We start from the raw sequence: 71,204 nt of genomic DNA, 5'->3' as shown, positions 1-71,204 counted from the left end.
AAAGGGAAGCACTTTGCCTGCGGGCACAGCCCCTCCCTCAAACAGTCTGCTTTCAATGACTGGCTTCCTACTCAGGAATGGTCTGCCCCCTTGATCTAACTCAGAGCTACAGCAAGGGATCATCTCAGCTTCAGAGAGTCCTGTGAAGTCTGGTGAGGTCTTTGTAAAACCATGGATAATCCAAATTCCCCTTCTGCTGAATCCTTCTTTCTATCCATCTCTTCTCCATGTGTTCAAATGAAGAGCAACATTTAATAAACTTCTCTGCTAAAAAAAAAAAAATTACTGTTTGAGCCAAATTTTAATCAAGTCCTTTCTAAAATAGGAGGCAGTAAAATATGCAACCCTAAATTTAAAAAATTTGATAGTTCATTCAATTCAACAGTAGGAATAACAGCAAAAATACTGGGTAAGTATTATAAGCAAATGTGAGTAAATCACTGTATAGATATGTGAGGTATCTGTTCAGAAAGGATCAAACAGAAGTGATTAAAAACTAGGAATGTTTCATATATATATATATATATATATATATATATATATATATGCAAAGAACTGACACATTGGAAAAGACCCTGATGCTGGGAAAAATTGAAGCCAGGAGGAGAAGGGGCCAGCAGAGAATGAGATGGTTGGATGGCATCACCAACGCAATGGACATGAGTTTGAGCAAATTCTGGGAGTTGGTGATGGACAGGGAAGCCCAGCGTGCTGCAGTCCATGGGGTCACAAAGAGTCAGACATGACTTAAAGACTGAACAACAACCATATATATATATACCCAGGTGGCGCTAGTGGTAAAGAACCTGCCTGCCAAAGCAAGAGACCTAAGAGACATGGGTTCCATCCCTGGGTCGGGAAGATCCCAGGGAGGAGGAAATGGCAACCCACTCCAGTATTCTTGCCTGGAGAATCCCATGGATAGAGGAGCCTGGCAGGCTACAGTCCTTGGGGTTGCAAAGAGTTAGACACAACTGAAGTGACTTAGCATGCATGCATCGCTTAGCATGCACACATATACATGTATGTGTGTGTGTGTGTGTGTGTGTGTGTGTGAGCGCTAAGTCACTCTAGTTATGTTCGACTTTTGTTCTTGGACAGCTTTATGTTCTTGGACAGGTCATGTATCATCAAATTTGTTCAGATTCATCATCTCAAAACTGTAGGTAAAAACAGTCACAACTAATGCTGCTTTGAGGATTAACGAGATACTTAGGATATAGTGAGCTCTCAATGAAAACTTTTAGCTTTTACTCTTACAACTCTCTTTTTCTAATTTATAACAATGCTTCTAACAACATGTCCTAACAATGTTTAAAAGTGCTGTATTCAGAAGTTGAACACTAGGCTTACATCTTTTTAGGCAGGATGACGTTTCTTTCTCAAAAGCTAAAGATTAGAAAGTCCTTTGTTTTGCTTCCAGTAGATGTTGCCTCACTTAGGCTCCAGTGATATAGAACATATGAAAATCTTTAACAGGCCCATTTGGGCAGGCAGGAGCAGCTGTGATCATGGAAGGGCGGGACCCAGACTTAGTAACTTACAGGGTCAGGGAACCATGCAGCCCCGCTTCCTTGACCCCCGCCTCCCCGCCACCGGACATTAGGGAAACAAAGGAAAAGGTAGCAGAAACAAGATCTCTCTCCTTGGGAATCACCAAACAAGAGCTGAATGAAGTCTTGATCTGTCTCCTCCAAGCTCACCCATGAGTAAAGCCTTCACTCAGTAGCCAGCTTTCCCATGGTCAGAGAGGATGGGGTCTAGCAACATAGCCACTTGAGATGATGACTGCATATGGTGAGCAAGCCCCAGACGCTGGTAGTCAAGGGTCATGGGTTGGGGAGAAAGATGGTGACAAGGACAACTGCTATCTCAGAAGCCCAGCTTCAGCTCTCAACCATCATCCTTGGGCTCCGCCCTGCTCCCAGCAGCAGCAGCAGACAGACAACAGCACCAAACTCTTTGGGCTTAAAAGCATCAGCAATCAGATGACCAAGGAGAGAAAACAAATAAATGTGTCACTTTATTATGCTCCAGACATTGTGTTAAATGGTTTACATGGAATATCTAATAGAATATGTAAAACAAAAATGTGAAATGCATGAAAGCTAGATTTCTTAAAATTGATATTTTTTTTATTCCTAATTGTATATTGTTATTTCATTACATCCTTATTTAGAGGAGTCACAGTGGAATTACAGCATAAGTCTACTTTTTAAAGCACCTATTCATGGCTTCCCTGTGTGGCTCAGATGGTAAAGAATCTGCCTGCAATGCAGGAGACCCAAGTTTGATCCCCGGATCAGGAAGATCCTCTGGAGAAGGGAATGGCTACCCACTCCAGTATTCTATACATGTGTGTTTTTCAATATTTATCTATTGAAATGGAATCAAGATCCCTTTATTGGGGGTTTTTAGATTCAGTTAGGTATCTATCAGTTCTCATTAGTGATCATCTGAGATTGCATTAGCCAGTACCATAATCACCAGCCATATGTGGCCACTGAGCCCTTGAAATATGTTACTGTTTCATTTTATTTAATTGTGACATGACATTTTCCAATAGTCATGTATGGATGTGAGAGTTGGACCATAAAGAAAGCTGAGCCCCAAAGAATAGATGCTTTTGAACTGTGGTGTTGAGAGTGCTTTGGACCGCAAGGAGATCCAACCAGTCCATCCTAAAGGAGATCAGTCCTGGGTGTTCATTGGAAGGACTAATGCTCAAGCTGAAACTCCAGTACTGTGGCCACCTGATGCGAAGAACTGACTCACTGGGAAAGACCCTGATGCTGGGAAAGATTGAAGTCGGGAGGAGAAGGGGACAACAGAGGATGAGATAGTTGGATGGCATTACCTACTCGATGGACATGAATTTGAGCAAGCTCTGGGAGTTGGTGATGGACAGGGAGGCCTGGTGTGCTGCAGTCCATGGGGTTGCAAAGAGTCGGACACGACTGAGCAACTGAACTGATATTTTACCTTTAAAAACTGAAAGAGTATAAAATATTTTTCTAACAATATGACTTGATTATTTTGGTAGGACAGTATTTAACCTTCACTGTGAAATTTTCTCTCATGTTACAGTATTATATACACTATTTCTAATATTACATGTAAACACTGTACTGACCAAGTTGATGTCTATATACTGATTTCAATTTCAGTGATTTTTTTTCTAAACACCAATGTAACATTATAATGTGTTTATTTGAATGTTTTATACAGGCAGCACAGGTTCCAATGATACCTCTATAAATTAGAATTGGCATAATTTGTACCAATTATAAATAATAAATTATATAAAATATTGTTTAATTGTAATACAATTAGATTATTTTTCTATTTAAAAAATAAGCATGAAAAAAAATTAAAAAAAAAAAAAAGCATGGACAAGTTTTTTAATTCAAAGTGAAGGCATCATACTGATGCAGAAATGCATACAGGTGTAAAAGCTAGTCAGAACACTAAAAAAATGATTGGTAAAGGTATGTTGTAAATTTCACAATGAATGACAACTATAATTTGCTGACATGGAGCAAAATGAGAAAGATTGTTGTATAAAAATCTTTAGAGATAATAAAGTACACAATGTTAAGAGACTTTCCAGAAAACACATACTGAATTTGATACATTTCCTCCAGTGTTTGAAAAAGAACTGATGAAATTAAGTTACCTGAAATCAGGATTAAACATCTAAGTTTTTCTTGTTTTGTAGACAATTTATCTTCACTTTCTCTTTTACAGCTTTATTGAGATATAATTGAAATACAAAAACCTGCACATATTTAATGTATTCAATTTGTTGAGTTTTTACATATGTTATATATACCTGTGATACCATCACCACATTAAAGGTAATAAACATGTCTATCACCTCCAAAAATTTCTTTGTGTCCCTTTGTGTGTGTGTGTGTGTGTGTGTGTGTGTGTGTGTGTGTGAACACTTAACATGAGATCTACCTTCTTAACAAAATTTTAAGTGCACAATATTATATTGTTAACTACAGGTATGTTGTATAGCATATTTCTACAACTTAACTGTCTTCTATGACTGTAAATTTATACAAGTTGAATAGCAATTGCCCATTTTTCTCTCCCTCCACCCACTGGCAACCAACATTCTATTTTCTACTTCTGTAATTTTATTAGTTTAGATAGCTCATATAAGTAGAATCATGCAGTATTTGCCCTTCTGTGACTCACTTACTTAGCATGGTGTCTTCCAGATCTATCCATGTCATCCCAAATTCTTAGGACTTTTAATAAGATTTGAGCTTGTCATTTTGGCCAGATACAAAATTGCTTTCATTTTCACATTTTTAGATGGAGAGATGGTAAAAGAAACTATTATAGCAGTTACAGAAATTTTTGTTAGAAAATTGAGAAAAGCACTAAAGAAGATATTTCACAAAAGTAAGAACTTCAATTAAGCCACCACAACTATTGTTTATGAAATACAAGATCTTCTTAACAATACCAAAGATCAACTGATTCAAAATCAGAAAAATTGTAAAAAAATTTGCACCTGTCTGTCTAGGTCGCAGATAAGCTTTTCCTTTTCTTGGGCTGCCTTTAAATGAGTCACAAGAAATAAAAGACACTGTGCAATTAGTACTTTGGGTATGTTTTGTCTCCAAAGATTTCTTAGTTTACAAAGAAATATTTTCCATTCATGGCTCTAAAATAGCAAACTCACGGTATAGATATTTTTAAAATATTTTACATCTGTCAAAGAAGAGTATTGGCTAGATATTAAAAAATTAGTTTCTAACACAACAAACAGTTTTCAGCTGTATTAGGCCAAAAAAAACAGTTTATTGGAATTTTTTAAAAGGAACTGATGTTTCCTTTAAGTCTTTGTTTCACTGTATGATACATTGTACAAATATTTATGCTTAGTTGAAGCAGACACCATGAAATTTGTCATGGATATAGTTGTTAAAATCATTCAGTGTTTGTATGCTAATCTAATGAACCATTGCAAGTGGATAGAACTGTTGAAAGAAATAAAAGATGGTGAGTTTAATGGCCTCATGACTTCTTTGCCAATGCTCTTTGGTTGAGTTGTGAGAGTTTTGCAAGGATTTGCTGTACCCTTAACTCTAATTTAAGATTTTCTTGAAAATACAGGAATATTTGACAAATAGCCAAAAATCAAAAACAAAATATCAATGTGATTTATACTTTCAGACTGCATATGAATGAGCTAAATTTGAAGGTATAAGAAAAGGAAAAGCTTATATGTGACCTAGTTAGAGAGACACAAGATTTTAAGTTGAAATTGAAACTTTTCATTATATGATCAATTAATACTGATTTTACAGTTTTCTTATATGAGCAAATATGAAAACAATTTTCATTGTGATTGATAGCATTTAGGTAAACTGGCTGTAAAAGCTACAAGAAAAATGTGAAGAACTCAACACTGATAAAGAATTGCTTCTCAATCTGTCAATACCATTTTGAGCTCAGTGTTTATATTACTGAGCTAACACAAGAGTTAATGAATTTACTTAGCTTAGACATGAATCTGAAACTGGTATCTTTGGCTTTTGAAGTCGAAGCAATTATTTTTAAAAAGATAAACCAGTCTTGTCCATGTGGATGCAGTATTAAAGGAGAATGATTTTTCAGTTATGGGAGAAATGTAAATATGTTTAGAACTCCTTCAGTGCATGAATATACTTATCCAACTGTGAATTACATAAAATTGCAAATACTTCACCTATTCCTCATAAAAACTGAGCATCCAAATATGGTGTGCTGTAAGTCTAAAGTACACTTAGTAAGAATAAAACAGCCTAAAATATCTCAATATGTTTTATATTGATTATATGACTGAATACATCGTGTTATGTAAAGCATATTATTAAAATTAATTTGATTATTTTTACCTTTTTAAAATGGCTAGAAGAAAGTTTTAAATTACATATGTGACTTATAATATATTTCTACCAGACAGCGCTGGTCTGGGGGAGTCTACAAACTGTCTTCTCACTAAAGACTGTACTGAGTTGCCTCAAAGAACAGGGAGGGGAGGAAGCGGCCTGGACAAATGACAGGTCCCCTGATAACTGGGAGAATGTTTTGCCCTGTTGGGTATATAATGTTTGTCAGTGCTTGCCATTGTATTTTTGCTCTTTCCTCTTCTAACCACAAAAAGAAAAGAAGAGGAAGGTCACTTCTAGAAGCTTAAAGCCAGATTTCCTCTGGAAATCTAGCTGGCCAGTTAAAATACGTCAGAGTCTATTCAGAGAACCAAGGAGTGAAACAGAATGCCCTTTCTCTAGTAAGTCTAAGAAAATAACTACAGGCTTTTTGATCCCAGATCTATCAGAAGCCCAAAAGCAGAGAAACGGAGAGACTCTGCGCTTCTCAGAACATTGGAAGAGCTAAGACTCTTTAACACTGGAAATTTCATCTAAGAAGTTAAAACATTGTTTTTGCAAAGTAAGAAAAGTGGGGTTAGGTGAAGAAGTGATTAGAGCTAAAATCGAAGTTCAATGGGAGAAGGATATTTAATTTGCCCTTGTGTATTTTTTCTTTCTTTCTGTATTTCCCTAAAGTATACAAGAATCATACACAATGACTAGTTATGACTTAATAATTTATACTCTTGTTTTAACAATCATATTTTGTAAGAATACCAGTATAAATGATCAGATTGTTTGGTATTTTGGCATGGTTAGGGAAAGGTTTTGTTTGTTTGGGGTGGTAGGGTGCAATGGAGAAATAACCCATTTACCTGGTGGCAGATACATAAAACTTGGACATGGAAACTGGGAGGAAATGAACACTTGCTGAACAAGCTTGCACACTCAGCCATGGTGCTCTGTCTGTGTCATAACCAGCTTTCTGCCTGGCACAGTGCCTGCCACCACGTAGGCGGCCAGCATCATTTGCTGGATTGAATTATAAAAATGAGATCATTTCCACCAAGAGTTTTGTTGTCTAATCAGAAGACAGAATGCAAACCATGAAAAATTAAATAAATACAGTTGGTTTTATTTTTGTGTATTTTTGTACAGTGTTTGAATATGTTTTGTTAATTATAAAAACCTTTTTACTGTGTGTGTGTTGTTTTTTTTTTTAAGAAAAGACAATGGGTACACAGGATACAATACAGATATTGCTTTTACTACCTGAATCCTCACTCTGCAAATATTCCCTGTAATGACTTGGAACCATTTTTACCCCACAGACATTACCCTAATTGAAACCCTGCTGTAAAGTATTTGCATGCTGGGGCCAGTAAAAACTCATCATTTGAACGCAAGTCTGGACAAGAGGACACAGGATGCCCTGCAGTCTCTCTTAGCTATTTCCCCGGCAAGACAGCTTCTCTCCTGCCTGTGCTGTTGATTGCATTGTTTAAACTTGTGTGTTATCGCTGCCATCTTACCCACGTTGTTCAGTGAAAATGCCTTCTAAGAAAGTGGAAAAGCCTGTGAACCAAGTACACGAACCAAAGAGACCTAGAAAAACCCAAATCGCTAAAAAGATGGTTGAGAGTGAAAAAGCATTTTGAGAGAAGACAACGAAAAGAAAATAAGCAGGTAGAAATGATAACATAATGTGTACTGGCTATTGAACAACATGGTTGCAGAGCATTTATCTATACTCGCTAATGAGTTCATTAAATGCAATTGTCATTTTAAATCCTTTATCTTTATAGTTCAGAAATCCTCCATGGATTATTACAGAGATTTCTAAGAGGGTTTTAATGATAAGTGGGGGGCTGGCGGAATTGGCTGGGGTTTTAAGAAATGCTTTTTTATTTTTCTCACTTAAAATCATGAAATATGAGCTCAAGCTATTTAAAATTTTAATATCCAAAATATTTTCAGGAATAAATTGGGTAATAAAATAAAACAGGATGCCTGAGGTCACAAAGTGAAAACAGAATTAGGTGGTGTCATGAACAAATCTGTATTATAGTTCTCATGCCTAGAACAGTCTTGTAAAGTACAAAGAACTTAACATTTTTATGTTACTTAGAGATATTTGGCAAATAGATGACTCTAGATGATTTCCAAACAGAACTTCAAAGCAGTCCTGTGATGTTGAAATAAAGTTGGAATCCTAAATAAAATTTTAAGATCCCAAATTCTAAATACATTTGAAATTTTTTATATCTTTATAAACTCTTCTCTCCTTAAAAAAGAAAAAAAAAATTGATTGTGGAAGCCATAGCTGGTCTATGACCACTGTGGCTATTCCTAGCTGGTTTCTTTATGTTTAATTATCTCTATCCCTCTATATCCCAGGAGTCAGCGCAAAGCCCTCAGATTTTTCTGGTGAAACACTAATCATAATAGCTTCTGGGTGAGGAAACATCAACTCCCCATTTCTTTTCCTATCAGATGGAATGTCTCCTTCCAGTGACCAAGTTCCCACCACGTTACCAAGTCTCTATCGCTTCATTAGCTTGCCCTCTTTTGTCTGATATTTTGTGGTTCTTTCATTCCTTCTGGGGTTGGCAGACACTCCCTTCTTTTCCTTAAGAAGACATATAGATGACCTACAGGCACATGAAAAGATGTACAACACGGTGAATCATTAGAGAAACACAAATCAAAACCACAGCAAGGCATCGCCTCACATCTTACAGAATGACTGTCATCAAAAAGTCTACAAATAACAAATGTTGGAGAAGATGTGGGAAAAAAGGAACTCTTACACCCTGCTGGTGCGAATTCAAATTGATGTAGCCACTATAGAAAACAGTATTTAAGTTTCTTTTAAAAAACTAAAAATAGAACTACCACAGTATCCAGCAATCCCACTCCTGTGTATATTTTCAGAAAAAGTGAAACCTCTAATTCAAAAGAGACATACACCCCAATGTTCATAGCAGCACTGTTTACAATAGCCAAGGCATGGAAACAGTTCAAGGGCTTTTCAACAGATGACTGAATTGAGAAGATGTGTTTTATGTATATATACACAATGGAATATTATTTAGCCATTAAAGATGACAAATTATTTCCATTTGCAGCAATGTGGATGGCCTTAAAGAATATTATGCTTAGTGAAATAAGTCAGAGAAAGACAAATTTTATACAATATCACTCATATATGGACTATAAAAATAATACAAATGAATGTATATACAAAAGAGAAACAGACTCGTAGACACAGAAAATAAACTTACGGTTACCAACAGGGAGAGTGAGAAGGAGGGACAAATGAGGGGTATGGGATTAACAAATACAAACTACTATATATAAAATGTGCTTCCCTGGTGTCTCAGATGATAAAGAATCTTCCTGCAGTGCAGGAGACCTGGGTTTGATCCCTAGGTCAGGAAAATACCCTGGAGAAGGGTAGGGAATGGTTATCTATTCCAGTATTCTTGCCTAGAGAATTCCATGGACAGAGAGGTCTCATGAACCACAGTCCATAGGGTTGCAAAGAGTCAGACATGACTGAGAGACTAACAATTCTTTCACTTTCATGCATAATGTAGAGTTTTTTTAAATGTAGTGATAGGTTGATCAATTTGATAGGAAGATCAATTTGGCTGAAGCAGAAACTCAAATTTGAAGATTCCCAAATTTCCACTCTGCTTCACCTTGTCCCATCCTACCATACCATGAGACACTGCCCCTTCTAAACTACAGCAAGATGTCTGGAGATTTGGTGACTGGAGAATATAAAACAGAAAGTCTCTGAACTGTCAGTAAAGCGTCTGCCTACAATGCGGGAGACCTGGGTTCAATTCCTGGGTCGGGAGGATCCCCTGGAGAAGGAAATGGCAACCCACTCCAGTATTCACACCTGGAAAATCCCATGGACTGAGGAGCCTGTGGGCTACAGTCCATGCGGTCGCAGAGTCGGACACGACTGAGCACCTTCACTTCACTTCACCTGTGGACAAGTGCATCATTCTGATAGGGGCACGAATTGAATGCTGCCCATCCAGGTCACTTCTCCCACTAGTCCCCAGGGTGCAGGCAGCTAGGAATAAACAGTCTAGACAGGAGAATTGAAAATTTTCTGGGGCTTCTGGCAAACACAAGAGAAAAGATCTGAAGCTACTGATGCCAGGGATTTTCCCAAAGACACATCCCAGCCAGAACACTCCTACAGTAGAGACCACAGTTGACAAACAAACCCTTTCTCCCAGAGCTTACAGTCAGCTTGCTGGTGCCCCACTCATAAACTTCAAGCATCATCAAATATCAAAGAATGACATAGATGAAAGCAAAAAAGCAAATAAACAAACAGGAAGAAGAAAAGCAACCTGGAGGAAATGGAGACCATGTAGGAAGTAGACTTTTTTTTAAAAAAGGGAAAGAACTATCATCAATATCCTCAGAGAAGTAAGAGAAGACATAGTATTCATAAAACAAAAATAGAATGCAAAAAAGAAAAAAAAGAAAGGACAAAGAAACAACATATAGAAAATAAAGTACTCTAAAAATAAGAAACATTCTGGAAGAAATTAAAAATGTAATAAAAGTGGTGAAAATCTCCTAGAACAGAGTAAAAAACACAAGATGGAAAATATTATTGAAAAAATAAAGTGAGAGGACTTGTTTCAAATTGAAACATCCAAAGAACAAAGTACTTCAAGATATTTTCCCCAAATGAATGTTACATGTCTCCAGAGATAAAGGACTTATTGAGAACCCAACATTATAGCTGAACATAGTCCATAAAAGGTACATTAAGTTTTCTCAGAACACTAACAAATAAAGAAAACATCCTACCATTTCCAGGAAGAGAATATGTCACATCCAAATATCAGGAATTGGCTTTGAATTTCAGGAATAGCTTTGAATTTCTTAAGAGCAACATGGGACCTAAATAGCAATGGAGCAGGGCCTTCAAAATTATAAAAGAAGCCAATTTACAATCAATAATTCTATTTGCTGCTAGACTAACTGTGAGAGTGGAATAAAGACAATTTCAAACATGTAAGATATGAAAAAGTTAGCCTTTGGTACGTCGATTTTCAGAAAGCTGGTAAAGAATATGCTTGTTAATAAAGAGGGAATAAATTAAGAAAGAGGGAAATGGGGAACCAGAAACAGGGAATCCAACACGAGAGGAAAAGAGGATTCTTGGGATGAAGGTAAAGGGGAACCTAGAATGAGAGCTGCGCTTCAGCCGGTCCAGACCGGAGCGCATGCAAAGCCTCTATGAAATGTTTGTTTAGGAAGATGAAATTGACAGAATGCCTGGTACATTTGCATGTCTTGAGAGGAGGGGTCAAAATAGTGGCAGGGTTAGGATTTAATTGATGAAATAAAAAGGAAAATTCAAGACTACAGTTATTTCCAGGGAAGATTAAAAAAAATTCAGGAAATAAAAAAAAATTAATAGTTGCTTGGCTTACTTTTAAGTAGAGTTTGTATAATAATAAAATAGTATATATAGAATGAAGATAATATAGGTCATTATAACTCTGCAAAATAAATTACTTATTGTCCTTCCTGAAATTAACTTAGTGGGGATAAGAAGAGTGAATGGGATAATAAAGGAGGTAAAGTGAAAGACAGATAAACCTCATCTGCCAACATAGGGAATCTGAGTAATGACTTAAATGAGAAATCTGGAAGTAGCAATGTAAACATATTATTTAGAGATATGGAGGTAAATATAGTAGAATTAGGTAAAAGAGAGTAAAGTGGACTGATCTAAAGATGGGAAATAAGATAAAAGGCATCCTTTTTTGGTTGTGTGATTTTTTTTTTTTTTGGCAATGAAAGTGAAAGTGAAGTCGCTCGGTTGTGTCCGACTCTTTGCGACCCCATGGACTGTAGCCTACCAGGCTCCTCTGTCCATGGGATTTTCCAGGCAAGAGTACTGGAGTGGGTTGCCATTTCCTTCTCCAGGGGATCTTCCTGACCCAGGGGTTGAACCCAGGTCTTCTGCCTTACAGTCAGACTCTTTACCATCTGAGCCACCAGGGAAGTTCCTTTTTTTGGCAATAAGTCCTATGAAATAACAAGAGTCTTTAAACTATATATGCAGAGATTGATAAAAATCTGTCATATATGCATATATAAATGTGTGCATGTGTGTGCAGCTAAATTGATCTATTTCAATTTCTACCTCTACCAGCTAATATACAAAGATAAATCACAAGGAAATTTTAAAATTTCTATCTGGTCTTTGGGTCTTGTTGGGGTACAGTTCAGTTCAGTCGCTCAGTCGTGTCCGACTCTATGCAACCCCATGAATCACAGCACGCCAGGCTTCCATTGGGGTGGAGGACCAAAGATATGTTCTTAGAACTCAACTATAGGCCTGCCCTCACTAGGAAATGGAGTAAGAAGTTTTATTTTGGAAGATTCTGCTTCCTTATGTACCCCACGCTACTAGCACAGTGCCGGCACACAGCAAGCATTCAATAAATATTTGCTGAATGAATTGATAATGTATGAAAACAGAATTGAATTACTGGAATACAATAACATGTAACACAAAAGGGGAAATCCTTGTATGTAGATGTCATTAAAATTAACGTTTGTTATTAATAAAAGTTTAACTTCTAAAATAATTGAAATAGAATGTTAAAGAATTGAGTTAAAAAATAACCAATTTAAAAAGATGAGAAAATAAAGAGGAAAAATAAAAAGTTGGACAATACAAAACATAAAGTAAGATGGTGGAAATAAATCTAAATGGATAAGTAATGATAATAAATGTAAGTGGACTGAAAACTTACCAGCTAAAGGGCAGAGATTATTCAAATGGTCCTGGGAAAATTCAACTTTATACTGTTTACAAAAGACACACCTTGAAGTGAGGACACAGAAATATCAAAAATAAAAGGATGAAGAAAAACCTTTCTGGCAAATATTAATAAAAAGAAAGCCTATGCAGCTACATCAACACGAGGCAAAACACACTAATACAAAAATCTTTAGATTAACCTTTAATCTAAAGGTTAAATAGATTAAATGCTTCATTAACCATGAAAATATAAAAATTCTATTCTTTTCTATATGTAATGAAATAGTTTCAAATATACACAGCAAAAAAGGGTAGAATGACCTAAAGAGCAAAATTCACCTGCTCTGTAGAAATTTCAGTACAATTCCCCCCAAAAAAATAACAAAGCAAGCAGTAAGAAAATTAACTAGAAGTAAAAGAATTCATAGACACAATTAACACATTTATTCCAAAGGCTGTATATAGAACTCTCAATCCAACAATCAGCAAAAACACATTGTGGTCAAGCACACATGGAACACTTATGAAAATGAAACTTTATCAATAAGCTGGTAAGAAAGTCTCTGTATGTGGGAAAGCTGTCATATCACTGACACTACATTTTCTGACCAAAATGGACTTAAGTATATTTTTTTAAAAAATAACATAACGAACTCAATATGTTTGAAAAATTCTAAAACAAACTTCTAAAAATTCCTTGGATAGAAGAACAAACCAAGGTATAAATAGGAAAATGCATAAACTCAAAGGATAATAAAATAGCACACGTTAAGATATATGTAAGGATAAAAGTTGTTATTCGTGGGAATTTCACAAATTTTCATGTTTGTTTAGAAAATAAGAAAGAATGGAAATTAGTGAGATGAGTCTTAAAAAATTACAAAAAACAGCAGAATGCACACAAAACCAAAAGCTGATATCTTCAAAAACCTTAAAATTGATATCCTTTGAGTAGACTGAATTTTAAAAAAGAAAGAAGGAAAGTAATATTAGGATTTTTAGATAATTCATAACTATAGATGTAAGAGATAATTAAAATATTAAGAGAATAATATGAACAATTATATTCCTTTAAGTTAAAAACAGATGAAAAGGAAAATATTATATACCTAAACTGACTCAAAAAGAAACAGAAAAAGTTCATATTACTATAAGTTAAGGAAACTGAATGAATCATTAAAAATTGACACCCACACTCTCACATATACTCAGTCTCACTCAGATATTTTAGAAGTTAGTTCTATAAAACAATCAAGAAGCAAATAATTCTGATTTTATACAAACACTTCCCCATAATAAAGAGGAAACAGTAGTCACCAACTTACTATATATTTTTAACAAACTTTAAAGCAAATGGTCAAGGAGCAACAGTTAGAACTGGGCATGGAAAAACAGACTGGTTCCAAACTGGGAAAGGAGTATGTCAAGTCTGCATATTCTCACCCTGTCTATTTAACTTATTTGCAAAGTACATCATGTAAAATGCCAGCCTGGATGAAGTACAAGCTGGAATCAAGACTGCCGGGGGAAATATCAATAACCTCAGATATGCAGATGACACCACCCATATGGCAGAGAGCAAAGAACTAAAGAGGATCTTGATGAAAGTGAAAGAGCAGAGTGAAAAAGTTGGGTTAAAACTCAACATTCAGAAAACTAAAATCATGGCATCTGGCCCCATCAGTTCATGGCAAATAGATGGGGAAACAATGGAAACAGTGACAGACTTTATTTTGGGGGGCTCCAAAATCACTGCAGATGGTGGCTACAGCCATGAAATTAAAAGACATTTGCTTCTTGGAAGAAAAGTTATGACAAACCCAGACAGCATATTAAAAAGCAGACACATTACTTTACTGATAAAGGTCTGACTAGTCAAAGCTGTGGTTTTTCCAGTAGTCATGTATGAATGTGAGAGTTGGACTATAAGGAAAGATGAGCACTGAAGAATTGATGCTTTTGAAGTATGGTGTTGGAGAAGACTCTTGAGAGTCCCTTGGACTGCAAGGAGATCCAACCAGTCTGTCCTAAAGGAGGTCAGTCCTGAATATTCATTGGAAGGACTGAAGCTGAAACTTCAATACTTTGGCCACCCAATGCAAAACTCATTGGAAAAGACCCTGATGCTGGGAAAGATTGAAAGTGGGAGGAGAAGGGGACGACAGAGGATAAGATGGTTGGATGGCATCATCCACTCAAAGGACATGAGTTTGAGTAAGCTCCGGGAGTTGGTGATGGACAGGGGAGCCTGGCATGCTGCAGTCCATGGGGTCGCAGAGTCAGACACAATTGAGTGACTGAACTGAACTGAACTGAAAGCAAAAGTATACTAAGACAGTAAGAGAAATAATAATAACATATTAAGCTATTGCCGAAGAGGGCATGGCAACCCACTCCAGTGTTCTTGCCTGGAGAATCCCAGGGACAAAGGAACCTGGCAGGCTACAGTCCGTGGGGTCACAAAGAGGGGAACATGACTGAAGAGGTTTAACATGAACACATGCAACCTATCGCTAAGCAGAGGTGTAAGACTTTTCTTCATCCTTTAACTTTTGACATTTCTTTATCTGAGGAAAAATGATAGCAAACAAAAGCTCACAGTTACATTCACACATACACATACACAAATGGTGCAAAAAGTGGTCTTCAATTGTATTCATAATGTTCTCTTTCCTAAGGTGAGTGAGGGCTCACAAGTACCTTGCAGTACTCTTTATAGACTTTTTTATTTCTGATATATTTCAAAACGCATTTTTAAGCCACTAAAAGGCCTTTGAGATATAACTGAGGATGTCTGAGAATTGGGCTATTTTAAACTGAAATGTTAATAGTTTCTGGAGACATTTAAAGACTCATAAAATATAGTTTATCCATGTGTTATTCTTAACTGTTAATCTTCTTTTCTCCCCAGAAATATACTGAATTTCCTCTATCAATATATCTTCAGTGGGATGTATGTTCTACTTTTTCTCTCAACTTTCACCATCTCCTTAACTTATAAACACCCTCAAGCCTGCACTATCCCTAATAAACCTAAAAAAGAATTCCTATCATGGATACCTGCTGTGAGTTCCTCCCCTCTCTTACCAGAGTTCTTGGACGAGCAGCTTGCACTTTCTTTCTTTAACCCATCACCTCCACTCACTCTGCAAACCGCTACAATCTGGTTCCGATCCACATTGGCAGAAGAGCTCACACCTTGGTCTTAACAACTGCTGGAAAGTCAAATTCAGAAGAGCTTTCCAGTTTAGTAGACCTCTGCTCTCCTTGGCTCTGTCCTCTTTCTCCTCCCCGAAGCCCTCTGCTCCCTTGATTCTGGGATGCTCTACTTTCCTGGTTCTCACTTCTCTCTGTTCTGCAGCGTATTCTTCACCACCTCTGAGCTGTCACCTTTGTTGTAAATCAGACCAAACGCATGTGGGCGTATAGCTGAACTATCTGTTCCATCCATCAGATTGTCTATCCTTGTTCCAAAACCATGCTATCTTCATTACTATATTTTTATAATCCATCTTGATCTAGACTAAGATATTCAGCTTGTTTGGCTGAAGACAGGCTCAGTTATTATTGGCTCTTCAAATTTTTATACATATTTTAGAAAATTGCTTTTTTTGAAGGCTTCCCCCACCTAAACCTACCCTAAATTTTGGGGGGAAAATTTTGAAATTCTACAATCTGAGAATATCTAACCCAGTTATTCCCACTCATTTTAAGGGTTAACTTACAGGGCAGTTTCATCAGAAACCTTTTTCTCTTCCTCAACACAGTTTGCTTAGCTTCTCATTTTATTACTATCCCATTTACTATATCATGAAATGATATAAATATTTAATGCATTATTAACATGAGAGATAGAAAAGTAAACCTATTTGTCTTTCACGCAACTGGCAAGTTTTAAATTTGGAATTCCAATCCAGATTCCAAAGTATGATTTTTTTTTTCACTATTTACTCCTCCTCTTCTAATGACATAATACTTAATCACGGAATTTAAATTTAATGTGTTAGAGATTTGATGTTTACTTTCTAAAAACCTAATGAATTATTAATTTCATAGAAAACAATATTTACTACCTGTAAATAAGGGTTTAACATCAGCTTTCAATTTTAGCTACCATATCTATACTTTCTTATTCTAAATAAAAACATGGTTTAAATTATCTATTGCCCTGGGAATGTGTCAACATAAAACAGTGTGTTATTATATTCGTGAATTCTGTGGGCCAGAGCCCAGGCAGGTGTTGACTCGGCTCCACCAGGAAGTCCGGGGTCTCAGCGGGAAGACTGGAGTGACTGGGACCCCACTGAGCTGTCAGTCAGACAGAGATGGGGTCTCTCCTTGTGGCCCGCGGCACCTAGCTTCCAAAAGAGGGAGCATGTCAGGAGAGCAAGCATCCCAGAGAAGCAGGAGGAGGCCGCAGGGCCCTTTCCCATCCGGCCTCAGAAGTCACGCGGCAGCCCTTCCATCTGCTCTTCTGGTGGAGGGAGTCACGAGCACGCTCAGCTTTAAGAGGAGAGGACATACAGCTTGCCTCTCAATGGTAGGAGTGCCAACACGTGTGAAGCCATTCCTTAAAACCACCATTTACACAACTTTCTAGACTTTAAGCGTGTTTTTGCTATCCTCATGCTTGCTTCCTTCTTTCCTCTTAGTACGGGGTCTGAGAGTGACGCCTTCTCAGTACCCACAGGTAGATACACTCTACAGGAGAGATGACAGCCCAGCAAGAGTTCCTGTTGCTCTTTCCATCATGAGGATCTGGGGGGATATTAGAAACAAATTCCCAATCTTCCACTCCTCTCTTCTGGAATTACCCCATTGCCATGGACTGTGTAAAGGACTGGCCTCTTTTGGTTCTCAAGAGATGGAACAGGGAGTGTTTCCTTGACTTAAGAAATTTGCTTTTAGATTATGATAATAAGTAATATATGGGGAGAGAGCTAGATGAAAATTAATGAACATTTTAGTATTTCATTTGAATAGTAGTAAGGCATATTTTGGACTTCCCTGATAGCTCAATTGGCAAAGAATTCACCTGCAATGCAGGAGACTCTCGTTCAATTCCTGGTTTGGGACGATCCCCTGGAGAAGGGATAGGCTCCCCACTCCAGTATTCTTGCACTTCCCTTGTGGTTCAGCTGGTGAAGAATCCACCTGCAATGTGGGAGACCTGGATTCGATCCCTGGGTTGGGAAGATCCCCTGGAGAACGGAAAGGCTCCCCACTACAGTATTCTGGCCTGGAGAATTCCATGGACTGCATGGTCCATGGGGTCACAAAGAGTCAGACATGACTGAGTAACTTTCGTTTTCAAGGCACATTTCTTGAACACTTTCCACTTGTTGGCACCGCGCTCAGCACTCTTTTGATTTTTAGTATTCCATGCTCCTGCCACTCAGAGTGTGGTCCTCAGATAAGCAGCATCAGTATCACCTGGGAGCTTATTAAAAACGTAGACTCTCAGGCCCTAGCCCAGACCTCGTGAATGTGAATGTGCATTTAACACTTCCCTGAATTGATCTGTGTACATGTTAAAATTTTAGACCCACTGCTTGACAAAGTAGGCACTGCTATGTGCCTGGAGAACCTTGCTGAAGAGTATGTAATTTGTGAGTTAGCAGAATCCAAATCTACGTTTAACCAGCTCCAAAGCTTATCTCCTAACAAATACTCTGAAACACCCCAAAGTAAATTTCATCATCATAGAAGCAAGGATTTTGCTATCTGTCTAAAGAATGACTGAAAATCCTCAGAGATTCTGAGAAAGGGACTCTGGAAACAGGATTCTCCACCAAAGCAGTATTGTTCCACCACTCTGCAAATTATTTAATCCTCTGTTTCCCCTACTAGATTGAGAGTTCCTTAAGAGATGGGACGAATCTGTTTGCTTTCACATCTCTAGAAACTAACACAGAAGTTGGCATGTAACATATGATCTGTCCCTTACATGCTCATTAATGAATCAATGGACTGTCTATTCAAGTGAACTGTATAGATTGTGGACAGTGAACTGGGGAGCTGAGGTTATTTTTCTGTAAAAGAGGATGTAGGGGTTCTCTCCGGGGTTTGCAACAGCCCAGGATTTCAGCTGCCTAAAGCTGCTGCCCTTGGCTTGTCAATGAAGCTTATCTCTCCGTCCAGGCAGTCCCCAACCCCAGCCAAGCAATGGACTTCCTGAGAAAGTTCTCCTTTCTTTCCCAGCTTCCTTGTGGCTATAATTAACTTCCACTTGATTTACGAAGGACAGGACCTGTGAAGCACAGAGAAGCTTGATCATAAGCCCCAGATTTCTGTGGCCCCTCAATTTCCAACGTTCTATTTTATGTATTCCATCTCATCTCTTCCTATTGAGAAATCGAGGCAGATGAGAGCAGGGAGGTGCTGCCGTGTTTGGTGGTTAGAACAACCAGATGTCTGGTTTTCCAGGAGAGTTTCCATGATGCTTGATCTCTTGGCATAGCTACTAATAACGTCCTCACTCACTGTCCAAATGAATGATCCCCCTAGTCGCTGGACTCTAGTGATGGAACCAAAGTTACCCTCATGGCCTTGGTGCAGAATAAGGACAGCCCCTCACTCAGGGAAGTGCTTTCGGGACTGCTAAGCCATCCGTTGTTGGTTGTTTCTCAAAGTGTGGTCTTCAGGCCAACTGCTTCAGCCAGCTTTAGAGCTGTGTGCCCTTCCGGGTGCCCAGGACCCACTCTGGTCCTCGTCACTCGGAATCAGGAGCTCCTTTCCCCGCAAGGCCTTAGTCTGATGCTCTCGGCTACAACCTCAGCTCACCTTGAAGACCCCCGGCAACCTGCTTCTCTCCCAAGCACACATCATCCCAGTCCTGGGTACCCAGAGTTGTTCGTTTTCAGTTTCCAGACCTCCTGCTTCCCACCAGCCTTCAGCAGTGGCCTGACTCCCCCCACCGACAGCAGAACACTATTATTAGGCAGTAGCGTCAGAAACTAGAGCTGCAATCCCGGCAGCCCTTTGATCTGCAGGGCGTAGGAGAGAATCGCCGGAAGGGTCAGCCCAGCCTGAGGTTATATAGTCCGGCTCTCTTTCCTCTGGGCCCCGGAGGCCTGCAGGCTAGCAGGAAGGAGCTGAGCTATTCTTAGCCAAGGTGTGGGAGCCTGGCAGGATCTGCAGGCACTACCCCAAGGGTCAGAGACAGGAACTGGCCACCCACTCTGGCTGCTTCCACTCTCGCCCTGGGCTGCCCGGCACACAAGGAGACGACCCCCACACTCCCCCCGTCCGGCAGCAGCTTACGGCTCAGACACTGGCCGCCCACCCCGCTCAGTCCCCTTGTTAGCAGGCATGGCTCGGCCTGCCTCTTAGAGGGAAGCCGGTGGGTGGGTACGGTTGGAGCCGGAGTCGCCTTGGCAACCATCTCTCTGAGCCCTATCACATGGCAGATGCCAGGACTGGGCCCCACGGAGGGGCAAGGATTCACTCAGGTCCACCGGAATGCTTGCAGAGTCTAAACACCCAACTGGCGTTGGGCGGAGTCACGGGTTGTAGGAACTGTGAGGTCAGGCTAAGGTTTCCAAACGCAGTCCGAAGACGTGGGCTTATCTGTGACATTTTCACAAGAACCTGAAGAAATTAGGATAAGATCACCAACTGTGCCTTTGTAGAAAGAGCTTTGAGTTTAGGCTCCATTCACCTTGAGGTTGTAAAAATGACCTTGTTTTTCTGAAACAACAGTAATAGCATGTGATAATCCTATGTTTGTCCCTAGGATTAAAACATTTTCTTTTACTGATGTCTGGGCAAGTGGAGACTCCTCAAAGGAAAATAAAGAGATAGTGCATTCATCCACCCAGTAAATATTGAGAGGGTCTGTTATCCACCTGCACTGTTCCAGGGCACAATAACTCATGGTGTCTGCTGCTGTGTTGCTAATAGTCAAAAGAGAAAGGCAAGGAACCGACAAGTAATGTGTGGTTGTAGACTGTGATATGCGGCATGAATGCATGTTTCAAGGTGGGGTGGGCTGTGAGACAGAAGAGAAGCGACTGGGGGTGGGGGTGCTTATTTCCATGGTGTGGTCAGGGAGGATGGGACGATGAGCCGGCTTACAGAAAGAGGAGCAGTCAGACAAAGAAACAGCTTGGGTTAAGAGTTAAGGTGGGAAAAGACCTTGGGAGGTTTTAGGAAGCCCAAACCGCCAGAACAGTGGGGAGACTGGGCAAGGAGGTGAGACCAAGAGAGGAGACTGAGAGACAAGTAAGAGTCCAGCCCAGCCAGGTCTCCAGATCATGGTGAGGAGTTTGGATCTTATTTTAGAGCAAAGGGCAATCACTGAAGAGTTTTCAACAAGAGGATGAAATGCCTCAGTTTTAATCCTTCACACATTATCTCTGCCTGCTGTTTGAATAAAGAGAAGAAAGAACAGCAACAACCAAAAAAATGGTTATCAGGAGACCAGACTAGAAGCTACTCATGTTCCAACTGAGAAATGCAGGACCAGGGGAGTTACTGAGAAGTTGTGTGGCAGACTCAAGACCTCCTTGGAGGAGACTGTTTTCTACTTGTGAAGCAAACACACACACACAATGAGTCAGATTATCTGGCAAATGTACTAAAGTCATGTGTTTGGACACAGAGTTTTGGAGAGAAGAGCTGAGAACACTCCAGAGCTTTGCCATTCCTTCTCCAGTTCAGGTCCTCTGGCTTCACTCCGGGGTCTTCAGACGACTGCCATGCTAGCTCTCCTAGGTCAGGACATGCTCAGGGGAATCTCCCAAGTCCCATCCCTACCGTCCCCAACCAATCTTCTCAAAGCTCCCGCATTTGGACATGGCCATTTCTGGAGAAGACACACATCTGGGAAGCAGCTGCCTGGCCACTCTCACAAAATCTTCTCTGTCTGATCCAGTTGATGTCAGAGTGGAGAAGAGGCGTGGGGGACTAAGGAAAGGCAGAAAATCTATCCAAGATGGGACCTGGGTAGAGTGTCAGGGGCACTACCCCAAATCTTCGAAGCCATGCCTCCAGGGTAGCCACTGGGATTCCAACTGGCCTTTGTGCCTTCCTCTGATCCCTTCAAGATCAGATGCATCACACAGCTGTGTACCATCTGCCACCCCCTACCCCGAAGGAAGCTGCAGTTTGGAGGTTAAAGATGTGAGGGGGAAGAAAGTGACTCTTCCTTGGCTCTGGAGGGTTAGTTATGGGAACAGGCGTCTAGACTTCCCACGAAGTAGGCAAATGGCCCAACATCCAACTGCACAGTGGCTCCCCCCAAAACTCTCCTGGCATGAGAAAAAATTTCAAAGAAAAAAATTAGTATGCTGGGGTTTCCAAACTCTTTCCCTACTAAATGTTTCACAGACCCGAGCTTAGAAACTTCACCTTTCCTATTTATTTACTCCCATTTACTCTCTGTTCCTCTCCCTTCCTCCACACCCCAAACACTTGCACCCCGAGTTCCCAACCTGGGTCATCACGAAGTCTAACAATTTCTAGTCACACTGACGTCGAATCCTCCCCAAAGGAAGAGAACCGGACGCCCGTCCAGCAGATGACGTTATCGGCCCCTCCCTGAGCCCAGAAGCCTGATGCCGCCCAGACATATGGATCTTTTTAGAGACTCAGGCAATTTAGCAATCCTGTTTCACACCCTCCAAGCCCTCCTGCTCTGACACTGCTCTGCTGGGACTGCCCCAGGAAAGGGACGGAGTGGACCCATGGAGGCTCTTTTATTCTTCTTCATTCCTTGTCATTGCTCCTGGCAAGAGTCTGCTCAATCTGGAAGGCGATTGTCTTGGGCTGAAAACAGGAAGGAACTGAGAAAGAGAGAAAGGAGGGAAAGAAAGAACACAGCAGCACTATTCTGGTTAGTTTTCCAAGACACAAGGCTGGAAACCCCTCAACCAGCGACATGCTGGGTCTTGCTCCTCCCCTTCTGCACGGCGGCCACTTCCGGAGGAGCCATTTTCATGCCGTCGTCCGCAGGAACAGAGCGGCTGAGTCCTGGCCGTGCTCTGCCCGAGCCCAGCGTTCTGCCTCTCCACTTCCTTCACGTTATCCATCCTGGGCCTCTGTCGCTACATTCAGCCTTGCACTGTGTGCTCGGAAATGGAAAATGCTTCTGTTGAGGCGAAAAGAGCTCCCTGCCTCCTTGCGGGCACACTTGCCCCTTTCCTCCCCCTCAGACGGACACGTAGGAGGCTGCCCTATCTTGAAGGAAAGGGAGCTTTCTTGCTGTTATGGAAGAAAGAACAACTCGGCTCAGAGGTCGGGCACCAGCACAGCCGAGGAGAGTGTTCTGGTTCTCAGAGGTCTGATTCTCACAGCCTGAGACCTCTGGTGATTCCCAACTGGGAGTCTGAAGAATTTGTACCCTAAAGGGTGGGGCCATCTTGGATGAAGATGGTAAACTAGGAGCGGTCTGAAAAATTCATAGGAATTGGGCTGTCCTTGACCTATTCCCCCCACCCGCTGCCTCTGAGATGGCCTCTTTTAGGCGTAGCCGCAACTCAGAAGATAAGCAATAGGAGAGGGGTAACGGAACAATGTTTCCAGAGCCAGGCCCCAGCCAACCACCTTATTTTATGTGATGGTTTCAAGAAAGAAAAGACCTCCATGTAAAGTGCAACAGTCAATAGTCTGGGACAGATGTTTCCTTTCCAGCCACCTTTTCCTGCCCCAAGCTAAAAATAACTACCCTCTCTGCTTTGGCTTCCATCAAATGTATGCCTTAAAGTTGTCCATTCGGGTTTCCAGAGACAAAGACTGATGGGTTTCTGGATTTTCCAGCCTGTTGGGCCATGCGCTAGATGCAGTATTGGGTGTAAGATGACTCTAGCCCCCTGAGGTAATTCTTGGATCCCAGACATCACTTCCCTGCTCCTACCTTTAGGTAGCACCACAGAGTTTCCGAGTGAGGAAGCGCAGTTTGCCAAGTAGCTCCATTTCTGTTACTCCAAATAAATCCTTCCCGTTGGCATTTCTTTGAATCCGTTACACTCCAGCCCCCAGGGTAGCCTTGACCCCTCTCCTACTCTGGTTTTACTGGAAATACAAACGTTATCTGGTCGCACTCATGAGGGATGCTGAGATAGGCCTGCCCTGGCAGGAAGACTTATTGGAAACGTAGAAGAGACACAAGGGAAATAAGCAGAGCCAATAGCAGAGGTACAGACACCCTCTCACAGGCCACGGATTTCTGCCCCATCCTCCGAGGGCTGCTTCCCACCGCTTAGAAATGTTTTATCCAAGTGCCCTCATCACTGACATATTCACTCTTAAGCCAAGCTGTTTTTGGTTATCACATGGCTGCTCCCTCAGACAACCTAGGTCCTAACAAATCTTAAGAGAAGGACTACAATAAAAATCAGCACACTCTTTTTCCTTTTCACTGTGCAAATAGCTTTGTCATTTTTGTTTGTAAAAGCAATGCATCATTATTGTAAAAAATAAAATAAAAAAGGGCCACACTGTACACAGAAGTGAAGAAAGCAGCATTTGCCCCTGACTCTGCCAGCCCGAGATGACCATGTGATGCAAGGTATAGCCTTTCACACACTGACCTTTTCACCCTTCCCACTGTAAAATATCACCACACCTCGATGTGTTTTCTTCCCACATATGTGTCTTATCACTAGCTCTTAATAGCTATAGCTATAGCCATGCACAGAAAAGCTATGGATTACATGTAAGTCCAACTGAAGCACCACGTCCTTCTCTCTTACTGAGAAACCTGTCCCTTAGGAAGTGAAACTCAGATGGCAGATCTGAGCCAATATTGAAAGGAGGGAGAAACGAAATGCTGCATTTGATGCGTCTTTTCTGAACAGCATTACATTTTTTCACTTTAAGGATATCCCAGGGGGCCTATGAAAGATGCTAACATATTATTGCAGGCACCTGCCCTGGATGATCAGTCCAAGCTCACTCCCTTCTAAGGAATAGATCCCTCCCTGCCCCAACTCAAGTGCAAGAGAGGGATGTTGTCCCAACAAAGCATATACATGCAACTTGAAGACTTTTGTAACTTAAATATTTATAAAAAATTAAGACAAATTATTCACAAGCAAGTAATAATATGGGTAAAAATGATGATATCTTCTAGGAAAAATATAGATAAATAAGATAAAAGAAATTTATTTTTTACCAAAAATCATTGAAAAGTTTCACAAATAAATGATTTCCTAGAAAAATAAAATTTACTCAAGAGGAAATGTTTTAAAACTGAGAACTCATAAACAAATGGAAAATAGTATTTTTAAATAGTCCCACACTAAATATCAGGCCCAAGTGATTTTGTAGGAAAGTTCTAACAAATCTTTAAGAAAGTGATCATCACAATCTTATAAAAACTCTTCCTGGGATGATTAAAAAAAAAAAAAGAAATATTCTTCAAGTCAGTTTATAAGGACTTCATAATCCCAATACCAAAATCAGACAATATAGACCCATTTCGTTGATAAATATAGAAACACAAGCCATAAATAGAAGACTGCATTAGCAAATTAAATTCTACAGTGTATAAAAAAGATAATAAACCGTGACAAGGTTGGGTTTAACGCAAAGTCGGTTTAATATTAGAAAGTCTATAAATGTAATTCACTATACTCCCATATTAAAAGAGAAAAAACTATCTCTTCAATAGATACAGACATTTTTAAAAAAATCACCATACGTTCACTATTAAAGAAATCTTTTAATAAATTAAAATAGAAGGGAACTTCTTTATCATGATATAAAAAGCACATTTAAAAAATTAAGCAAATGTCATCCTAAGTGGGGAAATATTAGAATACTACCCTTTGAAATGAGTCAAGAATGTATAAGATCACCCATCTTTCGTTCTTGTGGCAGATGTTCTCCAAGTACATTAACTTCAAAAAAAAAAAAAGAATTCAAAGGGAGGACTGGAAAGAAAAACTAAAATCACTATTTGCGGTTTATATGATCATTTACATAGAAAACCCAAAAGGATCTACAAATACTTAGAAATAATAGAATTTAACAAGGTAGCTCAATGGAGGATTAATATAAAACAATGAGCTTTCATTTCATACACCAGAAACAAAAATAATTAAATAGAAGATACTATTTATAGCAGTATTAGAGGACATCAATTACCTAGGAATAAATCTAACAAAAGATGAATGAAAACCACTACAGGGAAAAACATAAACGTTAAAGAAGACCCAAGTAATAAAGAGCTATGCCAGCTTCACTGAATGGAAGATTCTATTCCCTCCAAATTAATCTACAGGGAAATTTTGATCAAAATCCAAAAGGTTATTTTGGGGAGGAATCTGATAAGTGAATTCTGGTCTATATGGGTGAGTCCCTGATAGCTCAGTTGGTAAAGAATCCACCTGCAATGCAGAAGACCCCGGTTTGATTCCTGAGTGAGGAAGATCTGCTGGAGGAGGGGTAGGCTCCCCACTCCAGTATTCTTGGGCTTCCCTTGTGACTCAGCAGGTAAACATTCTGCTGGCAATACAGGAGACCTGGGTTGGATCCCTGGGTTGGGAAGATCTCCTGGAGAAGGGAAAGGCTACACACGCCAATATTCTGGCCTGGAGAATTCCTGTATGGGCCATGGGATGGGAAAGTCGGACACCCCTGAGCAACTTTAACTTTCACTCTTCAAAGGGCCCAGACTAGCCAGGTCACTTTTCTGAGAAAAAAGTTTGAACCTTCACTTGACCTAACCATATCAGGAATTATCCGAAGCTGCACCCGTGGCGACCGATGGATAGGGAGCCCAGAAAGAGGCCCACACATACGTGAAGTGCAGATATGAGCAGAAAGGGCACTTCAGATGAGTAGGGAAAGGAGAGGCCACCCAGTAAGCAGAGCTGGGCCCCTGTTTCTCTGTATAAAAAAACACATGAACCTGGATTAGTGCCAAGTATTCACCTTGCATCTCTCAGTCCCAACCCCACACTTCTGTAATCTTCTCTATAATGCAGAGTTTAATGTATGTTTGCTCTATTATGTGAGAATATTCACTTCTACTACAGAGGACAAGGAAAGCAAACAGGATAGGTGAAAATCGTCAGTATTAACTATAGATGACAAGTAAGCAAGTAGTTTGTGAGACATAAGCAGAATTCAGATGACTAAAAATAGGAACAAGTTTGTAATCTGTAAGACTCGAAAAAAGAATAAATGGAATGTACTACATAGAAAAGAAGGGAAAAAACAAGAGTGTTACTTACGTGTAGGAAGGAATAGAGAAATCAAAGCATAAGTCAGCAGGTGTAGAGCATGCCCCCTCAGGGCTGACATCCTTAAACCCTCTTCCTGTAGGTAGCATCACTCTGGCCCCTGTATGGTCTGCTGCAGAAACACTGACTAAAGGGCTGGCTGCCCAGAACCTATGAGTTGTATGAATAAGCCTGACGCCAGACCTGCTTGCCTGCGTCTCCCAGTAGAGCAAGTGTACGTTAGTTCCAAGCATCTTCCGCCTACTGACTCCTTTAACCTCAGTTCTGATACTTGCAACTACACTAGCGGAGCAAAACACAAGATTCCGAGAGCTCAGCCCTTTCACCCTGTTACACCCCATCCCAAGTGGGGTGCTGTGCTGTGCTTAGTCGCCCAGCCATGTCTGACTCTTTGCAACCCCATGGACTGTAGCCCGCCAGGCTCCTCTGTTCATGAGGATTCTCCAGGCAAGAATACTGGAGTGAGTTGCCATGCCCTCCTCCAGGGATCTTCCCACCCAGGGATTGAACCCAGATCTCCTGCAAGCCTCCTGCATTGCAGGCAGGTTCTTTACCATCTGAGCCACCAGGGAAGCCCAAGAATACTGGAGTGGGTAGCCTATCCCTTCTCCAGGGGATCTTCCCGACCCAGGAACTGAACCCAGGTCTCCCACATTGCAGGCAGATTTCTTTGCCAGCTGAGCTACCGGGAAGCCCCCAAGTGGGTTAACCTATCTAATTCTTTCCTACTGGTTCTATATCAATAACCTCAGATATGCAGATGACACCACCCTTATGGTAGAAAGTGAAGAGGAACTAAAAGCCTGTTGATGAAAGTGAAGGAGGAGAGTGAAAAAGTTGGCTTAAAGCTCAACATTCAGAAAACTAAGATCATGGCATCTGGTCCCATCACTTCATGGGAAATAGATGGGGAAACAGTGGAAACAGTGGCAGACTTTATTTTTTGGGCTCCAAAATCACTGTAGATGGTGATTGCAGCCATGAAATTAAAAAACGCTTACTCCTTGGAAGGAAAGTTATGACCAACCTAGATAGCATATTAAAAAGCAGAGACATTACTTTGCCAACAAAGGTCTGTCTAGTCAAGGCTATGGTTTTTCCAGTGGTCATGTATGGATGTGAAAGTTGGACTGTGAAGAAAGCTGAGTGCCAAAAAATTGATGTTTTTGAACTGTGGTGTTGGAGATTCTTGAGAGTCTCTTGGACTGCAAGGAGATGCAACCAGTCCATCCTAAAGATGAGTCCTGGGTGTTCATTGGAAGGACTGATGTTGAAGCTGAAACTCCAGTACTTTGGCCACCTCATGTGAAGAGTTGACTCATTGGAAAAGACCCTGATGCTGGGAGGGATTGGGGGCAGGAGGAGAAGGGGATGACAGAGGATGAGATGGCTGGATGGCATCACTGACTCGATGGGCATGAGTTTGAGTAGACTCCGGGAGTTGGTGATGGACAGGGAGGCCTGGCATGCTGCGATTCGCGGGGTCACAAAGAGTCAAACACGACTGAGTGACTGAACTGACTGACTGGTTCTAACTGTATGGTTTAAATAGACAGCCTCTAAATACATCACCTTTGTAATTTCATCACCATAATTTGGTTTGAGCCTTCTCGTCTGGGGCCTCTATAGCCTGCCTCAGACACACTTGGAGGTTTCCACTGCATGGAACCAATCTCCCAAAAGACACTATATGCCACATTTCCCAGACTCCCTTGTCAGCTGGTTTCTGATTTTGTTCTGCCAAGAGGAAGTACTGGAGAGATTGGCAGGTGGGAAGAGGAAACAATGGGCTCACATCTGACCGCAGGTTCTCATCGCTTCCTTCTAATATTAATATCTGGACGCTTCCACCACCGAGGATCCCTCCTTGCCAAACTGGGCTCCACATCCTGAAAACTTTCAAAGACCCAAGATAAGAAAGCAATGTGGGGGGAAAAAAAGTCTTGGTTCCAAAATATGAAAATGGTAAATCAAAATGAACAAATATTTTATTAAATGCCTCCTAAAGGTAAACTTAACCAACTTAGAAGCTGCAACTTACTCTTTTGATGAGATGAGATGGTTGGATGGCATCACCAATTCGATGGACATGAGTTTGAGCAAACTCGGGGAGTTGATGATGGACAGGAAAGCCTGGCATGCTGCAGTCCGTGGAGTTGCAGAGTCGGACAAAACTGAGCTTGCGAATTGAACTAAATGTACTAAAGTTTGAATCACAAGAACAAAACGAAGAATATACCATAAAACTCAAAATTTTTAAGAATAATTTTCCTTACTTTTTTTTACATCAAAGTTACATTTAACACAGGATGAGGGTCTATTTTAAATGGACTGATGTGACATGAATTTGTTTGGGGCCTGGGGTGGTGGATGCTCATTGGTGAGGGCAGCCATGACCGAGCGGTCCATACACGGTCTGATAGAGCCTGTCACTCTACAGATGGCTGTTGCATCCTCCACGATGTGTGGTGTAGCTGACATCCTCTTTCAGCAACAGCTCATGTGACAAAGTTGGGGACCAGGGACATCCAGGAGCAGCCCAGAAGGGCTAGAGCTTTGAAGGCGCTCACTAGCTCAACCCTGCGTGACCTGTGACGGAACTTAAGGCTGTGGTCCCAGGGTGGACGTGTGTCCAGTGGCCAGAACCCTGAGTTTGTGGATGATGAGGGTAAGGCTTTGTGTGCTTGGAGGCATGAGTCTCAGGGACCCTGGAAAATAGGAAGAGTGGTCAGTTATCCCCTGGTGTCATGGTTCTGGGGTCATCCACAGTGCTTTAAGCCAGAGAACAGCTCTGGTTTCCCAGAGTGATCGGGCAGCCTCCAGTGCCCCTACTCCTAGTTCCCTCCCTGAAGTCTGTCATCCACTTTGTACCTAGCCTGACTTTGTTCTATACCAGGGCTTCCCAAACTTTAGCATGTATGAAAGAGAGTGCCTATTAAAAGCATAGAGTCCCAGACCTTACCCTCGATTCTCTGTGCACCATGCTTTGAGAAGCTCTGCTCCAGGGGATCATTCTCTCTTCTGCCCCCAGAATGAATTAAGAAATTCAGGTGCTAGGGACAAGTTGTTTCCTGTTTCCTGTGCTGCAGCTAGGGCAGACAAAGGGCATTTAAAGTAACCAGAAGAATTTACCGAGGATGAAGGAAGAGCCAAGAGAGACAAATTGGTTTTCATATGGGGTTTCCAACCTCCCGTTCTGTTCGCCTCCTCTCACTGGGGGTAAAGCAGACCCACTTCCTGGAGCTGAGAAAGTTGGGGTGGGGGAGGGCAGCTTTCTTCTCTGCCCACTTGGGAGTTCCAAGGACAAAAGCCTGATTTTAAAAATGTGTCTTCTAACGCTTTCTGTCCCCATCTGCAGGTCCTTGAGATCACAGTGTGGTCAGTGTGGTCAGATGTGAATTCCCATCTGCACTTTCCATCAGAGTCATAGCATACCACCACCGTGTGCTACCAGTCTGCTTCAGAAGGCTTTGGTTTCCTTCTGTGATGCAAGGCTTCATTTCCTCTGTGAAGGAAAGTCAGGCAACAAGACCACAGTGGAAGTTCTGGGTTTTGCTTTTAGACCTGGACATGCTTCCACTCTTATAATGCCAGGGGATCTCTGCAGAGAAGGAAATCAGAGAGGAGCTGAGGGTGCTGGGCTTTCTGCCCCTTTGGGCTTGGTGCCACGGTCATCGTGGAAGAGACTGGACTGGACATCTGTAATCCTGCGAGCCCACTCAGGATCTCAGAGCATGGTCTCCAAGACCGTCCCTTCTCTTCCCCGCTCCCAGTGCCATCATCTGCTCCTCCAGGCTCCTCTATCCCTCCATCTCCACCTCCACAATCCAGTCCGTGACTAGGCTGACCGCCCAGCTCACACTTTCTGTAATTTGGTTTACCAACATCCAGAACAACTCCTGAGGAGAACGCAGCTCCAGGATCAACTAGGTGTAAGGGGGTGGAGTCAGGATAAGTGTTTTTTTCTGACAGAAGAACAGGATGGAGCCCCTAGAGTCTCAGCCCCAGGACTGGAAAGGGGGTGACTGGGGAGAAAGCATCCCAGGTGCTAGTGGATTTCTTTGCCTTTATGATGCTAATGAAAGATCAAACTATGTGAGAAAATAGGGCTGGTTACAGGGGGAAAAATAGAAACCCTCCAAATTAAAATAAACAAATCTGGTAAGGGGGAAAAAGTGAACAACTACCGTCATTTACGTGTCCTGCTCGGACTTGCTGCGTCGTTACCACACATCACGGTCTGCATCAGGTTTAACACGGGGTACGTTTTACCTGGGCGTCCCTGTTTTTACCTGATTAGCAAAAATGCACACCCTTGTAAACTCAGGTCCTTACCAGTAGATTCCTTCTGCAAGATTGTTCTCAGCTTAAAACTTAAAAACCAAGAAAAATAAAAAGGAAAGGAAAGGAGGGGGGGGGAAATTTAGAGGAAACCTGCCCTGGTTACCTGTAAGGCTGACACCAAAGGGTTAAAAGTTCAGTGGAAGTGAGCTGGAAGAAACTGGGGTCGCTCTATCAAGTTGAACAAGGCGTCGGGGGCCCTTACAAAAACCTTTTTTGGCCTCAACAGCGGCAACCCTGGCCTCCCTCCTAACGTCCTCCGCCTTTGGGACTAAGCGGGAAGCTCACGTTAGTGGCAGCCAAGGAGAGGGGCTGGCCGTGCCAGGACCGAAGAGGGAGGGGAGGGGAAAAAGCGAGTTTCGCCCACCCCACGCTCGGGCGGAGGGGCGGGGAGCCGCGCGTCCCGGCCGGGCCAGGCAGTGTCTCGCGCTCTGCGCATCTCTCCGGGGTCGCCGCGGGAACGATGCTGGGCCGCAGGGGCGCGCGCGCGGGGCGCGGGATGGCGCGGGGCTGGACCGCGCTCTGCCTGCTGAGTCTGCTGCGTGAGTACCGGCCGCGCGCCCAGCCCGCCCGGTTGGGCGGCGGGGAGGGTCGGCGCTCTCCCGGGGGCAGAGCGCGCCGGGTCGAGGCGATCGCGGAACCAGGGGGGTACCTCCCCCGCCCTGGGGACCCTTCCCCGCTCCGGGGACCCCCGCCCCAACCCCCGCGCCCACGCCCACTGCCGCAGCTCCTGGCTTGATGGGACTGAGGCCGCTCCCACAGAGCCCAGTGGGGACCGGCCCCTCACCTGGGAGTCGGTGGGGGTGGGACGCGACGGGAAGGGGACCCCCTGAGTGAAGCCCAGGTGTAAACCGGGCGGTGCGCCCCAGGCCTCCAGGAGTCAGGCCGGAGACTCTTCTCTGAAATAAAGCACTCTGGAGATGCCAAAGGTGCGCAGAGCTGGAGCCAGAACCTGGGGAGAGGGGAGGAGAGAAGAAAAGGAAAGGAAAGGAAAAGTTTATAGCTGATGGTTGATTCGGAAAGCAAGCGGCAGCCGGAGCCGGTTGCTGGGAAGGGAGCGCTGGCGCCCGCCGACCACCTGGACGCGGGGAGCCAGAGCTGGACCTTCAAGGAATGGGAGCGAAGCCCGCCTGCGACGAGACCCTGGGTCCGGGGTCCAGAGGCCTGGGAGGCAGGCAGAGTTAGGTGACATGGAGAGTTTAGAAGAGTCCGTGAGGGTGCGTTTAAGATGGGAAATCTATGTTAGGACTTCTCTGGGCATCCACACCTGTTTACCTGGAGAGAAGGGTCGGGTGAATGGAATTTGTTCTGTACTCTGCCTTCCTCTCCCCACCACAACTGCTCACCCCGGCACAAATTCAAGCTCCTTGCATTTGGGTTTTTTTTTTTCCCCTGCCCTGTTCTCCAAGTTCTAACTAGTGGACAGACATGCAGACTAGGGGGCACTGCTTTGCTTATCCAGGCAGATCTGGATACTTCTTAAGCTCTTGCTGTCGTTTCTGTTGAAAAGAAAACAATTGGTAGGCACACAATCAATATTTATTTGTAATTGCTTTCATTTGGGGATAAGCACTCTCCGTTCTCATCTCATGGAGCTTAGACAGATTTAAATATTGTAAGTTATTCTCTTGTTAGCTCCAGGTTCTGCTTCCAGGCCTCCAGGGCTCCCACTTCCCTAAAACTGCATCCTAAAAGCCACCCAACGTAGTCCCTCTGAGTGACCTGGGTCAGCCAGCCAGGCCTCTTATGCTATCTTCCTTTGGGCCCACCCAGTTGGAGAGAGACTCCAGGCCGGAGGAAGCTCTGTTAGGCTCTGGGTTGACTTGTTTGGCAGACCCAGACATGCTGTTCAGGGCTGGGAGAAAAGCTGTTGCTCAGATGTTGAAGCCCTAGAATGCGGCATGGCCTTGGGGGCTGTCTGCACCTCACAACGGGCTGTGTTGACCGGCAGCTCGGATTCCTATCCGATGCTCCACGCTCCTTTGGCTTCACAGCTCATGATGACCTGGTCCTGGGCCGAGTGAGGCCCACCCTTTTCTTATTTCCTCAGCTGGCCAGTCTCAGTCTCGCCTTGGCCTGCAGCGGAGGGGATGGGAAAGCGATTTAACCTCTGCAGAACCCTGAGCAGACACATGCAGAATTTCAGCGTGTCCGCTTCGGGGATGAGCAGCAGGCCCTAGGTCCCTCCGCTCAATCTTGCCCCACTGCTCAGGCCACTTTGTAGCTTTATGCCTTCCCCCAGAGCTTTCTGGGGTTTGTTTTTATTTAATACCAGGAGTCATTTTCTGATATGTTGTGGGGTAAATGAAATGAGTGACTATACCTTGAAATGCTAACGAGGGGACATTGCAAAAATTCTGTGATATGGTTCCTGTGAACTTTAGGGAGCCACAGAAGGGAGGCCTGGAGTTTTCTCCTCTCCGGAGCTTTGTTCTGGGAAGGTCGGTTTTTGGTCCCTGTGAGAAGCTGTCCCGGGCTTGAACCGTCTCTGTTGGAGATGGGGCCACTCTGCGTGGTGACCAGAGGCAGGCTGGGGTCTGACCTGAGTGTGTGTGTGACCAGAGTCACACCTCCAGCTGGGAGAAGCCTTGCAGGTAATTAGGGAAGCCCACTTGTCAGGCCCAGGGTATCTGTTTCCTCCAAGCCCTCCAGGCCTGTCTTTCCTCTTTGTCCAGCGTGTCCCACCCCTTCACATTCCTCTTCTTCCTCTGGGTCCTTCGTGCCTGCTGACCCCACACCCATATCCTGTCTGGGGCTGTGTGTAAGAGGGGAAAAAAGAAAAGGGAAAAGAATTTTATCAGATATTTTCCGGAGGGGAGAGACTCCACCCTTGACTCGCTGCCACATGGAGACCTAGATGGAGCAGCCTTGGGACCTCTGACTAATTCCATGGTCCCCAGCGCTCCCCCTCCTAGGGCTGGCCCGCTGGCACTGCCTTTGCAAACGCAGGTTTCCCTCAGCATTCCTGCTTGACTGATAAAGGGAGCCTGGGCATCTTTTTCTTATCCCTTTGGCTCCACCTCCTGGGCCTCCCTGTTCACTAGTTCTCATCTCCTTTGGAAGAGTCTTTGTCTTCCAAAGCTCAGGGCCAGAAAGCCCACACTGTAGCAGATAAATCAGGCCTAGCGTTCTTTCAAAAGCAAATCAAAAGGAGCAACAGTTCCACTTCTTACCACCTCGCTGCCTGATTCCCTTTAGTTCCTGGGCAGGAGGGCGCAGGCCTGAGTTCATGGTGGGGTGGTTACCTGGCTCCACCTTAAGGGTGCCTGGGTTTCCCTCTCCCATTGACTTTGCTGGATGTCACTAAAGGGCCCCAGTGTGGGGAACTGAAAATCCGAAGGTATGGAAAAGGAATAAAACACCACCCTCCAAAAGAAAATGCTCGGAGTTGCCAGGGCAGAATTTCCATATTTTTCTGGGCTTTGACTTTCCTAATGAGAACATTCTCTTCCTTCCTCAGCTAAGAAATAAAAACACAGTGTCTACACTTTTTAGTCTCAAGGGCCCTCGACTTTGCTCAGGAGAAAGATGCATGCATCTTGGGAGAATGCGGTAGAAATGAATGCGGTAGAAATGTGCGTCCCAGGACATACACCCTGGAGCCTGCTAGAATGAATCACTTCCCTTTGGACATAAAGGAAAAGGCCCCTGGCTTCATTGGGAAGTCTGCTCCTGATTTAAGAGGGAAAAAAACCGCAAAGAATCCACCCGTGCTATCTTCCTGGAGAGCCCCGTCTCTAGGTGGCCAGCTCCATTGTTTAAGAAAATGCCTTAACGAGTCTTTGGTTGAGAAAACCTGGACCCTAGCACAAACCTTTGCTGGGCAGTGGCAGGCAGGAAGTTGAATTGCTGAGTGCGATAAAATAAAGTGGAACTTTGTATTTGATGAACCCAAGAGACAAAAGGCTAACGGACTCCAAGCCCAGGCAAGCATAAAGAGAGAAGGGAAGCGCCTGGAGCAATAGGGCAACGGTCGTGAGTGGAGGGTGGAAAAGACCTGGCTGGGAAAATTCCTTATGGTGTGGCCCGGCTGTGTAGCACGGGAATGTCTAGTATTTCCATATTATGCTGTTGTCTCCTCTGGGGTGTGCTGTAATCTCCCTGCATGATCTTAAATCTTCAGGCAGTTCACACTGGCCTTGTGGCACTATTAGTGTTGCTCTGGGTAGGGGGAGAAAGGGATGGGTATTTGGCGAGCCCACGGTACAGCAGTGTAGAATGAGAACTTCTGCAGTCTGAGCGCAGAGCTATAATACAGGAGTTCCTGGAAATGATGGACATGGAGGAAGAGGTGACCGGGAGAAACGCAGGCCCCCTGAGAGAGCTCACGATATTAGGGTTCCCCAGGAAGTGGACGGGGTCCAAGATGTGCTATTTGAATGTTAAAGGGGAGTCTCCGAACCCCGGGAACACTCAGGCCACAGACTCTCGGTTTATACTCACACCTCAACCCAGCCTCTGTAGCATAGGAAGGCATCAGCCTAGAACTTTGATCTAGTTACACATGACCCAAACCCGCCAAGACCCATAGCATGGAGGCTTTCTGAATGCTCCCAGGAACATGAGTACCTTGTTATCTCCCAGAGTCGTTTATTCTATTAAAGAAAAATCTTATGATTATTAGCTTTTTTTTTTTTTTTTTGGTATTGCAGTGGAATTAGCCTTTCTGTAACTTCTAGTCATTGATTGCACTTCTGTTCCTTGAACTCTCATAGAATTACTCTGATCTTTCTTCAGGACAATCCTTAACAACCTTTCTAGTCTGCCCCATGAGATTACAGATTCCTTGAGGACAGGGATTTATTTAAATTCTAGTGACACTAACACCTAACAGTAGAAAGGTTTTCATTTGCACTCCCCACAGTGCTGAGTCTGGTCCTCTGCACATCACTTGTGCTTTGGAAAATTAAGAATGAATGAATAAGTGAAGTGAATCTTGAAGAAGATTGTTTATTCTCTCCCCTCAAATTCTTCCTGTCTGGATCAAAGATCACTGATTTTTTTTTTTTTTTGCCTATAAAGGGCCAGATAGTAAATATTTTAGGCTCTGGAGTACATATGTGGTCTCTGACACATATTCTACATTGTTTTATTTTACAACACTCTAAACCTGTAAAAGCCATTCTTAGCTCACTGGCCAAACAGCACACAACACGTGGGTCAGATTTGGTCCACCAGCACCAAGCACCAACCATTGATCTAGCTGGAATAATACTAAGCCCTCAACCATGTGACTTGGTTTCTAGAACTTTCCTAATTCTGATTATCCTCTCAAGGACATTCCCTTAATTAAGTAAATGTCCTCTTATAGCATTGAATGACATGGTTCTAGCAATACAGAGAAGTGGTCAGTATGAACACGCCTGATGCAGTTGCCATTCAACCCAAGTGCCTATCGTGAACTCAGAAAGCATTGTGTTCAGCGCCTTGAGTTAAAAATAAACAAGTCTAAGAGACGGTTCCAGCACTCAGGAAATCTGCGATGTAACTGAGGTGACAAGACCTACACTCAGGAAACAGTGTATATGATCTTCTGCCAGATAAGTCGTGCAGATATATGTCTTAACGTCTCCTAGAAGCAGGAGAATATCCTATGTCATAAAGATAATCACTGTTTCTGGAGCACTTAGCAGACAGACAATTGCTTTACACCGTTTATCTCCTTTATTCCTCCAAAAAGCAAGGAGGAAGGGGCTATTTTTATCTCCATTTTACAGAGGAGGTATAGAAAGGTGAAAAGGCTTTCCATGTCTTGGTAGAGGAACCTTTCAACACAGTCCAAGTACAGAGTCTGAGCTCTCTGTTCTGGGGTCTCCTGTCTTCCCATCAACCATCAACACGGGCTGTGGGCTCCCAGCAGAAGCCAGCTTGTTCCTTCTTCCCAGCTCTGTATCTAAGATATCCAAGATCTCCTCCAGGAAACTGCTCTCAGGTCAGGTGCTAGAACCTGAAAGGATGGGCAGGATGGGGCTGACTAGCTAGGAGATCAGAAAACAGCACCAGCAAAAAAAAAAAAAAAAATCAACAAACAAAACAGCACCACTATAGCTCAGAGGGCCTGCGAAAAACAAGACCAAATAATGGGGAAAAAACATCTCCTAAAGCACAGGAATTTAGTAATTTAGGCAGCAGAGCTTTCTGGATCTCTGAAGATTTGTAAACGCCCTTTAAAGTTTAAAAGAATTTTCAGTATATTAATTGTAGGTAGAAATCTTTTAAAAACCTATTACATACACCTCTGCTTTCTCAGTGTATTAGGGGCAAAGGGGCTTTAACCTTCAGACTTAGATGTATCCAGAAAATAATTTGGTTATGGTGTAACTCAACGGCATTGTTAATTCTTGTTGTTCAGCCGATAAGTCATGTCTGACTCTTTGAGACCCCATGGACTGCAGCTGGCCAGGCTTCCCTGTCCTTCACTATCTCCTGGAGTTTGCTCAGATTCATGCGCATTGAGTGTGAATACTTATGAAAGTGTGTATTTTTTATTTACTCTGACCACAAGTGGTTCCAGACTAGTGTGGGTTTTAATACTTGTGTCTGGCTTTAATTTATTGCTGTTTATTCATTTTCAGCTGTTGGTTCGCCTTGTTGTTTGCTTCTAGTAGTCCCTTACTAATTTTTAGCTTTGACTAGGATAGCAGATGAAGACGTTTGTTAGAATTCTGTGTCAGACAAGACCAATTGCCTCTGAAATAAGTACCTCTAAGTTAAGTGCATGACGTTTACAACATAAATTTCGTGACATCTCTGGCTTCTTGGAATCCTCATGTCTGTGACTGCCAGATCCCTTGTCTCCTTTTATCCCAAGTTCATGGGCTGAGATCAAGTAGGGTAGGTAGGGGCAAACAGGGTGCTTCAGGAGACACAGTTAATACAGATGGAGTGAGAGGTGAACAGCAGAAGATAGGTGTTCGTTCAAGTTTAACTTGTGGCATAATGCTCTGTTGGGTTGGGTAAGAGCCGTTCCTCCAGTTTCTAGAGCGAAATGGGGTGGAGACTTCATTGACCAGCTCTTGGATCTGGCTGGGAGGCTGCTATGACTTCCATACGCAGTTGGGGATGAGAAGCTCGGATAAAGAAAGATCCGCCTTGGGTGGTCTAACGCCATGGGCATGTCAGGGAAGACAGGATAAACACAGACCTCTGGTCAGTCCTGATGCTTTTCATTGCGTTCCTCCAAGACCCATCTCTTCATGGGAGCACTAGAGAGGGAGCCCTAGAGACTATGAAAACAAGAGCCGCCCTCACCGACAGTCTCCCGGCTAGGTCAGGATCGACCCCAGGGCCCAGCCTTGCCTTCCTGCCTTCCCTCTTTGTCCTGTCTCTCAAGGGTCTCACGGGCTTCCCCACTCCGCCTGGACTCGGGGATGTGAATCTGCGGTTAGGGTTCCCTCCTCGTTTGCAGACAGCTCCTGCAACCTGTTCCGCCGTTCTTGGCGGGGGGAGAGCATGGGAGGAGGCAGCCCCAGCCGGGAGCCTGACCCCGTGGCTCAGGAGCTGGCCGGGTGCAGGGTTGCCTCACTCCTCTGGAGCAGCCACCTCCACGCGCAGAACGGGCAGTGGGTCTCTCTTCACATCTGGAAAAGTTCAAAACTGTTTGTCTGGGTGAAGGAGGCCCCGGGGGAAGGGGTTCAAAAGCATGACGTAACCTCGAGAGCCAGGCCCAGATTTCGTTGGGGAGAGGAGAGGGCTGGGCCAGGCCAGGCCAGATGGGATTCCCGAGAATCGGTGTCCTGGAGGGAAGAAGAAACCAGGGTGGGCAGGAGGAGGGATGTCAGGGGGAACGCCCGTGGTGCCTTGGAATGGGAACCTTGGGAGGACGGTCCTTCAGTTCAGTGTCCAAATGCTCCCACCACCTGCCCCCTGCACTGAACTTAGACCTTCGGGTCAGATTGCTGAGAGGGACTTGTTCAGTCGCTCAGTCGTGGCCGACTCTTTGCGACCCCATGGACTGCAGCACGCCAGGCTTCCCTGTCCTTCACCATCTCCCGGAGCTTGCTCAAACTCATGTTCATGCAGTCGGGGATGCCATCCAACTGTCTCGTCCTCTGTGGTCCCCTGGGAAAGATCAAAAGCAGCAGAAGAAGGGGATGACAGAGGATGAGGGGGACTGATTTAAAGACAAGACCACTGGGTTTGCTTCCCCATCTATTTTATTCTGAGAGATTCATTCCTTCCACCCCCAACCCCAGCCAGCCAGAAGCCCATCCTTTTCTCTCCAAAGTGTGGAAGATGCATCCTGATCCTTAGCAGTTTGGACTCCCTGACCCTGTTGCTGCTTCTACTCAAGAGTCAGCTAAGCCCGGGGGACCCCATGGCTCCTTGCCCTGCGTGAATGACAGCGTTGCCCCTTGGCTAAAACCTCAGTGATCCAGGTTCTTATCTCTGAAATGGAAATAGTAATACCACGTGTTCCTCCTCCTCTTGCGCCCCATCATTTTCAGATGGGTGCTTTGTACTCAGCATGAGTACCAGCCTACCTGCAGCAGGCTGGGAAGAGAGGTGGATGACGGAGAGTGAGACTTGACACCACCTTTGGGGGAAAATTCATTGCCTTGAAACCACTGCCTAACTGCTGCCTTGAGGCTGCGCCAAAGAAGAGGTGTTCTCCTGCACTGCGTTTACCTGGAAACCTCTGAAAAATACAGACTCAGATCTCAATCAGAAAAGTTAGAGACAAGCTTTCGGGTGCCCTGGGGCCCCGGGGGGCCTTTCCTTGAGGATAGTATTGCTGGGTGTGAACAGTGGATACCAAGCTTACCTCTAATTGTTTCTAGGTCTCAAGCCAAGAATACAGTGGAGGCCCATATCCCATATATTATATGTCCAAATTCCTCAAGTTATAAATCAGGCCAATGAACTGGTAAATAAAATATCTTCTATCTTCTTAAAAATGTACCTTCATGGCCACCTGGAAGGCCAGATTTGAACTTAAGACTCTCAGAGCCGTTGGGTTCGGTGTTGCAGGGGGGCTTAGCAGGAAGAGATGGTCCCCGGCCTTTGCCCAGACTCTTCTCTTCTGACCCAGGGCTCTGGTCCACACTGTAAGGACCGTGCGTGCAGGCAAGGGACACCCCAGCCACGCGCTTGAGCTCTCACATTTGCCCTGCACACTGGCTCCCCTTGAGCTTGGAGAACGTTCCCTGGAGCTGCAGTTCACCCTTGGAAGGTGAAGAGGGCCATGGAGGCCCTCCAGTAAGCAGAGAGCCATCTGGGCAAGAAGTTCTAGGACTTCTGGTCCCAACACATGATCTGGAAGACAGGATACACCTCCGCTGGCCCCATGGACTGCTCATGTTTTGGGAACAGGGAGGCTCCTTCCGGGACCTAAGGATGGCACTGCTGGGTACCATAGGAAACGTGGGAGGGTTAAGAACCTGCAGGAAAAGTCTCAGAGAATAACTAGTTCTAGAAACATTATACTATAGCATTTGTTATCTCGTTGATTTCCCCAACAATCCCAAGTAAGAAAAGACCCTCATCTAAAAATTGGTACACACACACATTAAATTATTGAATTCTTGGCAGAGCCAGAACCCGGCTGTCTGTCCCCACGGTGTTTGATGAAAAACCAAGTCATATGCTCGCTAGTCCATCGGCTAGATTCCTAGGTCAGAGTTTCCCAAAAGAAATCTTGGGCTTGTGAGCCACAGTTCCTCAATTTAAAAAAAAAGAATAGGTTTTAAGGCCCTGAGGGAAAGAATGAAAGGATTTGGGTAATGGGGCAATCTAGGAAGGAAAGAAGATTTTTTAAAGGATTGCATAAAGCTGGTGTGAATCTAGTGGTTATTCTGAGTTAATAAATTGAATGGAGAGAAGGACACATTCAAAAGGAAATAGAGGTGCATCTTTTCGCACATTTTAGATCTTGGCAATATTTATTCAGGTGTAATTTGAAGTGTTTCTATTTTACTTAGCCTGTTATGAGCATTGCCTCACATTCTCGTGCTGCTATAACTGTAGCATATTTTTGTTTGCAGTGATTATGGTATGCTGAGTGCATATAACATCTACCCTATTGTAATTCATTTAGTTGCTTGCAACTTCTCTCTCCTATAAATAATACTATGCTAGATGCTTGGTGCATGTGAACTTTTCTTTCTCTCTTTCCTTGGAAAAAAATCTAGTGGGAAATTAGTCAACTGTCCAGGAGGGTGTCCTTGTTCCGCTCTGTTGCCAGGGCATGTTCTAGATGGATTCTCCCTAATGTCAAGAAACTGAATCATGTGATGCCATGAGTCATCAGGATGATCTGGGCTCTGATATTTCTTCTCGGTTTCTCTCTAGCTTCTATGGAATTCACAGATATGAACATGACTACTAATGCCACAGTGCCACTCAGCCCAGGAACATCTTCACCTGTCCCTGCAACTACATCCAACTGGAGAAGCGTGAACTCAAGTACTTTTAGAAGCACCAGCCTCTACAATGTCTCTCAGGACAGCAATGGGACCACACCCATCACCTTAGGTAAAGATTTCTCATCTCAAGCCCCCAGAAGGATGCTGCTGGCAGCTGGATAAAGCATTAGGATATTTGCAAACTACCCCTGCCCTCTATGTCTCCCCACAGATGAAAACATGCAAGCTCCTTTGAATAATGGCTTGAGTATCATGCTTAGGGAACCCTGAAGTATGTTCTAGACAATTCTTCCTGTAGTGAGAGCTTTCTGCAGTCAGCGTCTGGGCTGCTTGTTCTGATCAGTAATTCTTGTACTCCTGAGTCCAGCTTAGTGACAAAAGAAGAGTCTATGATCTTTTCTAAGTGAAGGAAACAGGGTACAGATTCAAACTGGGGGTCTTTGGTGTCTCTAAGGTAGACCAGTTTCCAGTTCAGTCTCAGCGTCTTGGAGGGCATTTCTAATACACTCTAGATTATAGCTATGGTTCCAACAGCTGACTGGAAATGAGTTGCCAAGGGTTAGGGTATGAAGTAATTTTTAACTCCCCAGATTCCCTTCTCTGGGTTGAAGTCCCAGCCTGTGAATGACCTGAGATGTGTGAGTGTTTGTCTGTGTGTTTATGCCACTGTGCATGTGCTCACACTTGTGTATCGGTCAGTTCCAGCGTCTGCAGTCAATTTCACGTCTACCTCTGAGAGCCTCCCCGTCTCTGGAACCGTGAACTCTTCCGTCCCGTCACAGACCTCTTTCGCCACCACAGTGTCTTCCACCCTCATCAGCTCTGCAACCACAGAGGCGACCTTGCAGCCCAGCACATTTCCTGGAAATATTTCGGATTCCCTATACAATAGTACCAGCCCTGTGACTTCTTCCATTAAAACCTCTCCATCATTTTCTCCTACCCAAAGTATCATCAAGGTGGGTGAACTGGGCTAAAGATGACAGATTTCCCCCTCACTTCATATGTATGCAGGCTCTCTCCCTTCCCATTAACCTCTGCTTATCCAAACCAATGAATTTCAATCATGTAGGAGTTCACAGGAGAAATATACAGCTTAAATATTGCTGAAAGGGAGAGAAAGGGGAGGAAAAGGGTAGGGTTTGGTGGCAAGACTGGTCCGTGCCATGGGTATAGTGTTTCTAGAAAGTAGACTGTAAAGAGGATTCTCAGAAATCCATCCAGTTCTCAACGGTTCTTTCTTATACCTCTTGGTCTGGTCTTGGACCAAGGTGCCACTTGCCTTTGGGCATATTTGGAAACTATCTTGCACTGAATGGTGCTGCTTTTCCCAAAATGTCTAGGGCGAGTGCTATTTCCTCTCTGTGAGAGGGTTTGGTGGTATGCCAGGGTAGAGAGGCAGTGAGGAGCTAAGAAGACTAGGGGTGTTGAGCTAAACCTGCCTTGTTCAGTCTTGGGGCTTGTGGCCATCAACAGCTTTCGGCCGGAAGAGTAGAAAATGTGAGGGCGTGGAGCCTGCCAGAGGCATGGGGGACCTGCCTGGCTTCTGTGCTGAAGGGAGCCAGGATAGAAATCTGGAGAGTCCCAGGGCCCAAGAGGAAAATGAGTGCCACCAGAGTCTGCCTGGCCACCTCATTGTCTGTTCCCCGGCAAGTGTGTAATTCACTGGAGGGAAAAACAGCTCCAAGGGGGAAGATCCTACCCTCTTCCACTCCTGCATCGTCCAAGCCAATGTTTACCAAGATTGCAAATAGCTACTTGCTGCAAGCCCAGGCTAGTAACTAAAGTTTTGACTATCCGATGTGTTAAGAAGTGAGGTGAAAGAAGAGTATGTCTTATAACTTTCTAGTCTCCTAACAACATGTTTAAATTTCCTTTTTTTTAAAAGCCTCTTTAAAAAGTAGCTCATAGAAATCAAACCAGAAAAGAGGTGGGGAAGAAATGATGCTAACTTGTTTACTTTTTTTTTTTAAAATACAGAATGAAATAAAATGTTCCAGAGTCAAAGAAGTGAAATTGACCCACAGCATCTGCCTGAAGCTAAATGAGACCTCCAGCTGTGTAAGTCAAACCCCCTGCCCATTCTATCCCCCTCCGTCTCCTCCCAAAATTACTTCTGAACCTCCTTAAGGTGAGTCTTGGAAGGACCGAGTAGGGTGGAGGCGGGGCAGTTTAACAAGGACAGGCTGCTTTGAATATTGAGCTTTGGATTTAAGGGAGCAAGAGGCCCCATCTGGTGGACAAAGAAGGCAAAGATGATTTTATTTAAATTTACTTTTCCCGTTCCTCTATTGTACTATATAGGCTTCTCAGGTGACTCAGTGGTTAAGAATCTGCCTGCCAATGCAGGTGACATGGGTTCCATCCCAGAGTCGGGAAGATTCCCCTGGAGGAGGAAATGGCAACCCACTCCAGTATTCTGGTCTGGAAAATCCCACAGACAGAGGAGCCTGGCGGGCTACAGTCCACAGGGCTGCAAATAGTTGGATATGACTGAGCATGCACATATGCATATTGTAACATACAGTCCGACTTAGGTTTGCTTTTATGTTAAGAAAGTCCTTCAGGAAATATAGTCACCTAAAAAATCAATTTATTTATTATTATTTTCATATAACTCTTTAGTACAGAAAGAATTTTTTGCTGTCAATGCTTCATTCTCCATATAACCAGTTCCCCTAACATTTAATATTTACTCAGCGATTCTCTCCTTTATTGACTGGAGTTCTCCCTTTAGTTTGTATTAAGTTTTTATGTGCCCTGTGCTGTGCTTACTCGTTCAGTCGTGTCCGACTCTTTGCGACCCCATGGACTGTAGCCAGCCAGGTTCTTCTGTTCATGGGGATTCTCCAGGCAAGAATACTGGAGTGGGTTGCATGCCCTTCTTCAGGGGATCTTCCCACCCACGGATCGAACCCAGGTCTCCCACACTGCAGGATTCTTTACTGCCTGAACCAGCAGGGAAGCCCGAGAATACTGGAGTGGGTAGCCTATCCCTTCTCCAGGGGATCTTCCCGACACAGGAGTTGGCCCAGGGTCTCCTGCACTGGAGGTGGATTCTTTACTAGCTGAGCTACCAGGGAAACCCTTATACTTTTATACAGCAACACTTTCAATATCTAGCCAAGTAGGTCTTTGCTATACAAAGACCTGTGTATAAGGTCTTTCATCTATTTTTTAGAAAAATTTTAGAAACAACAAGTCAAAAAACCCCACAAGACCATTAAAATTTTGTTTGGAACCGCTCTGAAATCTCACCGTTTTGTTTTGTTTTGTTTTTTTTCTGATTTTCCTCTGGTATTGTTCTGTGTCTTTTTATTTTTTTAATTTTTAAAATGTTTTTTCCTATAAGTTTTATGGATTGCTTAAGATTTGTTTATTATATAGATTTTCCACAATATATTCCAGTTGACTCTTTCTTGTATATTAGAAACTTCTTTGAGTTTTTTATATTTATCTTGGGTCTAGCCATTTTCTTTAACATGCTTATTAATACCAGGAGTTTTTTTAAATGGTTATTTTTCATTTTTAAGGTAAACCATCACTCCATTTCTCATAATATGTTGGTTTTCTCTTTCTGTTTAGTAGTTATGCCTCTTCTTTCAGTTTCAGGCCTTATTGCATGGCAAACTGTACAGTATTGTATTAATTTTTCATGACGATAGCAGGTCTCCTTGCTTTGTTTCAGTAAATCCAGTTTCCTGACAGCAACAATTTCCTGGATGAAAGATGGGATGATAGGAAGAGTGATATTTACTTACAGAAAAAAGCATTTTCTTACAAGTTGGGAACCCATTTAAGGGAACCATCTATATGACATGTGACATGCATGTATTAGAAAGAGTCTGGGTAAATACTGTAGTCTGTAGAGAGTGTTACTTTACTTATTTTTGTCCAATTTGACTATTGGTATCTTGTGATTATCAGCTGGGTCATTCTGACTCACAGGTCTTCTAAAATAATACCTAAGAAAACTATTTAACTTAAAATTTTAAAAAACAACAGAAATTTGAAAGACAGAGGTTCAGGCAATGGGAATAGCTAAGTGCAACTTGTAAAGTAGTTAAGCGTGAATGTGCAGTGTGTACACGTTAAGATTCTGTGTTTCTGATGCTGATTTTCAACTCATTTAAAAAACATTTTTTTTTTTTGCCCAACAGTTTGCTAATTATAGGCAAGAAAAATGATCATCATCTCTCTCTCTGTATTATCTTGGCTGAGCACTTATTTTCCTGTGCATCGCAGTGGTCTGTGCCAGAATACTAATTCTTCGTACAGACGATTTAGAGCTAATCGCACACGATTTATTCTAAATGTCTGTCCACTGCTCTTCAAAGTTCACATTTAACGAGGGTCATCCTACAAGATAAGTGCCAGAAACTTACTGCTACTCCAGAAATAACTGCTTTTACTGTGCTGCAGTCTCTCTCTCTCTGTCTGAGGCCTTTACTGTCTAACCTACTTTGTGCCACAGCTGAAAAGATCTGCACTCTACTGTAATTTGGGAAGAATTTGCGAGTAAGGATGTGGAAAGATAGTAATTCCTCCAATATCCTAAAGAAGGCTTCTGCGCGGCCCGTGATCAGTCAACTCGATAGCAGCACCTATGCAGTGCTGTTTTTTGTTTTCTTTTTTCTTTTCCTTCCACCACTGTTGATCCCTCTGTCTTCCTGGGGTTTCCTCTTCCCCAGCCCTCAAGTAGCATTGCCTCCTGTTTTCCTCAATCAGAAATCATTCTTCCAGAATTTGGGGCCACAGCTCCTGTTTCCGATTCCTTTTCCGTGAGTCCTACTGCATGCTTCTCTGATAATCAGCCTCTCCCCCAAAGTGGTGTGGTGCCTCCTGATTTTCCTTAGGTTGCTTTTGTACCTTGGGAGTCAGAGGGCCTTACGGCCCTGGTTCTCATCAAGGGGAAACTCAGGCCTAATGAGAAGCATGAAGGACATGGGTCCCCCTAACATCACACCCTCGAGTACTTGCTTACTGCTGTCGTGCTCTTCCATCTAACATGTTCCCATAACAGAAACAGGCACTGTTGCCAGCTCTCCAGACTACTCATCTTAAGGATCCAGCCCCTTAGCTCTTGCTGTGGGATTACTGGGCCTGCCTTCTGTACACGCGTTCTCTAGACATTTCTATCCCAGCTACTCTCCTTTTGCTGCGGTGCCTCACCTCTAGATAGAGGTCACCTATGGCAGCCAGAGGGCGGTAATGCCATCCTCTTGTCAAGCAGCTGTTACTGCGTCTCAGAAGCCTCATTAGCAGAACGTATCACCCACGTCTGACGCTCATCCTCTCTGCTACGGCATCAGGTTAATTTACTCTTTGGTGGTTGTGGTTTCCCACAGTTTCCAGAATGTAAGCTTACTTTATTCTCAAGTGTGTGTGTGTGTGTGTGTGTGTGTGTGTGTGTGTGTGTGAGTTGCTCAGTCATGTCTGACTCTTTGTGACCCTGTGGACTGGAGCCTGCCAGGCTCCTCTGTCCATGGAATTTCCCAGGCAAGAATACTGGAGTGGGTTGCCATTCCCTTCTTCATGGGATCTTCCCCACCCAGGGATCGAACCTAGGTCTCCCACATTGCAGATAGACTCTTTACCGTCTTCTTTATCAGCTGAGCTACCAGGGAAGCCCTTATTCTTATTTCATATCTATTGATCCAGGGGAATCTACCAAGGAATCATTTTAATGGTGGTAAAATATACATAACATGAAATTTACCATTTTAAGTGTACAGTTCAGTACTGTTGAGTACATTCACCTTGTTGTATGATTAATGTTTAGAAGTCTTTTCATCTTCCAGAACTGAAACTCTCCACCCATTAAACAACTTCCCTTCCCCCCCTTCTCCCTGATAACCACTATTTTTTCTCTCTATGAATTTGATTATTCTAGGTACCTCATATGAGTAAAATCATATAGTATTCATCTTTTTGTGACTGATATATAATCACTTAGTCTAATGTCCTCAAGGGTCATCTATGATGTAGCATGTGTCAGAATTTTCTTTTTTAAGGCTGAATAATATTCTATTGTGTGTTCATATCCAATTTTATTCATTCATTCACCTATGAACAGTTGGGTTACTTCCCCCTTTTGGCTTATTGTTAATAATACTGTTATGAATATGTTTGCTCAGATATCTCAACACTCTTATTTCATTTCTTTTGCTATATCTCCAGAAATTGAGTTGCTGGATCATATGGTAATTCTATTTTTAATATTTTAAGGAATCACCATACTCTTTTCCATAACAGCTGCACCATTTTATGTTCTCACTAATGGGACACAGAAGTTCCAGTTTCTCCTCATCCCCACCAACACTCATGTTCAATTTTTTGATAGTAGCCATCTGATTGGATGTGAGGTGCATTTGATTGCCATTTCCTAATGATTAATAATGCTGAGCATCCTTTCATGTGCTTACTAACCATTTGTGTATCTTCTCTGGAGAAATTTCTGTTCAAGTCCTTTGCCCTCCAATTTGTCTTTCAGAGCTGCCTTTCTTTAGAACCACATATGTTTACAGGCAGAGATGATATTTACTCAGCTAGCTCACACCCCCGTTGCTCTGTCACATTTACTTCATTGGAGGCAGGCTGCCTCCAGATAATATCCCCCAGCCCGTGTCTTCCTTGCCTTCTGCTCAAACACTAAAGGTCAGTTTCCATGCAGAAAAAATAACTTGCAGATGGGGGACTGATGAAGACAGCGTGTCTTCTGGAAAGAACCTGAGATCTGGGACACCCTAACTTTTGGTCAGCTGCCCACTTGTGTGACTTGTAACGGGTGCTTTAATTATTCCAGTCTCTATATGAAAAGAGGTGTTTTAGCTGCATTGTGAAGCTCACACCAAAGTCGATAAAATACTGAGAGAGGGGGAGGAAGGGAGAGAGAGAGATGACTGATCTTAGAGTCTTAACATTGGGTAATATCTTAAAGTTTAGAAAAATACCTGTCCCTTTCTCCCCTACTCCAATATTTAATGTGCTTCTTTAACATGTGAGAGTCTTTGCAAAGTTTGAGAATGTTACTTTAGAAAACTTAGGTGGTTTTATAATGATGATGATAGTTGTTTTTATAAAATATCATGTGCTAGCCAATGCAGTTAGGGGTCCACCAGTCTGATTCCCACGAGCAAGATGGTGAGGCTGTGGCTTCCTCCTGCCCACTCTCCCATGATGCCTGCCTGCAGCCTCTCTTGGGGGAGGATGTTTATTTCAAGCATCCGGAGGCGCATTGTGCTTTGTTCAGGATCCACCTGCTTCTTTCCAGGCCCAAACACAATTCACTGATGCTGTTGGATTCCAGAGTAGGAGGGAGGCTGGCTGGACACTGTTATTCCCCTGAATCGAGTCCAAGAAACTAAACAAGGGGCGGAGGGCCCCTGGGTGGAAGTCAAACCACTTGGGACCTTAAGACGAAGAGCAGCTCACTGAGCTTTTGTCTCTCTGGCTCTGTGCTCTGTGCAGTCTGGGCTCAAAATTGTTTCATGTGCACCCACCTCCCTCCCCCTGCTAAGAAGTCTAGCAGTCTAGTCACAGAGAAATGACAAGGCAGTAAGGCAGAGTGTGATTCAACATCGCCGTGTGGATTCTAGACGATGTGGTCTGGAGGTGCTGCTCCAGGACAGCTGCCACTTAACCCGTGCCCACTTGGCTCCAAGCACCTTGTCGGACGCTCTTCACAGAGCAGCTCTCCGGTCAGCACCCCGGCTGAGTCTTCAGCCGAGCAGCCGCACTCTCAGCTGAGCTGTACAACTTGCAAAGAACCTAGTAAACAGCAGAGCAAGGACGGATTCCCAGTCTGCTGGAAGACAGGGACTGGCTTCTCTGGGGAGGTGAGGTGGAATCCAGTCTTGAAGGATGAAATTCCAAGGGGCAAGGCCATGTGCTTCATTCCCCGGGCAACCCGTATTGCAAAGGCCGCCGGCTCATACGCGCCTGGGCTTCCTCTGGGTGGCACCCACACTCCCAAGGCCCTTCCCCAGCTTCTCCTGCATACATTCTATCCATTCTGTGAGGCCTATTTTGAGATGTTTCTGATAACCCTGAAGCAGGTGCGTGCTTGCTTACCACGTGACTAGCTCTGTCAACTCTGAAGTCTCTCTGTGCCTCAGTTTCTTCATCTACAATATGGGGAGAACAGTCTCATAGAGTCAACATACAGAAAGCACTTAGAACCAGTGTCTGAGACATAGGAAGCGATGTCTATCTTCATGGCCGTGCATACACACCAACAGCTCTGACCGTGTGGAATTCATTGCTAGCCCTGCTCCACACACAGACCACACACACGACGCACGCACAGAGGGATTCACGCAGTCCTGATCACCATCGGAACAGCTGGGTCTGATTGAGGCGGAGCTTCTTAGGGCTCAGCACACTGAGGAGGTGCCTCCTTGTTAGGCTTGTTTAAGATTCTGCAGGAGCCCCATTCCCCTGCCTCTCTTGGGAACGAGACACATGTCAGCCCGAGACAGCTGAGAAGCCCAGTCATCCAGGCAGGGAATTCCCTCCTCCTTGTCCAGAAGGTGCTCATGGGGCAGCAAGACAAGTCCAAGGGGACGCGGGCCCAGGGCAAGGAGACTGCTGATCACATGCAGTGCGGTGCCCAGACTCCCCACGGCGAACGCTGTTGTGAGCAGCTCCTATCCTGGGACTTCCCTGGAGACCTGCCTCATCAGAAGGAGCCGTGGCCTGAGGACTCATCTCTCCGTAACCTTGGCTCTTGGGGACCTTCTGAGGTTCCCACTGGACTCCTCTCTTCTGTGATCCGGAGGTTAGCTCACCCTGCTGTCTGGCCTCCCCAAAGCCTCGAATTCCAGCTGGCAGAAAAAAGCTGGGACTTGAGGCCAATCTTGACCTTGCCTTGTGCGGGAGCAGAGGAGCCTGGGTTTTACTGCCTTGGGCCACAGCAACAGGAAAATACCCAGGCTGCTTGCCAAGCTGGGAGGGCCCTGTGGCCTTGCCCCCAGAGCAGCGCCGCTCCGCAAACAGGAAGCTTTCTCCTCCACGGAGGCTCAGTTCTGATGCCCCTCACACGCCCCAGCAGTTTTCCCCTCACAGGAAAGCTGTCAGAGCTGCTCAGGCATTTCCTCCCCCGCCATCTGCCATCCGGACAAAGGAGAGAGTCTTGGTTTTGATTCCTTTTCTGGGTAGAGCAGGTCACTCCCTTCAGAGGCTGCTGGAATAAATCCTAGAAGACCGAGGAGGGGGAACAGCCAGGGCTTCTAATTCATCCCTTTCCTGGGACTTGTCAGAAGAATTGTCAGAGTCTGTCTCCTGAGTCTGAGTGCCTGACTCCCGTGGACCAGTAGTCAGCAACCTGGAGCGACCTGTCCACCTCATGTAAAACTGGGCTCCGTGTCTCTAGTGGGAACAGGGAATGGAAGACTAGACAAGAGCCCCACTTGAATTTGAGCCATGCTGTCTGTGAGACCCCTTGGAGACTAAGAGGGAAGGGACGAGGATCTACAGTCATACATTTGTTGCATCAATAGTCATAAATTTGTTCTCTACTCCTCACCTCCCTTGGGTTTTCTGTCAATATTTGGGCCTCTTATAACCTTGAAACAGAGGGTTTTATCTTCATTTGTATTGCACTGTTAATATTTTGTGTTATTGGTGATTTCTTTTGAACTTAATTTGGATAGTGTATGTTTACATGGGCAATCCTTCAATAAGGTAATAGTTCCTAAATTTGTTCTCTGACATTGTAGAGCACCGGCTAAGACCACCTTTTAGTCTTGGAAAATTTTGGAGTTTGTTTTTTTTTTTTATCATGTTTTTGCACATATGAAGTTTGCAAGATTTTTTTTTTCACTTGGAATTTTAGGGGAAAAAAAAGGATTATTTTTGTTTTGAGGGTAACAGTGTGACTTTAATCCGAATTATTGCCTGAGCCCCCAGATACAGTGTAAAGGATACCAGCAAGCTTATCTCCTGCTCACCACTTTTCTCTGTTGTCCCAGGAGGAGTTTAAGAAGAACAATGAAGAGAAGCTGACCCGAGTCCTATGTCAGGAGGAACAGGCTGAGGTGTGCTCCTTGCTCCTGGCCCAATCTGAGGTGAAGCCTCAGTGCCTGCTGCTGGTCCTGGCCAACAGTACAGGTAAGGGACAAGTCTGTGCTGAGGCCTAGAGGGGGACGGGCTGAGGTTAGAGGATGCTGGATAGAAACCAGGCATCGTAGCTCAAGGGCACAGGTGTGGGGGAGCAGGGCCGTGCTGAGTTTGGGAAAGACCTTCCTCAGATCTACCCTCACCATCAGAACATCTTCTAGAACAGTGCAGGATGAGCTGTTCCAGCTTCTAGATTCAGCATACTCCATTTCTCATTCCAGAATGTTCTAGCAAGATCAAACTTCTGAAAAGGCACCAGTCTGACCTGAGAGAGGTAAGTTCTTGGAGATGAGGGGTCTCAGGGGAGAAAGTAATCATATTCCCCAGAGCTACCCTTCCTACCTCTCCACCCTTCTCCAACAGTCTTCGCCCTTCTATCTTTGGAACAAAATTTTACAGTTTGACTTAATGAAAAAATACCAGTCTTAAGTCCTGTTTAGAAAATCCCTGAGGTCTATGTCTCCTTGGGTCTATTCAGTGTTGAGTCACACAGAGGGGTCTAGCATGGGCTGGGCTCCTCTTCTAGAATCCACGTTCCACAAATGGAAGGCTCTCTTTTTTCTACGTCTTCTCTTCAAGATGGGCATCCAGGACGTCTCTGAAGAAGATGTCAGCAGCCACCAGAGCTATTCCCGGAAGACCTTGATTGCACTGCTCATCTCGGGGATCCTGCTAGCCATCTTGATCACCACATGCTATTTCCTGATGAACCGCCGCAGCTGGAGCCCAACAGGAGAAAGGCTGGTCAGTTCTGGGCTCCAGGGCAAAGAAAATGAGGAAGCTAGGTCTCCTGGGGAGGTCCGTGAATGTCACAGAAGGGGAGGAGAAATAGCAGAAGACGTACTTCTGTGCTCTCACATGGGAATGTGTGTGCACGCACATCACTGTATGTGTGGATGCGTCAAAGCAATATATAATAGACTGGGGAGGGGGGCATGAACTGGGGCCCTGCTCCCCACCCCATGGTAACAGATGGTTTGTGTCCTCTATTTATTGTTTTCCCTGGGATAGTTTAGCTGGGTACAAACCAGAACAGGCAGCTAAAGCAGCCACTTCTTTGCAAGCATATTAAAGGCCCACGGGTACCCAGCGTCTCACAAGAAGGGGACGTGTGGAAGGAAACTCGACTCTTGAAGTGGTCTAGCGGAGGGTGGACAAGGCCAGGGCTTGCCTGTTGGTCTCTGGCCCCTTCGCCTCCTCTGGGGAGGTTATTCCACCCTGGGGACGGGCCAGTTTCTGGCGCGAGTTGGCTCTCAAGCTGCCTTGGCACGGTGAGGTGCCTCTCCTCTGTCCTTTCTCCTCTAGGAGCTGGAACCCTGAGCGCTCTTCAGGAAGAAAGGAGCCTGCCCTTGCAGCTGCACCCCTCTCCCCTGCCTCTGCCTCTCCTCTTCCCCGCACCCCCTCTCCCCTGCCTCTGCCTCTCCTCTTCCCCGCACCCCCTCTCCCCTGCCTCTGCCTCTCCTCTCCCCCGCACCCCCTCTCCCCTGCCTCTGCCTCTCCTCTCCCCCGCACCCCCTCTCCCCTGCCTCTGCCTCTCCTCTCCCCCGCACCCCCTCTCCCCTGCCTCTGCCTCTCCTCTCCCCCGCACCCCCTCTCCCCTGCCTCTGCCTCTCCTCTCCCCCGCACCGCCTCTCCCCTGCCTCTGCCTCTCCTCTTCCCCCGCACCCCCTCTCCCCTGCCTCTCCTCTTCCCCGCACCCCCTCTCCCCTGCCTCTCCTCTTCCCCGCACCCCCTCTCCCTGCCTTGCCTCTCCTCTCCCCCGCACCCCCTCTCCCCTGCTCTGCCTCTCCTCTCCCCCGCACCCCTCTCCCCTGCCTCTGCCTCTCCCTTCCCCACCCCTCTTGCCTCTGCCCTCCCTCCCCGCACCCCCTCCCCCTGCCTCTGCCTCTCCCTCTTCCCCGCGACGCCTCTCCCCCTGCCTCTGCCCTCTCTCTCTTCCCCGCACCCCCTCTCCCCTGCCTCTTCCCTCTCTCCCGCACCCCCTCTCCCCTGCCTCTCCTCTCCCCCGCACCCCCTCTCCCCTGCCTCTCCGCTCCCCCGCACCCCCTCTCCCCTGCCTCTGCCTCTCCTCTTCCCCGCACCCCCTCTCCCCTGCCTCTGCCTCTCCTCTTCCCCGCACCCCCTCTCCCCTGCCTCTGCCTCTCCTCTTCCCCCACCCCTCCTCTTGCTCCCATGCCTACGAGATAATGCTCCTTTATTTATACACCATCCAGGGCGAAGACCCTTATTACGTGGAGAACAGTGGAGGCCAGGGCTATAGCTCAGGCCCTGAGGCCTCCCCCGAGGCTCAGGGAAAGGCCATTGTGAATCGAGGGGCTCAGGAGAATGGCACCGGCCAGGCCACCTCCAGAAACGGCCATTCAGCGAGACAACGTGTGGTGGCTGATACCGAACTGTGACGTGGCTGGGGAGGGGCGAGGCCGGGTGGGATCCGGGGGAGGAGCCCCTCCCTTGGTCTGAGCGCTCTCGGCCTCCGCGCTGGAGCGGCGCCCCCTCACCGCCCACCCTTTCCCACTGCACACACCCACGGAGGCCGTCCTCGGAGCCCTGCCCTGTACCAGGCCGAGGGGTCTTCCTGCCCTCGACACAGTCAGCTCCCTGCACCCACCTCCAGGCTGCACTGAGGGAAGGTGTGATGCGCACAGCCAAGATGCTGAGAAGCTCCTCCGGGGGGTGGGGGGTGGGATGGTCAGTCTTGCAGCTTCCATGCGGGAGCCCCTTTCCTCCCCTTCCTCTCTGCCTCATTACAGGAACTCCCAGGGGAAAGCAGGGGCTTTTCTGGGCTGTGATTTCATCCCAGGAGGTGTTACCTTTTCCTGTTTCTTCCTTGTATTTTTTCTTTCTCTACTTTAGGAACACCAAAGCAACCCCTCACAGTTGCCCCTTTGTACAGAAAATCATGCCATCTTAACCCATCTCCGTTATCCCCCTCTGAGGCACTGAACATTTGCTCATCAGCTCCCCTCTTGCTCTCTTAAGTTCCCCGAGCTCCAAGGTAAACCACCCCCCACCACCACCCCCACCTCTGTGGACCGAGGCCTGTGCAGCTTTTCTGGCTGAGCCTGGAACCAGACTCCAAGTTTTAGAACAACCTCCAGTCTGTGTGTTTGGAGGACCTGGTAGGGATACACGTGGATACGTGTTCCCACTCAAAGGGCAGAGGGGTGAGGGCACACAGCTTGGTCCCGGTCCCTGCAGGGCCACGCGGAGCCTCTGCTTGGGCTGCTGTTTCTGCCAGCGGATCAGAGTGGACAGGACCACGGGACCAGATCTCTGAGCCAGGCCTCTTGATCCATGCGCTTCAAAGGAAGCCTTTTGCTCTGAGGCTAGGTTCTGACTTTCACCTCTGTCTTGACGGCCTCCTCCCATCTCTCCCTGACTCCTGGGTTGAGCTGTGGCCTCAGTTTCCCAGCAGACTCCTTTCTGTCTCTGTCTCCCCAACCCTGACCCTTTCACCGCTCTGCACCCCATGCAGTCAGGGCCCCAGGACATCTCCAGGGGACCCTCACCACAAGCCACCTTTTCTGCAGGTGACCCAGGTCCTCGTTTGTTGTTTTTTCTTTTTCCAGAAGGGTGAAAAGGGATCCTGATTTCAGTGACGGTTGGAAATAGAACTTTCCAGAGATAGGAAGATGGGGTGGATTTTTTGTTTTGTTTTGTTTTGCCTATGTAAATAATGTAATTAAAGTGATACTGAAACACATCTGTTCTGTGCCAGCTGGGTGTGTCTGAAGACCAGAGCAGAGGTCTCCCCATGAGACCTAAGGGGACCATGTGGGGACGGGGGGGGGGGGGGGGCTGGCCATCTCAGGGTACCAACCAGGATGCTGCCTTTCGTCCGGGCCTACTGACTGCTCCCCTCTCTGGCAGGGAGACAGGAATGCTCTCAGGGAAGTTGATGCTCCTAGTTGCAGAAAGAAAAACAGAGAGAATGCTGACGACTTAGGAGCCACGCCCTTCGTGAACACCTTCTGAGAAGACCCACATATGCAAAAGATGCCAGGCCACGGGGAGGAACCAGGGCCTGTGAACCCTCAGCTGTCACACCATCCCTGCCCCCAGGTGTGGGTACAACAGTGAGGGACAGTGTGGGAACGTTTCTCTGAGAGATCTGGCTGCCAGCCCCTGGAGGGGGTGGTTTCCACCTCTGCATTAAGACAACAGCCTAACTGCAAAACTATCTGTAAGCCCCCACCACCCACAGAGCCCAGACACCCCCAGCTCCACCCAAGCCCATAGGAAGTGGGGGAAGGGGAGCTGTCGGACAATCAGGACCTTTGGGAAAGGCTCCCAGTTGTGTCAACAATGGCAGCTGCGGTTGGGGCCAAACAAAGGATCCTTCCAGGCTTATCTGGCCCAGGCCAGACCTTTCCCCTCAGCAGCACACCCCCCACCACTTCCCCCTTGCCTTTCTCCCACTGCTCTAACCAGACATTCCTCCCCAGGACTCGGGGAGGCAAACGGAGGAAGTGTTGGGGTTTCCCTAGAAGGTGACGGCTGGGGGTTGGAGAAAGGGAAGACGGTTAATCAAAAACGTCAGGCTGGCCTCTGTTTGGTGACACAGGCTGCCTTGGGAGTGACTGGAGGAGAGTGAGGCCAGGTAAGACCGGTGGACAGGGTACAGACTCACGGGAAACCAGGAGGAGAAAAGACAGCTGGGTCTTTGAAACCCCTACAGCCTCAGGCTCAGTTCAGTTCAGTCGCTCAGTCATGTCCGACTCTTTGCGACCCCATGAACCGCAGCACGCCAGGCCTTCCTGTCCATCACCAACTCCCGGAGTTTACTCAAACTCATGTCCATCCAGTCCATGATGCCATCCAACCATCTCATCCTCCATCGTCCCCTTCTCCTCCTGCCCTCAATCTTTCCCAGCATCAGGGTCTTTTCAAATGAGTCAGCTCTTCACATCAGGTGGCCGAAGTACTGGAGTTTCAGCTTCAACATCAGTCCTTCCAGTGAACACCGAGGACTGATCTCCTTTAGGATGGACTGGTTGGATCACCTTGCAGTCCAAGGGACCCTCAAGAGTCTTCTCCAACACCACAGTTCAAAAGCATCAATTCTTCGGTGCTCCGCTTTCTTTATAGTCCAACTCTCACATCCATACATGACCACTGGAAAAACCACAGCTTTGACTAGATGGACTTCGTTGGCAAAGTAATGTCTCTGCTTTTCAATATGCTGTCAGCCTCAGGCTCACCAACCTGTAACAGTACATTACCCTGAGTTTGTCAGAATGTGTAGGCTTTGGGAGCAAGCCGTGTGTGTGTGTGTGTGTGTGTGTGTGTGTGTTTAGGGGACAGCGTGGGGTGGCAACTAGTTCTTGATGCTGGTAGCTTGCCCTGAGCGACTCTGCTTTCTAGAAAAATCAGAATCCCCACCCCCCACCCACCACGCTTTGCTCTGGGCATCTTGGTGTGGCAATGGCGCCACCTGCTGGCCATGCTGAGCTCCTACCGCTCAATGGGCTCCAGTTCAGTCGCTCAGTCGTGTCTGACTCTTTGCGACCCCATGAACCGCAGCACGCCAGGCCTCCCAGTCCATCAGCAACTCCTGGAGTCCACCCAAACTCATGTCCATTGAGTCGATGATGCCATCCAACCATCTCATCCTCTGTCGTCCCCTTCTCCTCCTGCCCTCAATCTTTCCCAGCATCAGGGTCTTTTCCAACGAGTCAGCTCTTCGCATCAGGTGGCCAAAGTACTGGAGTTTCAGCTTCAACATCAGTCCTTCCAATGAACAGTCCTATGGCTCAGAAACAGCCTATTCCAGACGATTCTACACCTGAAGCCCCTTTAATTATAGACAGTGACAACTGGAAGGCATTTTAAAGATATTTTCAAGTCAACAACCTATGGCAAAGTTACAAACTCAGGCCCTGAGAGGGGAGGTAGCTTGCCCGAATCACCTGGAATTCAGAAGTCCTGAATCCAAAGCTTTCCCCACTCTTCCGCTGGGACCTCAGGGTTCCTGCAGTTGTATGTCCTGAAGCTGGTGAGGGCAGGGTCAGGATAGGTCTGGGGCTTCATGTCTGGGCATTTCCTCAGGGGGCGCTTTCCCACGTCTGAGCAGCCAAGCAAGTCCTCAGGCCTTGGTTCCCTCTGCTCTGCCTGCAGTCAGCCCTGGAGAATTCACCCTGGACTGTTACATAGCTCACTGTGGAAAATGGACCTAGACGTATCTTCTGCTAGATTTTCATTTCATGGATAAAGAGGACTATCCCCTAAGTCTGGATATATGTGCTGGTGACAGGGTGGCCCCCTGGTTTTTCCCTTGAAAATGCTTTATAATAATGCAGAATAATTATATATAGAAATAAACTGCACAATAAAGGTAACGTGCACCCCCAAACCATTCCTCTTCCTCAGCCCGTGGAAAAATTGTCTTCCACAAATCCAGAAAGGCTGGGCCCACTGGACTGCAGTGATGGGATCAAGAATGGTCACAGCTGGGAGCAGGGCGATAATAGTGGCATAAGGGGGAGACGAAGTGGAATTCAAAAGGACGTTTTGAAGGCAGAGTAGGTAGGACTTGCTCCATCATTTATTCCTTCAAATGATAATAACAATAATCAATCATTTATTGAATACTGACTGTATCAAAATTTAAATAGTGTGTTTTTGGTTTAGTAGCCACAGAACCCCTATGCCGTAGGTACCATGATCTCAGAAAAAGAAGTGGAAACTCCCTGAGAGTAACAAGGACTATGCTAGGGACTCGGCGGCAGAGGCAAAGATGAACAAGATGTGAGTTCGAACTCACGGACCTTTTTTGGCCACGCGGTGCCGCCTACTGGCGGGATCCTAGGCCCCCACCCGGGATCAAACCCGCACACCCCAGCCTGCAGTGGAAGCATGGAGTCTTAACAGCTGGACTGACAGGGAGTCCCAAACCCACAGAGTTTTAAATCTTGGGGCAAATACAAGTGCATTCAAACAAACAAATAAAAACAAAGACAGAACTTCCCTGGTGGTCGGGTGATTAAGAATCTGCCTGCCAATGCCGGGGGACACGGTTTCAATCCCTGACCCAGGAAGATTCCTCGTGCCACGGGGCAACTAAGCCCACACGCCGAAACTACTAAGCCGGGGTTCTAGAGTCCATGAGCCCCAGCTGCTGAGCCCACAGGCCGCAAGGACTGAAGCCCTGGGCCCCGCAGCAAGAGAAGCCGCCGCGACGAAAGCCCTGGCAGCAGAGCAAGGGGCGGGCCCTGCCCGCCGCCCGCCGCCCGCCGCCCGCCGCCCGCTGCCCGCCGCCCGCCGCCCGCCGCCGCCCGCCGCCCGCCGCCCGCCGCCCGCTGCTGCCCGCCGCCCGCCGCCCGCCGCCCGCCGCCCGCCGCCCGCCGCCCGCCGCCCGCCGCCCGCCGCCCGCCGCCCGCTGCCCGCCGCCCGCCGCCCGCCGCCGCCCGCCGCCCGCCGCCCGCTGCTGCCCGCCGCCCGCTTCTGCCCGCCGCCCGCCGCCCGCTGCTGCCCGCCGCCCGCTTCTGCCCGCCGCCCGCTGCTGCCCGCCGCCCGCTGCTGCCCGCCGCCCGCTGCCCGCCGCCCGCTGCCCGCTGCTGCCCGCCGCCCGCCGCCCGCAGCTGCCCGCCTGCCCGCCGCCCGCCCCCCGCTGCCCGCCGCCCGCTGCCCGCCGCCCGCCGCCCGCCGCCGCCCTCTCTGCCCGCCGCCCGCTGCCCGCTGCCCGCCGCCCGCTGCCCGCTGCCCGCCGCCCGCCGCCGCCGCTGCCCGCCGCCCGCCGCCCGCCGCCCGCTGCTGCCCGCCGCTGCCCGCCGCCCGCTGCCCGCCGCCCGCCGCCCGCCTGCCCGCCTGCCCGCCGCCCGCCGCCCGCCGCCCGCCGCCCGCTGCCCGCCGCCCGCCGCCCGCCGCCGGCCCGCTGCTGCTCGCTGCTGCCCGCTGCCCGCCGCCCGCTGCCCGCTGCTGCCCGCCGCCTGCTGCCCGCTGCTGCTCGCTGCTGCCCGCTGCCCGCTGCCCGCCGCCCGCTGCCCGCTGCCCGCCGCCCGCCGCCCGCTGCCCGCCGCCCGCTGCTGCCCGCTGCCCGCCGCCCGCTGCTGCCCGCTGCCACTAGACAAGGTCCGCGTGTAGCAGTGAAGACCCAGCACAGCCAAAATAAACAAACGTATGGCAGAGAGGGAGACTTAACACGAGAAAAGATTAAGTGAAGTGCCGTGTACCCAGAGGCGGGCGGGACCCTTTCCAGCAGGGGAGAGCAGGGGCTGGCTGGCCACGGCGAGGCGATGTCTGAGTGGGGCTGTAAAAATGGGTGAGAATATTTGAGGCTGAGAGAAACGCATACATATGTGTATACGGAGGTGGGGATAAGGGAGGTAAACGGTCCTTTCAGAACACCTTTCTGGGCCTTCCCTGGCGGTCCAGAGGTTAAGACTCTGCTTGACCACTTCAGGGTCTGCGGAGTCTACCCCTGGTTAGGGAGCTAGTAACTTACCAGCCCCATGGCGCTGCCAAAAAAGAAAAAACAAGACAAAAGACTGTGTTTTCAATCTTGTGGTTACCAGAGGGGAAGGGGGGAGGGATAAATTGGGAGACTGGGACTGACATATACACATTACTTGGTTAAGACTGGTAAGTCCTTGTATAATGAAGTCAAAGTGCTAGTCGCTCAGTTGTGTACGACCCTCTGCAACTCCATGGATGATAGCCCAACAGGCTCCTCTGTCCATGGATTTTTCCAGGCAAGAATACTTGAGTGGGTAACCATTCCCTTCTCCAGGGGGTCTTCCCGAACCAAGGATCGAATCCGAGTCTCCCATATTGTAGGCAGATTCTTTACCATCTGAACCACCGGGGAAGCCCAGTAGGTCCCCATTAGGGACCTATTCAATAGGGAACAGTACTCAAATTCTGTAATGACCTATGTGGGAGAAGAATCTTTTAAAACAGAGCGGATATATGTATAAATGATTCATCTGGCTGTACATCTGAAACAACATTGTAAATCAACTTTACTCCAATAAAAAGAAACTTTTTTTAAAAGAAAGAAATTACTAATTGTATGTGACAAATAAAAAGTGCTTTGAAGTTCCAGGAAAACACAACACTGTGTTTTCCAGTGTGGCAGAGGAGTAGGAGGTATGAAGGGAAGCCAGATACCAAAAAGACGTGTATCACAGTTTGTGTAGGGCATTTAATGCCTGACCACAGGCATTAATTAGATTTAATCAGTCAAAGAGAGAGTCACTGCAGACTTTCCATTTATTCACAGATTTATTCATTTATTCATTTATTCTGAGTGCTTATTTTAAGCCAGGTACTGTGCCAGGCACCTGCGATAAGACACAGGCCCTCTGGAAAGTTTTTACACCGGGCAGGTGCAGAGGGAGAGATGACAGAATAATTGGAGTTGAGTGTGAGTGCTATGGTGTAGGCAGCTTTCAGGGGGAAGGGGCAAGGAAGTCAAGGAATGCTTCGCAGAGGAGGTGACATCTCAGCTGACCCCAGGGACAAGCAGGATTTAAAAAGCAGAGATGGGTGTTCTAAGAAGAGGCAGACACCTTGGCCCAGGCACAAAGAAAGGGTGGTCATCCCAGAAGCACGAGTGGTACTTTTAAGGCCCAAGTAAAGGATATGATCCTTCTTTCTATTTTTATTTCTGTGCTGAGACTTTCTATTTGTTCCTTTAAGTCATCCTTTATTTTAAGTTATTGAGCATTGCTATCATTGCTCAGTGAAGCATGTTTATGATGGTTGTTTTTAAATCCTTGTCAGATAATTCCAACATCTCTGTCATCTCCGTGTTGGCATCTGCTAATTATCTTTTCTCATTCAAGTTGAGATTTTCCCGGTTCTTGGCATCATGCGTGATTTGAAATCGCACCTTGGACACTTCAGGTATTGTGTTGTGAGACTGATCTGTTTCAGCAGGGCCCCTTTCCTACCGCTCTGCTGAGGCGGGCGGGGCGGGGTGACCTCCTGGTTACAGCCAGGTGGGGGTAAAAGTCCAGGGTCTCCATTCAGCCGTCGACACACTTGCGGAGTGGCGGGCGTCTCATTATTGCTGGACCAGAGCAGAAGCTCAGCAGCCCGTCTGGGTCTCTGCTGATGCCACCCTGGTGACATGTCACTCCTTGAGTCCTGAGGCCCCGAGCCTTTGCTTTACCTTTCAGATGTTGGTTGCATCTGTCATGTTCAGGATTTTAGGAAGCACTTAACCAGAGGAAAAGGGAGAAAGTGGATCTGCTTCATCTTGTCTGGAGCTGGATGTTCATGTGAAAAGTATGAGGGAGGAGAGGAAATCACTGGCCATGAAGCTGGAGAGTCAGGCTGCTGGAGGCCAGCTCTTCTCAAAGCCCTCTTACACCATAGAGAAGTGAGAGTTCTCGCTATCGATAATCACTGTATCAGAAAGTAAGACTGAGAACATTTCAATCTTTTCATTAATTCATTTAAAAATAACCTTCTCATTGAGTATATAAATATACACATTTTAATGGAAGATAATTATACTTTCCAAAACAAAAATAAGTAAGGAGAGGAGAGAGACACCTTGTTTCACAATTTGGTAAATTTCTTCACTATCTGCTTAATACAAACTGCTGATTCTCTTAAATGCTTCTGTGTTCAATCTGTGGTCACATTACATGTTACGTGGCCTCTGGAACACTCCACTGTACTACACTGGTGGAAGAAAAAAAAAGTGAAAGAAGGCAAATAATGTCTAATTATATGGAAATAATTTTGACCTTAGTGACCTCCTTGGAAAGGCCTTGAGGACCCCCTAGGGAGACCCTGGATCACACTGAGAACTGCTGCTCAGGAATTCCCTTTTTCAGGATCCACTAGGCCCTGTGGCTACAAAACCCTTGAGATGTGGCCAGTGTGAAGGAAGAACAGAGCTTCCCATTTTATTTAATTTTAATTAAGCCAGCTGGAATAATATAAATTTTTTTTTTGTTAAATATAATCTTATTATTTTGGTAGGAATTCATTTTTAGTTTACCCTTGGAAAGGGAGCATCTGAATTGAGGTATGCTGTACATACGAAATAAAGGACAGATTTTGAAGACTTACGGAAAAAAGTATGACATCTCATTAATAGTTCTTGTATTGCACTTACGTTGCTATGATAAGATTTTGAATATATTGGATTATATAAAACGTATTTTTAAAATTCATTTCACCTGTTTTTTAAGAACTTTTAAAAATGTGCCTACATTTAAAATGTAAGGTTACCAGACTTCTCTCCTGGTCCAGTGGTGAAGAATTCACCTGCCAATGCAGGGAACACAAGTTCGATCCCTGGTTGGGAAAGATTGCACATGCCCCAGGGCAGCTAAGCCCCAGCACCATGACTGCTGAGCCCGAGCTCTGGAGCCCATGAGCTGCTACTACTGAAGCCTCTGCATAGCTGTGAAGACCCGGCAAGGCAAAAATAAATGAATAAGTAAATTTTCTGTGAATAATGACTTATGTAGCTCCTATTACATTTCTAGTGCTGGGCAATACTGCTCTAAATGAATCTAGATGATGAAAGCTTATATGCCATGTGAAGTCTGTCTTTATTTTGAAGGTAATATAGAGCTACTGACAGGTCCAGAGAAGGGAAGTGACATAATCAGCTGTGTATTTTGGAAAGCTCACCCTGGCAGAAGTATGGGACATGGATCAGAGGAGGAACTAGTTAGGAGATGACTGCACAAGTGATGATAAGGAAAGCGTACGGCCTGAAGGAGACAGAGCAGGAAGAGTGGTCTTTGGAGTAATGGCATTGTGGTTACGCAGGGGAAGCGTGTCCTTGTTCTTCAGAGCTGTTTTGTTGTTTAGTCACTCGTTTGTGTCCGACTCTCTTGTAACCCCATGGACTGTAGCCCACCAGGCTCCTCTGTCCATTGGATTTTCCAGGCAATAATACGGGAGTGGCTTGCCATTCCCCACTTCAGGGTTTGACCCGGGGATGAAGACTGCGTCTCACACATTGCAGGTGGATTACTTACCACTGAGCCCCAGGAAAGCTAAACATTTTAGGAAACATATGCAGAACTCTCTAGGGATGAGGTGTCATAATATCTTCAACTTTCTTTCTTTATCATCTATCAGTACATTTCATTTATTTTTAATTTAATTTTTATATTGGAGTCTAGTTGATTTACAATGTTGTGTTAGTTTCAGGTATGCAACAAAGAATACATCCACATATACCCACTCTTTTTCAGATCCTTTCCCTGTAACTTACTTTCAAATCCATTGTATTTACATGGAAACTTTACACACAAACACACACACTGCACATCTGTGAGAGAATGGCAAATAGCATCTGAATGTTATTATGGAAAGACATAAACTGATGGGAGAGGAGCAGGGAGAGAAAGCAGATGCAACACGAAATACCAGCAATTGTGAACGCAGAAGTAATCCAATCAATAGGGAGTCGTTTTACTCGTCTTTTAACTTTCCTATATTTTGACACTTTTCAAAACAAAAGATGAGAAAAACAATGAAAAAAGCAAAGAACCTTAACATGGTGGTTGGATGTGAGAGAAGGGGGAAAAGGAAGCGACAAATGATTTTCTGTTTCTTGTAGGACAACAGTGGACTGTGTTGTCATTCTTGAGATTGAAACCCAGGCGGAGAAAGGAACTCGTGGGCTGAGGATGAGTTCAGTCCAGATCTGTGGACTCTGAGGTGCCTCTGGGCTCCAGCAGAGAGTGTATGAGGGGCTTCCTCAGTGGCTCAGTGGGTAAAGAGTCAGCCTGCAATGCAGGAGACAGGAGATGCGGGTGCGATCCCTGGGTCGGGAAGATCCCCTGGTGGAGAGCATGGCAACCCACTCCAGTATCCTTGCCTGGAGAATCCCAGGGACAGAGGAGCCAGGCTGGCTATAGTCCATGGGGTCGCAGAGAGTCGGACACGACTGAGCAACTAAGCACCCGTGCACACATGCAGAGTGTACAAGCTGAAGTTTCTGAGAGGGACCTTGGCTAGAGATACAGACTTGGAGGACTTTAAAATTTAGATGTAATTGAAGGGGAGCTCCACGCTGTCAAGGGTGTGTGTGGAGACTGAGAGGAGACGGGTGTGCAGACAGAACTCCAGGGAGCACTGATTTTTTAGGGTCAGCCAAGAAGGCTGCCACAGTAGCCAGCATCCAGGATGGCCCCCAGGGCTGTCTCCGAGCTTCATACTGGTGTGTGGTCCTCCCTGATGTTGTACCAGGGACGGGCAGTGTGATGAGGGTGGAAGTGATGGGATGGCACCCTTGAGATCTCAGCCACATGTGCTCATTCTCCTTGGGTCACTCACCCTGGGGAAGGCACCTCCCCATCACCAGCAGTCCTGTGCAGAGGTCCACGTGTGAAGAATGGAGACCTCCTGCCCAGAGCCAGGCAAGGGAGCTTGAAGAGCTTGGAAGAGAATCTTCATGAATGAATAATGAGTGAGACTGCATATCAGGAGAAGGCTGAAGTCAAAACAGCTCAGTTAAACTGCTCCCAAATTCCTAACCCTCAGAAATGATGCTGTTCCAAGCTGCTAAATTTGGGGGTAATTCATTACGCAGCAACAAATAACTAATAAGGATGCCTCAAATGGAGACTTAAAAGGATGGTCAAGGAGACATGCAAATTTTCAGCCTGACACTGCCCACTCTAGCTGGTAACCCTTTGCATAAATTATTTTACTACGGGAGGCCCTGGAGTCATAAGGAACCAGGGAAGAGATTATTTCATGGAGGAAGTTCTGTTATTCAGTGTCAAATGCCACCAAGAGATGGAGAAGTGGAATTTTCAACAAAGGGGTGATTGGTAATCTCAGTGAAAGCAATCAGTGGGGTGTGGGAGGGCAGAAACTGGATTATAGTAGACTGAAGAGTAAGTAAGGATAAAAGCTAGAATTTTTCCATTGTCACACTTAATTGAGGGGGGAAACCCCTTATGATAAGTACCAAACCCCCATTTTGGGGATGAGAAATCTGGGGTCACATTGCTACTATGTAGTAAAATCTGGACGACTCTGCTCCAGAAGCTTATTAAAGAATTCTAACTACATTCATTACTCTTTCTGGGAAGAGAGTGGACAAATTCCATTTCTGTAGCCTCATCCCATTTCCAGTGATGTTCTTGAATCAGAACAATTTTGGTGCTCCTGCCAGTTGCCCAGCTGGGATGGATGCTCCTTTGTCTGTTTCTGCCTAACTCCTGCCTCGGGAAGAGAACTGACAAATTAAAGATAGCAAAGAGCTTTTCTTTCATTCATTCAGTAGCTATTTATTGAGCTCTTTATAAGAGCCACAGCAACCGGCCAGCCTTCACAGATGAGAGGGGGCTCCCAAAGTGATGTTTTACATATGAAGCCAGAACTTCATAAGCAAAAGAAAACCTTCTTTATCTTCCTGGAGAAGAGGCCCTACCCAAGGTTGAATAAAGCACAGCAGATTCAGCAACTGCAGCATCAACAAAATTGAAGCAATCAGAGTGATCATTTAGCAGTGAGTAATAGCAACAACTCTTGGGTTTCATACATGAAGCTATAGATACGCAGCTATTTCTAGCTCTAAATCTGTTTTAATGTCTTGGGTCGTCAGTCAATCAATTCACCTTCCTATGACCCACACTGCCTCCCTCACAGACAGATTTCCTGAGAAAGAGGAGTAGAACCACTTCAGACCAGTTGGAGCTGCATTAAGTGACCACACAGTGTCGTGATCCGCCTCCCTGGCTTTGGAATCAGACAGGCCGGCCCTGGGAGTCCAGCTCTGAATGAGCTGTGTGACTTTAAGTGGGTCACTTTTTTTTTTTTTTACATCTTTCACTTCCAGGTTCCTCATCCGGAAAAAAATGGAGATAACATTATCTACCTCCTACCATGACTGTTAGGGGAAACACTGACTGACACCACCTACTCTGGCCCGTAACCATTTATTTGCATGAGTTATTTTGACAGCAGTTCCCAGAAAGGAACATGGCACTACCTAACAAGCCACCACCAACCGGAAGAATTTGGGAAAGGTCAAAAGGAGACAGCAGTCCATATGTCCTACCAACCTCCCAAAATCCTCTTTGCTGGAGTCCATCTTGGCTGAGTAATGTACACACCACTACGAAGTTCCGAGTCAGAATGATTAGCCAGAGACAACCTGGAAACTAACCCCACAGCCATAAAACCCAAGACTGAGCCACGTGGCGGAGCGGTCCTCCTGGGTTCCCTCACCTCCTGCGCTCTCTACCCCGGCTCCCCTTCCCAATAGAGTCTCTTGCTTTGTCAGCATGTGTCTTCTCAGGCATTTTGTCTCCGAGTGTTAGACAAGAGCCCATCTCAGGTCCTAGAAGGGGTTCCCCTTCCTGCAACATGACCACGAGTGTAACAGGAAGAAAAAAAATTATGCGAAAATAGGACTGCCATATTTCTTCACTCTAAGTGGGGCAGGAGCCATCTCAGAGGCGTGTGACTCACGTGTTGAGGAGGACACTTTGGTAAACTTCCATGGCTGAGACAAGCAGCTGAGCCGCTCTATACCCCACCATCTCCTTAGCGCCTCTGACCCAGGACTGAGAACAGCCTGGATTGGAGACATTTGTTCAAAGAGCTAGATTTATTTGTGTGATAAAGTAACAGGAAGCTGGTTTTCAGGGAAAGGTAGATAACAGCAGAGACATGGAGACATGCTTGCCCTAGGTGGCACTATAACTTCCTGTCTTGCCTCTTGGCCTTCAGTAAAAGTCTTCCATTCAAAATGGCCCTGTGCTCTGGGGGCTTTAAGGACAGAAGGAAGAGTTCAACTTGCTATGAGGCTAAGAGGATGCAGGAAAATAACCTTGATTTCAGCTTGGGCAGGAATTCATAAGAAACCAGGCTCGTGAAAATGTCAGCCCATCCCCCAAGAATCTTTGGAAATCTTGGGGAGGACATGGACAGCCCACAAAATTTGCTATGGGGGCTCTTTAAGGAAAACATGTTCAAGAAGGCTGGTAAAAATCACGTTACATAAAGATTAAATGAGAGAAAGTACAGAAACCAATTAGCTCAGAGCCGAACCAGTGATTAGCACTCAACTAAAGGTAGCTTCCTATTATGATTTAATGGGCAATTTCCTCTTTTCTTCACCCTTTTGAACTTCAAGGACTCACAATCTACTTGAAAATTATGATGTAGTCATTCATTTATTCTGCAAACATTTATCAACTCCCTCCTATGTAGCAGTCAATTTAAATAATTTCAGGCAGTAGTGATGGTCATAGCTCACCTATTTGGGTTTAGTATGTGCTAAGTGCTATGCTAAGTGCTTTACCTGTTTCATTTAATTCTCATGACAATCCTAGGGAAAATTGAAAGTGTTAGTCACTCAGTTGTGTCTGACTCTTTTTGACCCCATAAGCCTGCCAGGCTCCTCAGCCCATGGAATTTTCCAGGCAAGAATACTGGAGTGGGTAGCCATTTCCTTCTCCAAGGAATCTTCCCGACCCAGGGATCAAACCCAGGTCTCCTGGAATTTTAGGTGGATTCTTTACCATCTGAGCCACTAAAGATGCCCAGTCCTATGGAGGAATGGTTATATTCCTACTTTATAAACGGGCAGGCTGAGGCACGGTGAGGTTGAAGGACTTGCCCAGACCACATAGCGAACCAGTGGGAGGGGCAAGGTTTGAACTCAGGCAGTCGGATTTCGGGGCATTCTGTAAAACTCCGTACTGCGCTGTTTTTGAATGCACCTGACACGTGTGAGTTATGGCCTATGGGGGGAGGGATCATGGGTGAAGGGTCTTGGGGAAATAAGCCTACAGTTACGGCTAGGAATTTCTTGCCATCTTTTCCCTCCTACCTCTCATCCCCCTTCAAACTGTCGCTGTCAAGATGCAGGTGGCACCAGCATTCTGACCCTTGCTTCTGCTCATCCCCGGGTTTAAGGTCTCCCATCCTGCCTGTGCCCACCGTTAGCAAATGGATACATGAAGAGAGAGAGAAGGAAAAGACCCAGTGAATCAACCAAAAGATAATGAGAAGCTGACTACTTTGCCATAATGCAGCACAAGAACAATAAATAAATCAATCACTTGGGGGGGTGGGGAACGACTTTCCTATAATCAGCTATTAAAGGCTTGTACCACTTAATTAGTCTATTAATTAAAACTGTTCTCCTCCTTCCACATGTTATCAGCCTGCCAAGGCAGAGAAAACTCAAACCCCGGGGGCAGAAGATAAGAGAAGTAAGAAAGACTGGAGTGCGCAGCAGATTCAAACAGCTGGGCCTGTGTGTGTTTTAAAAGCACAGCGCTTAGTGCCCGGGGCAAATCCACCTGCTAGTATGAAGGGAACGTTTATCAAAAACCAAAAGGCTGTTGTCTTTGTTGAACAGAAAGGGGAAAAAAAAATGATTTCATCTTTAAAGAGAAAAACCGCCATCACCACACACAGGGATCCGTGAAGGGCAGATCCACCGGGTGTCCCGGGGGCGCCGCACACAGTGAGAAACAAACATGCCTACGGCAGGGGCGGCGGCGTCAGAAGACTCTGGGGCAACGGGACTCTGCCCCGACGCTGACGCGGGCGCTTCTCAGGGAGCTCACACACTGAGTTCCTACTACGTGCCAGGCACCACCTCCGTTCTCTATGTCTGTGTCATCGTGTTTTGATGACTACAGTGACGTTCTTGGAGTGCCCTAGAGTTGCTTTCGTGCACTCAGCGGCTCAGTCATGTCCGACTCTTTGTGACCCTCTGTCCAGGGAATTCTCCAGACAAGAATACTGGAGGGTGTTGCCACTCCCTCTTCCAGGGAATCTTCCCCACCCAGACACATCTCTTGTGTCTCCTGCATTGGCGGGCGGATTCTTGACCGCTGCACCACCAGGGGAGCCCAGCGTATTTCTGGGAGTCCCCAGAAAGACGCCTCCTGTGAGCCCTTACGGCTGTGGGCACCACAGCAGGGCGGTCAGCGCTTCCCCTCCTGTTCTGGCTCTCAGGGGTCCGTGCCCCCGGCTCACCAAGAGCTCAGAGAAGCCTCTCGTCGCAGTGGCTGACCGTGCCAAGCAAACTCAAAGGGCCCAAGAACTTACAAGTCATCCTTGAGCAGCACAGATAGACTCTGAGCCCCGCAGCGCTCTCCACGCTCCTGGGAGACCGCGGCCTTCGGACTCCTTTCCTCTCCTTTCCAGCCTCTCCGCCGCCCTCTGCCCTCCCCTGGTTACTGATCACACACGCCCGTGCACTGGAATGGCGGTGCGTAGACACAGACATGGGGCTGGAGGCAGGGGTCTCCATCGGCAACAGCCCACCAGCAGGGGTGAGGATACCGTCTTATTGTAACCCTCACATCAGCCATGTGACCGACCATTAGCCACCCTATTTTGCAAAATGGGGAAACTGTCGCTCAGAGAGGGTTAGTTGTTTGTCCAGGACTCCATAGGCAGTGACGAAGCACTCAGATGAGCTCAGTAAATAGTTGCTAACATACAAAATTGAAAATATGGAGTCAGGAGAAGCTCACCAGCTTCTGGGAACTTTAGGTCCTGCAGGGGGTCCAACTATGTGATAAAAGGGAACTGTCAATTGAGGCTACCCCTCAGGGTGGGAGAAGGGGCAGAGATGGGGAATACAAGGTGAGCTCCAAGGTCAACTCCTTCTGAACCCAGTTCTGCTGGATACATGTTGCTATATAATCCACTTTCGGCCAAAAACTCATCACACCTCCCCCCAACCTGGGCCCCACTCCCCAAAAAACCCCTTGTAGAAACGGTTAAGTGGACATACGTTAGCTGTAGGACGCTCAGGATGTCAACACATTAGAAGGGAGGGGCAGTGGTAACAGCAGGCAAAGAGCCTGGACTTGGAACCCAGGGACAAGCTTCTGTTCCTGGTAACCAGCTAGGTGCCCTCAGGCAAATTATTTCCATTGTCCACCTTCAGTTTCCTCATATGCAAAATGGGAAATGTCAGTCGCCTCCGTCAAAATGTTACTGGGAGGATTAAGCTAAGTAATCCAGTGTTACTATTATATAGAGAGAGCTTCAAATCACAAAGGGCTTCTACATGGACACCTGGCAACCCTCAGAGCAACCCAGAGGAGTATTATCCCCACTTTTCAGTGAGAGAAAAATCCAAGACTCAGAAAGATTGGAACTCACTGGCAAAACAGGGAGTGGTGCGATAAGCCTGGCCCCACCACGTCTAACTTTCAGGTCCTGCAGCCCCAAGGGGTCTGCCCCAGAGTCCCCGTCTGGGCTGAGTGTCAGTCACCAGGTAAGCAGGAAAGGTCTGGGCTCCTATCTGGCACCAGGGATCGTGCCCAGCACTGATTACTCCACTGCAGCGCTCCTAGCGGGGCAGAGAGCGTGGTGTCAGCTAAGGAGGAACAGTCTCTGTGACGGGTGTTTCCAGGTGGGGAAGGACAAGGTGACATAGGAGGAGACAGACACAGAAGGGAAACCTGCAAGAATGAGGAAGACACGCGTGCGTGCTAAACTGCTTCAGTCCCGTCCGACTATTTGCAACCCTTTGGACTGTAGCCCACCAGGCTCCTCTGTCCATGGGATTCTCCAGGCAAGAATACTGGAGTGG

General features: G+C 45.9%; 2 protein-coding genes across 3 annotated transcripts; one reads left to right on the top strand and one right to left on the bottom strand.

Annotated features, from left to right (window-relative positions):
- The first annotated feature begins 31,600 nt into the window (after positions 1 to 31,600).
- On the top strand, positions 31,601 to 55,406 carry CD34 (CD34 molecule). 2 transcript variants are annotated; one of them, XM_020881986.2, is made up of 8 exons: positions 31,601 to 31,762; positions 41,511 to 41,693; positions 42,284 to 42,543; positions 43,565 to 43,645; positions 51,556 to 51,694; positions 51,925 to 51,977; positions 52,283 to 52,447; positions 53,009 to 53,406. In XM_020881986.2, the coding sequence occupies exons 1-8, from the start codon at positions 31,684 to 31,686 to the stop codon at positions 53,021 to 53,023; spliced, it is 975 nt and encodes a 324-aa protein (XP_020737645.2). In that variant the 5' UTR covers positions 31,601 to 31,683; the 3' UTR covers positions 53,024 to 53,406. The 2 variants fall into 2 exon arrangements, with proteins under 2 accessions (XP_020737645.2, XP_020737643.2); XM_020881984.2 differs by lacking the exon at positions 53,009 to 53,406 and adding an exon at positions 53,917 to 55,406 and having other exon boundaries at positions 31,602 to 31,762.
- A 2,740-nt stretch (positions 55,407 to 58,146) lies between these two features.
- Positions 58,147 to 60,155, bottom strand: LOC139037561 (spidroin-1-like). Its single transcript, XM_070474644.1, has 4 exons — positions 60,147 to 60,155; positions 59,875 to 59,951; positions 59,086 to 59,764; positions 58,147 to 58,152 (listed from the first exon to the last, which is right to left on the bottom strand). Exons 1-4 carry the CDS (start codon positions 60,153 to 60,155, stop codon positions 58,147 to 58,149), a joined length of 771 nt encoding a protein of 256 aa, XP_070330745.1.
- Between the last annotated feature and the right edge of the window lie 11,049 nt (positions 60,156 to 71,204).

Source organism: Odocoileus virginianus, chromosome 11 (genome assembly GCF_023699985.2).
Source record: "Odocoileus virginianus isolate 20LAN1187 ecotype Illinois chromosome 11, Ovbor_1.2, whole genome shotgun sequence".
Taxonomy (NCBI): domain Eukaryota; kingdom Metazoa; phylum Chordata; class Mammalia; order Artiodactyla; family Cervidae; genus Odocoileus; species Odocoileus virginianus.
The sequence above is the reverse complement of the archived record's forward strand: the minus strand, read 5'-3'. Positions and strand labels throughout refer to the sequence as shown.

Excerpts from the sequence above, each read along its gene's own strand:
- CD34 (XM_020881984.2), top strand. The coding sequence starts at position 31,684 with ATGCTGGGCCGCAGGGGCGCGCGCGCGGGGCGCGGGATGGCGCGGGGC. Across the intron at positions 43,646-51,555 it reads TAAATGAGACCTCCAGCTGT|GAGGAGTTTAAGAAGAACAA; the intron begins GTAAGTCAAACC and ends CTGTTGTCCCAG. Across the intron at positions 52,448-53,916 it reads GCCCAACAGGAGAAAGGCTG|GGCGAAGACCCTTATTACGT; the intron begins GTCAGTTCTGGG and ends TACACCATCCAG.
- LOC139037561 (XM_070474644.1), bottom strand. Across the intron at positions 59,765-59,874 it reads AGGGTCCCGCCCGCCTCTGG|TGGCAGCGGGCAGCAGCGGG; the intron begins GTACACGGCACT and ends GACCTTGTCTAG.